Source organism: Schistocerca cancellata, chromosome 9 (genome assembly GCF_023864275.1).
Source record: "Schistocerca cancellata isolate TAMUIC-IGC-003103 chromosome 9, iqSchCanc2.1, whole genome shotgun sequence".
Classification (NCBI taxonomy): domain Eukaryota; kingdom Metazoa; phylum Arthropoda; class Insecta; order Orthoptera; family Acrididae; genus Schistocerca; species Schistocerca cancellata.
This window is the reverse complement of record NC_064634.1, coordinates 443,067,345-443,139,433: the sequence shown is the minus strand read 5'-3', so window position 1 is coordinate 443,139,433 and position 72,089 is coordinate 443,067,345. Positions and strand designations below refer to the sequence as shown.

Sequence of the window (72,089 nt, the reverse complement as noted above, 5' to 3'; positions counted from 1 at the left end):
AGTTGTTAGCAATCCCGAAATCAATGTTTTCGCTGCATACGGTCACCTGCATCAACTGTAAATATTCATTGCACGTTTTTGACATCTTGGGAAATGCCATTTTCGACTTTTTTACGATGATTTGAAAATGGGTTTCAGCCCGAAACTAGTCATCGAATGAATAAAGAGTAAAAATTTGCAACTTGTACTGATTTTTCCTTCTACTGATTAATAGAAGTTGCTGATCCAAGATACTCCAGCGTGCTGGAAATTCCTTAAAGCACAAACTTATGAAGCAAATAACAGTTTGTATGTTATTCGAATGTGTGTGAAGTAAATGGGAAGTGTATGTATAGAACGAATCTTGAATTTTGTGGGTAGTAACGAATATCCGAGCGTGTGAAACGTTGTGAAATAGTAAGGTAAACCATATATACAGAGTTAACTGAAAACTGCAGAAAAAGACGATAATTTTAGCCGGCAAGCAGCATATTTATGCCGATCCATCACTAAATAAATACTTGGTAGAAGTCCATTTACCATTTGAAATATATTTAGGTATTTATCATAAATTCCATTCAAGACGAATGATTAGTCAGTTAACTGTACATGTATTTCCTTAATAATGTTGGAATAGATAGGCATACAACTGAACACCACTAGGTTCAGCCAATCAGTGGGGCGCACGGTCCCGTGTTTTGGAGCCAGGAGGTGTACTGCACGGGGTGCAGTCGGGTCGTCGGGTTTAAGTCACTAGTACGTGTACGTAGTGCCGTCTGTACTATATCGCTACTGCCTCATGGCGTGATTGTTGCATGTGAAATTAGAGGTGATATATAATCAGATATTCTTGAAAAGTACACCAGGTAGTTTCACATTCTATTAGTGTAGGGGCTTGTGGGTTAGTTATCCTTAAAAATATGCCTCACTTATCTTTCCGTCTTTCAGATATTTCAGATTATGATGCAGTCTAAGGAAACATTCAATGTCATCGTAGTTTTCCGCAGTTCTTCCTGGGTGAGTAGCATTGCGTGCCACCTAGAATAGATAACGAAATGTTTCAAGAATAAGGAAGTGAGTGAAACCTTCCTTGCAGCATTACAGCCAAGTGTGGCAATGCTTTCAACATCGTACTCTGCATCTGCAGCTACAAAATTGCGAAAAAAAAATCGTGATGTTCAAAACAACAGTCATTCACAAAAGTATTTTCCATCCAGTACGTCCGGTTTCGGATTTGGACAATCTATCATCAGACGCTTTTCATGCATCTGTCCGTTGAACCAACATCCCGGGAACCGTTAATAATCTGGCGACATGGAACACGATCCCGATAATGGAAAAGAATATGTGTCTAATGATTGATGCTATGAAGTTCATTTAAACAGATCCAATTATCAAGATACGAAAACCAGACTTTTTTAAAAAATTTCGCTAAATGTGCTCAGATTCATAGTGAAGCCTATGTGAATGACTATTTTCTCACTGACAGACGGTGTCGAGTCAGCACACCTCTAGCAGACAACCACACAAAAACCGACTGCAGGCAAATTTACTGATACAGTCCGACGGTGGTGCATTCTTAAATACGAGGTGCATTCATGTTCTAATGCCTCCGATTTTTTTTCTAATTAACTACTCACCCGAAATCGATGAAACTGGCGTTACTTCTCGACGTAATTTCTATGCAGACGTACACATTTTTCACAACGCTGACGCCATGATTCCATGGCAGCGGCGAAGGCTTCTTTAGGAGTCTGTTTTCACCACTGGAAAATCGCTGAGGCAATAGCAGCACGGCTGGTGAATGTGCGGCCACGGAGAGTGTCTTTCATTGTTGGAAAAAGCCAAAAGTCACTAGGAACCAGTTCAGGTGAGTAGGGAGCATGAGGAATCACTTCAAAGTTGTTATCACGAAGAAACTGTTGCGTAACGTTAGCTCGATGTGCGGGTGCGTTATCTTGGTGAAACAGCACATGCGCAGTCCTTCCTGGACGTTTTTGTTGCAATGCAGGAAGGAATTTGTTCTTCAAAACATTTTCGTAGGATGCACCTGTTACCGTAGTGCCCTTTGGAACGCAATGGGTAAGGATTACGCCCTCGCTGTCCCAGAACATGGACACTATCATTTTTTCAGCATTGGCGGTTACCCGAAATTTTTTTGGTGGCGGTGAATCTGTGTGCTTCCATTGAGCTGACTGGCGCTTTGTTTCTGGATTGAGAAATGGCATCCACGTCTCATCCATTGTCACAACCGCCGAAAAGAAAGTCCCATTCATGCTGTCATTGCGCGTCAACATTGCTTGGCAACATGCCACACGGGCAGCCATGTGGTCGTCCGTCAGCATTCCTGGCACCCACCTGGATGACACTTTTCGCATTTTCAGGTCGTCATGCAGGATTGTGTGCACAGAACCCACAGAAATGCCAACTCTGCAGGCGATCTGTTCAACAGTCATTCGGCGATCCCCCAAAACAATTCTCTACACTTTCTCGATCAAGTCGTCAGACCGGCTTGTGCGAACCCGAGGTTGTTTCGGTTTGTTGTCACACGATGTTCTGCCTTCATTAAACTGTCGCACCCACGAACGCACTTTCGACACATCCATAATTCCATCATCACACGTCTCCTTCAACTGTTGATGAATTTCAATTGGTTTCACACCACGCAAATTCAGAAAACGGATGATTGCACGCTGTTCAAGTAAGGAAAACTTCGCCATTTTAAGTATTTAAAACAGTTCTCATTCTCGCCGCTGGAGGTAAAATTCCATCTGCCGTATGGTGCTGCCATCTCTGGGACGTATTGACAATGAACGCGGCCTCATTTTAAAACAATGCGCATGTTTCTATCTCTTTACAGTCCGGAGGAAAAAAAATCAGAGGTCTTAGAACTTGAATGCACCTCGTAAAAGAATAAAAATAGATAGTGGTAAATATTTATACTTAAAAAATTAAATAAAAACAATTAACTTCAAAAAATTAAATTTTTTCTTAAGAATGCCACGGGGTAGGTGCAAGTTCGTAGGTTGGCACTACGACACCGAAACCGACGACAGCGCCCTCTAGCCGGCGCTGTGCAGCTCTACGAGCGCTGCTCCAGATGCAGCTCATTTGATTCCGAGTAGACGACGAAGCAACATTGTTTCTATTTCATAGTGGGCCAGCCACTACAGATTATTTTTGTAGTGTAACTTGATTGATCTACAGCTTCGCACCTACATGGTCATCTAAGTACAAAGTTAAGTATTATCAGTTGTATGTGTTCATACACCAGTAAAAGAGCCTTCACCTATGTGCAGTACCGAAGCATTTCACCTTTTCCTGCTCCTACTCACTTCCTACATTCGGCCTACCCTTCAGTTTACAGGAGCAGACCCACAAAATAAATCTTTCTCACCGTATCTGTATATGATAAAACAATCTATAAGCATATGTATTACTTGAGTATATACTTACGACAGGTGGTGCTCAATTAGAGTCAGTAGTTAGTCTAGAAATTTAGCGCAGCTCACCACCGACCAGAGTCGTATTTAATGAAAGTGGGGAGCCTGTCTCATCGGCACAGAAGTATCTAGAAAGAGTGCAATTACTTAATATCACTGAAAGGACAATTTCAAGATAAACCATCAATGCTGTCCCACTTCATTTCGCAGAATGTTACCATTAGGGTACATCCAGGTCTTACTGATACAAACGTTCAACAGAGTGCTGTAAGATGCACACACTGGCATGGACAGTGCAACAGCAATGTAGTCTCCCAGCATGCCTCTCAACCAATTGCTTGACAACAGTCATCCGAAAAAATTCATGCGTTAGGCACTAAATGTCGTACATTAACTTTATCTCTCCAGCATCCTAAATGATACTGACAAAGATTCCAATAGTACTGTATTCCAAAGTGCAGCTAAGTTAATAGCATTCTCAACAGCATTAAGGCCATGGTTTTTTTGATTATATTGCTCAGCATTATTAAAGTGACGTGGGCTGAAACAGTATACCTGGAAGGAACACTATAAACTACGATCAGAAATGGTACCAAAATTCATGAGCTAAGTCTAATTCACTCTGCAAGCTGATCAAACAAATCGTGTTGTCACAGTTGTCCAGAACAAAGCCAAAATACAAAAAATATCTGCTTTGGTCGAGAAATTACATATACACAATCTCTACAATCTGACTGACCTTATGTGAACACTGCAACCGTTTCCTATTTCCATACCTTTCATTTTAACTGGATCACTGGAAAAAAATTGTGTTAAGAATCCTGCATTTCTTCTCCTCTCACTCCAATCAATGATCCTGAAAATTTCGAGTTTCCTATATATGCTGTCTATGGCAGCGCGACACTGTGAATGGAGTAACACAAATTACACATGCAGCAATATCAGACAAAATACTAAATTATACAATTTACATGAAGCTCTCGTTGCAATTAAAACTGTAGGTGTTTACTACTAAACATCACATCTCACTCAAATTTAGACAGACGTAGTAATTCTTCATGATAGCTATTATTTAAATACGTTACAGAAGACGTCCAGACCCCTACAAAAGTAGTCTTCTTTACTGTGCACACGCATTTATTCTGAAACATCTATTGGCAATCGCACCATTACTAAACTCAACAATTTCGATTTTACACATTGTGATGTGAGGCAAAGACGCTGCTATGTTCTACTATTCTTTTTATTACTATATGTCTGTTTCGGCGTTACTGGCTTCATCGGGTTATACCAGGTGGTCTTGATGTCCATATGATATCGCTGTCTGAGTTACTGTCACTACAGTACAAATTTGCTCCTGTGATGTTGGTGGAGCTATTGTAGGTTTTAAACCGTGCTGGATCAGTTACTTTTTAGGTTGATTTCAAAATGACGTTAATTGAATGCAGTATCGACAGTTGAGTCACCAGTATCTCTGGTGACAGCGACCATGTCAGCGACATCACATGGACATCAAGACCACCTGACATTGCCAATCATCACGAAATGGGCCTATAGTAATGAAAATATAACAGAACACGGCAGCGTCTTGATATCAAGCATAATATATAATGTTTCCACGTGACATATATAATGCAGCGGGCCCAGATGAGTGCGAAGTTAGATTTTTTTTTTGGTCATCAGTCTACTGACTGGTTTGATGCGGCCCGCCACGAATTCATTTCCTGTGCTAACCTCTTCATCTCAGAGTAGGACTTGCAACCTACGTCCTCAATTATTTGCTTGACGTATTCCAAACTCTGTCTTCCTCTACAGTTTTTGCCCTCTACAGCTCCCTCTAGTACCATGGAAGTCATTCCCTCATGTCTTAGCAGATGTCCTATCATCCTGTCCCTTCTCCTTATCAGTGTTTTCCACATATTCCTCTCCGATTCTGCGTAGACCCTCCTCATTCCTTACCTTATCAGTTCACCTAATTTTCAACATTCGTCTATAGCACCACATCTCAAATGCTTCGATTCTCTTCTGTTCCGGTTTTCCCACAGTCCATGTTTCACTGCCATACAATGCTGTACTCCGGACGTACATCCTCAGAAATTTCTTCCTCAAATTAAGGCCGGTATTTGATATATTAAACTGGCCAGCCAAGTCAATATCAATCGCCTTCAAACTGCGATACACAGGAACGCTGCGCCGCTAGCGACGACGCCATGCACGTCGCAGAGGCATTGCTGTGGCACGTTGACACAAGTGAACGTAGCAAGCCAACGCCCAGCGAGACACCCAGAGCTATACGTCCGCACTCCTCGACGTTCGCAGAGCGAATGACGCTCCGTTAGATATTGCTTACAAAAATACCTCACAATACTTTTGCAGATAACCAGACTAATTAGACTGAAACACACTACAGTTCTAAATGATGTAACTTTTATTGCATGAGTACGTAGTTCTGGGCAACCTAGAGCTCCATCATGGTTTCTTAAGTCATGGGTGTGGTACGTGTGGACAAGTTAATCACAAAAGATCAAAGTAGGCCGTACGCAACGTTTGGAAGCACTACACTTAAGCATGCATATTGCATATTCACATACAGAAATTTGTAAACAGGGAGAATACGAGGATGGGTCTGCAACACCTATATAAGACAACAAGTATATGATGTCTGGTGTATTTGTTAGATCGGTTACAGCTGCTGCAATGACAGGTTATCAAGATTTAAGTGGGTTTGAACATGGCGCTATAGTCGACCCACGAGCGATGGGACACAGCATTTCCGGTGTAGCGACGAACTGGGGATTTTCCTGTATGACCATTTCACCAGTGTACCGTGAATATCAGGAATCTGGTAAAACATGATATGTACGAGATCGCTGCTGTCAGAATAAGATCCTGCAAGAACGGAACCAAGGGCGACTGAAGAGAATCGTCGAACGTGACAAAAGTGTAATCCTTCCGCAAATTGCTGCAGATTCCAATGCTGGGCCAACAACAAGTGTCAACGTGCGAATTCAACGGAACATTAGCGATATGGGCCTTCGGAGCCGAAGGCCCCCTCGTGTACCCTTCATGACTGCACGACGCAAATTTTACGCCTTGCCTAGGGACGTCAACACCTACATTGGAACAGGAACATGTTGCCTGGTCGGACGAGTCTCGTTTCAAATTGTATGGAGCGGTTGGACGTACACGGGTATGGAGACAATCTCATGAATCCATGGACCCTGCATGTCAGCAGGGGACTGTTCAAGCTGGTGGAGGCTGTGTAATGGTGTGAGGCATGTGCAGTTCGAGTGATATGGGACCCCTGATACGTCTAGATACGACTCTGAGAGGTGACATGTTCGAAAGCATCTTGTCTGATCACTTGCATCTATTCATGTCCATTATGCATTTCGACGCACTTGGGCAATTCCAGAAGGACAACACGACGCCCCATACGTCCAGAATTTCTATAGGAATGCGCCAGGGTCTTCTGAGCTTAAACGCTTTCTCTGGCCACTAAACGCCCTAACATATGAACATTATTGAGCATATCTACCTTGGAACTGGCTGTCCAGAAGAGATCTCCACCCCCTGGTACTCTTACGGATTTATGGAGAGCCCTGCAGGATTCATGGTGTCAGTTCCCTCCAGCACTACTTCAGACATTAGTCATGCCACATAGTGTTGTGGCGGGGGCCATACACGATATTAGGCAAGTGTACCATTTTCTTTGGATCTTCAGTGTAAATGTCCCAGACATTTCACCTTAATCAAGAGTAAACACAATAAATTTCCTTACGCCACTTCACTGAAGCGAATCATTACAGGATTATACTTGATGGTGAGTGAAAACATTAGTCTGCATCTTGTCATATCGCTATCATGCAGAATGCTATGCAACTAAAGAAATTATACATACAACACTGGAAAAAATTCCCCTTGTCACTACAGCCATGACAAGAAACAAATGGAACTGCTTGCCAGCCTTACATCTTCAATAACGCATACCCTGTTCAGTCTCTTTCAGGTTAATTTCACACACACAAACACACACACACAAACACACACACACACACACACACACACACACACACACACACACACACCTAGTTTTAGTATTATGCGAAGTATTCCCTTCTAAAAATATTCTAAAAATATTTTTTGAAAACATCTCGTTCATTTAGATTTGTTACTGCACCCCCTAACAATGTACATCATAACACAAATTCCCATAATATTCATAATCAATGACTCTGAATAAACAAATATACAGTCAGTAACCATATGAAATGGTCATACATTACAGCATAAAAGAGCACTGTCATTTCATTCCTCAACAATTAAACCATAACAAGGAAAACTGCTAGGCATAACAAAACCGACACAGACTCACAATACACACCCATACTCTGCTACCACTTGGGGCAGAGCTAAAGTTGGGATAGATAAGTGCAAATGGGCATAATTTACTTCTCCGACTCTTCTGACTAACCGAAGCCAAAAGTGGTACCATGATTACTGGTTTAGTTTCGACAGTTTTACAAAATTTTAACTAAGTGTAGTAGATGCTGAAGTAAACTGCGACACTTCCTACTGAAACTGACTAATATTGCTGGATACAATCCTCTCTCTTTAATGTCTAAAAAAATATTTTGTTTGATAGTGGGTTCCATGTACAGACCCAAATACTTAACAGTTTAACAACTAACAAAGTACACAACGTGGTAGCCCTAACTAAATTTACCTTGAAGTATCATGCTCCTTTGATAGACTTGCCTTAACACTAAACTTTTCCAGTTTGGTTAAATAGATTCCTTAAATCGACTTGTGGCTAGCTTTCCTCTTGCAACAGAATGAGATGAGGAAGGAGACTACACATACACGCATCCATACTCACACTATTTTTTTTTAAGAAACAGATGAAAATATATGTGCATATAGAAATTAGGCGGTGGCGCCGCTGTGGCAATTGCAGCTTTGGTGTCTCCCTCTGGTGGGAAAGGGGAAACGTTGCCTGTTCACGTGCATTTAAGGGGCGCTATGAGCTCGCCAGTGAGTCAGTCTGGCTCAGCCCCTCGTCCCCAGCTTGCTAGTCTGTCGCTCGTCCGCATTTGTTAGGCAGTTAGTGTCTGTCTGTCGTTCGGAGTGCTAGTATGTCGGTCGTTCGGATCAGAGTCTTTCCACTGCGAAACTAAGAGAACTCAGCGGGTGGTCGCCCGGTCGGGGCTTAGTCCCTGCATCTGAGTCTGCGCGTTAGGTCGCCAGTCTGCTCGAGTTTGCTCAGGCAATGGTCATTGCCGGTTGGATCGAACGGTTGGTCGGTCGCGCACTGAGACACAAGGTGACTTGTCCGTCTTGAGCGTCGGCACATGTGAGGGGTAGTGACTTCGCGGTCGACACGAGAGCAACAGGAGTCAATCCACGACATCAGTCTGGCCGGTGCGAGCTGCCACGCCGTGAGACGGGAGATCGGCGCGCCTTCCTGCGTCCGTTGAAGCGGCTGGCAGCGGACGGTTCGGGAGGGCGATTTGAGGGTGCTGCGCCAGGTCTTCTCGAGAAATCGCAGTTTATTAGAAGTTAATTGATTGGTGATATGTTGTGTGATTTCCTATTGTTAAATTCTACTTGTTTTCTTGGTCAGTGTCTCGTCCTCAGCTTGCTCGTCTGTCTCTTGTCCACATTTGTTAGGCAGTTAGTGTCTGTCTGTCGTTAGGAGCTGACTCTGTCATGTTTGTCGGATTTGGTGTCTTAACGAATTTATTGCTTGGAGTGTAACGGCCTAATTCCTGAAATATGTTTTGATCTTGCCTATCATCTTGAGAGGCAGTATCTGTGTACTGTAGAGCAGCTTGTTTGGCCAACCTTGTAGAATTTTATATAAGATTGCATTTCATGGGCTTTTATTTAAATGATCATTTTAGTATATAAAGTTGCCACCCTTTCACCGTAAGACTTTTCTTAGAAGTTAAAATCAAGTTGCACTTCGGTGGCAAAAATTAATATTTTGATTGTTAGTGTTTTGTAGCATTTCCATCCCTTATACGGGGGTGCATAGTTTGTGTGCTTGTGTAAATTGTTAAAACTTTTAGTTTAAAGTAATCTGGTGTGTTGCAGATTTGTACCAGCGTAGTCTTTCAGAGGCTGTTGTGAGCGGTCGTAACTACGGCTGTGTCAAAAGGGAGCGGCAAGGTTCTTTGCCCGAAAGCTCATACAGTCAAAACTTGTTTCTGCCTCTGAATTTCAGCATGATAATTCACGACCGCATGCTGCAGGTCTGGTACGGGCCTTTCTGGATACAGAAAATGTTCGACTGCTGCCCTGGCCAGCACATTCTCCAGATCTCTCACCAATTCAAAACGTATGGTCAATGGTGGCCGAGCAACTGGCTCGTCACATTACGTCAGTCACTACTCTTGATGAACTGTGGTATCGTGGTGAATCTGCATGGGCAGCTGTACCTGTACACGCCATACAAGCTCTGACTCAATGCCCAGGCGTATCAAGGCCGTTATTACGACCAGAGGTGGTTGTTCTGGGTACTGATTTCTGAGGAGCAATGCACCCAAATTGCATGGAAATGTAATGGCATGTACAGCTCTAGTATAATATATTTGTCCAATGAATACCCGTTTATCATCTGCATTTCTTCTTGGTGTAGCAATTTTAATGGCCAGTAGTGTATCTCGTATTTTACAAGCAGCATTCCACAAAATTAATATCAGTTGCAAATGGCTCTGAGCACTATGGGACAACTTCTGAGGTTATCAGTCCCTTAGAACTTATAACTACTTAAACCTAACTAACCTAAGGACATCACACACATCCATGCCCAAGGCAGGATTCGAACCTGCGACCGTAGCGGTCGCGCGGTTCCAGACTGCAGCGCCTAGAACCGCTCGGCCACCCCGGCCGGCCTCAGTTGCAGTTACTATTATGGTGAACTAGCTCAGTTTTGTTCTTCTTGGCCATCTGTTATTTGTTTGCTGTTGCTTTGTTTGACGTGCTGACAGAAAAAAAAGATGGAAACGTAACAAGACATACAAGGTAGTACACCCAGATAAATCGAATACTCGGATAGAACAGCGACAAGAATTGCACTATCTTTGCAGAAATAATGAAAGAACAGAAATGAGTGGAGTTATGTATCATGGAGAGAACTTGGGTAAAAATTCCTATAAATGCGACGGGAATAACGGTAAATTTGAATAATTCCAGCTGATAAAGGACGCTGCCACTCACAGTGTGATACTTCCCTCCCATCCTCCCCGTCCCCCCTCCACGAGATTTCTTCTTAACAAGTAACTGGAACGGCAAGAAAAGCTGAAAAACAACTGTGACTTACGTAGTACAAACTACTGGCCATTGGAAATGAAACTTCAGGAAGCGCAGCAAACAACTCAATTTTGGTTTCTCTGCATATAATACTGTTATAAACGTGCATAACAGGATTTCGGTGCACACGTCGGTGCTCCAGACGAAATGAAGAAACGGAGGAAAGCTTTAGATGAGAGACCCGCCTGCGAAAGAGTACGCCAGACTAAATTTAGGCGAGTGAAACGCGACAGACATACTGAGGAAAACACAACAGACAAGGACAAGGACAAACAAGTTAGAGGACAACGAGACGCTAAGCAAAGCCTTCGCCATAATGACTACGACAAGACCCAGAGTAGCGGAGAGACAAATCCAAGACGCGACCAAAGAGAGTAACCGTGTGACAAGCAAGGTAGTTATCAAACAGTCCTATTACAGTGACGATTGATTTGACGATGAATCATTTGTGAGCTGAGTGGTCGCCCATAACAGAGGTGGCGAAAGTAATGCCATACCTCCTATAATCGTGTCGGACCTTCTTTTGCTCGGCTTAGTGCAGCAACTCGACTGCAAATGGACTCAACAAGTCTTTGAAAGTCTCCTCCAAGAATATTGAACCGTGCTGCCTCTATAGCGGACCATAATTGCGAAAGGGTTTCCGGAGCAGGATTTTGTGCACGAACCTGACTCCTTTCTGTTCTTTCATTATTTCTGCAAAGATAGTGCAATTCTTGTCGCTGTTCTATCCGAGTATTCGATTTATCTGTTTGTACTACCTCGTAAGTCTTGTTACGTTTCCATTTTTTTTTTCTGTCAGCACGTCAAACAAAGCAACAGCAAACAAATAACAGATGGCCAAGAAGAACAAAACTGAGCTAGTTCACCATAATAGTAACTGCAACTGAGGCCGGCCGGGATGGCCGAGCGGTTCTAGGCGCTACAGTCTGGAACCGCGCGACCGCTACGGTCGCAGGTTCGAATCCTGCCTTGGGCATGGATGTGTGTGATGTCCTTACGTTAGTTAGGTTTAAGTAGTTCTAAGTTCTAGGGGACTGATAACCTCAGAAGTTGTCCCATAGTGCTCAGAGCCATTTGCAACTGATGTTAGTGCCGTGGAATGCTGCTTCTAAAATAATACACTACTGGCCATTAAAATTGCTACACCAAGAAGAAATGCAGATGATAAACGAGTATTACGTCCATATATGTTCGACGGAGTTCATGTCGGGCGAATTGTCCAGGATGTTCTTAAAAGCAATTGCTAGTAATTGTGGCCCAGTGACATGGCACATTCTTGTTTGGGAGTATGAATGGATAAGGATTGTCTCTAAGTACCCTAAAATACCCATTTTCAGTCAATGATCGGTTCAGTTCGACCAGAGGACCCAGTCCATTACACGTAAACATAGCCAACACAATTATGGAGTCACCACCAACTTGCACAGTGCCTTGTAGACAACTTGGGTCCATTGCTTTGCGGGGTCTGTACCACATTTGAACCCTACCATTAGGTGTTACCAACTGAAATTGGGACTCATTTGACTAGGCCGCGGATTTCCAGTTGTCTAGGGTCCAGCCAATATGGTCACGATAGGTGCTGCAGACGACGTCGTGTTGTTAGCAAAGGCACTCGCGTCGGTAATCTGCTGCCACAGCCCATTAACGGCACATTTCGGCGCACTATCCTATGGGACACGTTCGTCGTACATCCCACGCTCTGCGGTCATTTCACGCAGTGTCGCTTGTCTGTTAGCACCGACAACTCTACGCAATCGCCGCTGCTCTCGGTCGTGAAGCGAAAGCCGTCGGGCACTGCGTTGTCTAGTGCTGGGAGGTAATGCCTGAAATCTGGTGTTCTCGGCACCCTCTCGACACTGTGGATATCGGAATATTGAAGTGTTATTTCCGAAATGGAATGATCCACGCGTCTAGCTCCAACTAGCATCCCGTGTTCAAAGTCTGTTAATTCCCTTCGTGTGGCTATACTCACATCACAAACCGTTTTACAAGAATCACCTGAGTAGAAATGATAGCTTCGCCAATGCACTGCCCTTTTATACCTTGTGAACGCAGTACTACTGCCACCAGCACGAGTCCATATAGCTATCTCACCTAAGTGTATACCTGCTGCATGAAACGCTATCGTCCTCCATGTTCATGCGGCGCAAGTTTGGCGCACTCACTGAGCGAGCACTGCGCTGCGCAGCTATGGTGTCCCCTAAGAGTCCATCTACTCTGTCGAGCCTCTGACCTTCACGGGGCCCCATATGGGAGTATGAGTAATACAAGATCAAAATTTGTAGGTGATGTCAGGGTATACAGTTAGTGCACAGAGCTGCCATCTCCGGCATTAACAACAGCTGTAGACTGGTCGGTAATCGAATCGTCACCCCGTGCAGTATCTACTCTGTTCCAGAGTTCATTCGTATTAGTGACTTTTTCCGTTTTTCTTTCCGTGCCAGCCTGTCAGTAACCCGTGACCAGATATTTTCCGTGGATGGTAAGTTTGGAAAACATACTGTACAAGACAACAATCGCACACCTTCTGCATTCAGAAAGGCATGGCCTACATTTGGTCTTGTGTTATCTTCCACAAATTCAGACCTCAATATTAGGGCACAGTCACTGATCATGACACATCACAGATACGACATCTGCTATCCTTATCATGATCTATGCGAACCAGAGGAGATTTTAACGTGTACCAATTGCCACCACCTACCACGACGCCCGATCCTCAGTTCTTGCTGGGTACACCACTGCCGGCTCTTCTCTCTCTACTGCCGCATCAAGGGAAACAACAACAATGATGAGCATGCTCACAGGTCGTGGTGTTCCTGAGGTCGTAGCATCTGTTCGTAAGCACTCTTGTTTGTGACAGAGAAGGCATTTTCGCAACACAACATAGGTGATGTGACTGCACGATCCTGCACGGCTGAATGAACTGTAGGTCTATGCTCTCACGCATTTATCGCTTGGGCGAATTGAGATCGCACATGGCGGTTGGTATGGCTCCACATTCGTGCTGCCCTTCTCTGTATACGTTCAGCATCCGCTGTCAGTCCTATTTGGTGCGGGTGCAACACACTTGAGCAACATTCTAGAATCGGAAGCATCCGTGAGTTGTCGGCACTTTCTTTGTAGACTGATTGCACTTTCCCAGTATTCTACCAATAAACCGATCTGTACCCCCTATTTTACCCACGACATAGCCTATGTGATCTTTTCGTTTCATATCCCTACAAAGTGTAAGGTACAGGTATTTGTACGAGTTGTTCGATTCCGACAGTGACTCACTGATATTATTATCATCGGTTTCTATGGTTTTCCGTTTTGTGAAGTGTACAATTTTACATTTCTGATCACTTAAAGCAAGCTGCCAATCTTTGAACCACTTTGAAATCTTATCAATAGCTGACTGAATATTTACGTACATTTCTTCAGACAGAACTTCATTACAGATAAATGCATCATCTGGAAAAATCCTGATGTTACTACTATTATTGTCCACAAGGTTATCAACATACAACATCAACAGAAAGGGTCTCAACACCCTACCGTGGGACACACCCAAGTTACTTCTACATCTGACGATTACTCTCCGTCCAAGATAATATGATACGTCGTCCCTATCAAATCCAGTCACAAATTTCGATTGATACCCCATATGATCGTACTTTTAACAATAAGTGTAGGTGCAGTATTGATTCAAATGCTTTTAGGGACTCAAAAAATACTGCATGTACCTCACTGCCTCAATCCAAATCTATCAGTACGTCATGTACGAAAAGTGCGATTAGTATTTCACATGGTCGATGTTTTCTGAATCCATGCTGGTTAGCATGGAGGAGGTCTTTCTCTTTGAAATACATCATTATTTTTGAGCTCAAAATATGCTCTAAGATTCTACAACAAATCGATGTCAAGGATCACTACCACTACCCATCTTGTAGATGGGTGTGACATGTGCTTCCTTCCAAGAACTGGGTACGGTTTTTTGTACACAGAATCTACAATAAATTATAATTAGAAGGGCCGTCAATACAGTAAAGAATTTGATAGAGATTTCATTCGGCCCTGGAATTTTGTTCACTTTTAACTATTTCAACTGTTTCTCAAAATCACTAGTACCAATACTTACTTCTCTCACCTTTTCGGTGGTACAGGGATTAAATTGGGGCAGTTATCCTCGGCTTTCCTTTGTAAGGGAACTTTTTAAAACGGTGTTAACCACTTCAGCTTTTGCTTTGTTATCCATAGTTTCGATTCCTGTCTCATTCGTCAGGGACTGGACATTAACTTTGGTGCCACTAATAGCGTTTTCATACGACCAGAATTTCTTTAGGTTTTGTGTAAGATCATTGGATATTATTCTGCTATGGCAGTCATTGAACACCTGACACATTATCCCGTTAACACCCAAACGCGTTTCCTTCATCACATCTCTATCTATAGCCCTATGCTTTTGTTACACCTAATACGCAGTAATCTCTGGTACTTTAGAAGTTTCTATACAGTAACTGTAATAAAAGATTCGACAATGCGACCCATCCTCAAGATCGAAAAACGGTTCACGACCAAAGATGTCGACCCTGATCAGGTACTACATATATATATACTATGAAATTTCCTGGCAGATTAAAACTGTGTGCCGGACCGAGACTCGGGACCTTTGCCTTTCGCGGGCAACTGAGCTACCCAAGCACGACTCACGCCCCGTCCTCACAGCTGTACTTCTACCAGTACCTCGCCTCCTATCTTCCAAACTTTATAGAAGCTCTCCTGCGAACCTTGCGCTCCTGAAAGAAAGGATATTGCGGAGATATGGCTTAGCCACAGACTGGGGGATGTTTCCAGAATACTTTCACTGTGCAGCGGAGTAGATAGTGGAGCACTTGCCCGCGAAAGGCAAAGGTCCCGAGTTCGAGTCTCGGTCCGGCACACAGTTTTAATCTGCCAGGAAGTTTCATATCAGCGCACACTCCGCTGTAGAAAGAAAATTTCATTCTATATATATACTATATAGGTCCGATTTGAGGAGAGGCCATCCGCCCGCACGCCTCAAAGGCACCTCCCCGCCTGGTACAGTTTAGTTGGACATAGTGTTGGGGGGTAATTTCATTCAGCTTGACGCACATGGCACTCAGTCACAAAAAGTAAGCAAAAAAAAAAAAAAAGTCACAGGGCGCCCGTAAGCGATACGCCTGGGAGACAGCGGCTACACCGGCTCACAGCGTCCGCAGCGGCTGCGGTGACGTCAGCCACAATACTCGCTCACAGGAAACAGGGGTAGCGGACAAACTCAGAAACAAAAGCTAACACAGTTACGTACGGCTGTGACGTAGGGGCGCCGCATTTATAGCACAGCACTGTCCTCGCAGCCCGAGGAGCAGGCAGTGCCAGAGTTCAGTGCGCCATGAAGACCTCAGGGAGGTCTTGCAGCCTTCTGCTGCTGACGATGGCCGCCATCTCGAGCGGCCGCAACGCTAGAGATTACTTCGATGAGTCAGGATTCCAGTATTCCCCTTCTAGGCCCGAGGACTCTCTAGTCTTTTTCATAGCGAATGTTCCACCCCTCATTTGTGAGTCGAAGAATGGCGAATGTGACAGCGGAGGCCACTCGACCTTTTGTGTCGCACTACCGCGCGGATACTCGCCCTACACATGCTGGTTCGAAGGAAACGCAACGGTAGATACCAATTTGAAACTGATAGGAGACAGTCTTCCTTACCTTTTCACTTTCATAAACGGATGGTTAAGAATTTTTACTCACACTGAAATGTACTGCACAACCAGTTCACAGTTACCAGACGAATATTTCCAACTGAGAGTACAGCGCCCTTATGAAGATCGTCCAGTGAAATGTCGTTTTCTTCACGACAATGGAAGGTTGTACCTCAGATTTCCAGGATACCCTACCATCGTTTGCCAAACTGGTACTAAAGCAGGGCGCTTTGATTTTAAGCTGCCCAGTATTGATGACCCACTCAAATGCTCGTTCCGGGTGTATTCAGAGTTGCTTCTAGGGGACACACGCACGGAGGAACGCCTCCATCTGTCTCTGATTAGCGGGCTCCCCAGGCGCGTGTATGGAAGTCCACCACGTGTCGTGTGTTCCCACCAAGCAACTTCGAAACAGACGGCGCACTTTCAGCTACTGTTGCAGAGTGGCTCCACTTACGACTGCACTTTCCCCGACGCTGTTCCTCGGTATCTGGTAAGTGTGTGTCTTTCTGGTTTTATTTTCGTTGCATCAAAGCTGTTCATTGAATTGTCATATGTAGCACCAGCGTGATTCGAAATACATAGAGTGGGCAGCCAACCTTTTTAATGAAACTGTTTCTCCATTTACATCCAAATATTTTCCCAGTCCATGAACTGAATCCAGATATCCTGCTTTTCACAAGGTGACTGATTTAATTTCTCATCACTGTAGTGTTGCTTCCTATGGGAAGAGTTTCTCTCATCACGGGAACAGCCCCACAGCATGAAACGCTGGTTATACAGACAGGGAAAATGGTATCGGTACTTCTTGGTATCGAGTAGTTTCACTTTCATTCCTTCACTTTCTGTTCGATACCTTTGAAATTATACTTTTACTCGAATCTCTACCATATAGCACACAACTTATCGAATGATCCTAGTAATGATGTATTGCAGTTTTATTGCGTACCCAAAATTTTGGCCACATAACTGATGACTGCACGGACAGAAGTATAACAGAGCACTAAAATATGAATTTAAACAGCAAAGAAAACGCAGATTGCGACCAATATGGACAAACTGAACATAACCATTTGGCTGCAGTGTCGTATTTTCTTGACCCAAAATTCGATTACGTACATCTTCAGGATCCTAGAGCTAGTGGACTGGCTATTTCCACAGTAAACTATTTATCAGCAACTAATTTTGCTGCTACAGCTGGAGCCAGCAATTGTGAACCACATATTGATTCTTCTCTTGAAACCGTGTATGACTTTTGGAATTACTGCAAGACATTAGCACACAGTTAACAAAAGACAAAAAGCTGGAGCAGTCACCTATTTCCCTGTCTGCCAATTCCAGCCACATCACTGCTCTAAGAGCGTATATTTTCAGAGACAGGCAGCACGTTATCAAAGCCAAATAACAAACGACCAGCGAAACAACTGGATAATACTAGTTTTTAATTATTGTACTCAGAAAGCGTGGGAAACTTAGTTAAGATTTAAATTATTTACTTTTAATTACTGTTGTTATGGTTCAAAAAATAATGGTTCAAATGGCTCTGAGCATAATGGGACTTAACATCTGAGGTCATCAGTCCCCTAGAACTTAGAACTACTTAAACCTAACTAACCTAAGGACATCACACACATCCATGCCCGAGGCAGGATTCGAACATGCGGCCGTAGCGGTCGCGCGGTTCCAGACTGAAGCGCCTTTAACCGCGTGGCCACACTGGCCGGCGTTGTTATGGTGATCATCAGTTCGAACACTTGTTCGCTGCAATTCTCCATGCTTGTCTATCCATTCTAGGCCGCTTCAACTGCTGCAATCTACATTCATTTGAACCTGCTTACTGTATTTGTGTATTTATGTCTATGTATCCTTCTACAACTCTTACCCCCTCCACTATACAGAAACACATGCCATTACCAAACTTACTATTCCTTGATGCCCATCAACGAATCCCTTCTTTCATTTGAATTGTGCCATAAATTTTTTTTTCATCCCAGCTAGATTCAGTACCGCCTCGCTATATATTATACGTTTGCATCTAATCTTCGCCATTACATTTCCAAAGTTTCTACTTTCCTCTTGTCTGATCTGATTATTGTCCACGTTTGACATCCTCACAAGGATAAATCACACACACATTCCTTCAGGAAAGGCTTTCTAACACGTAAATTGGTATCTGATGTTAATAAATCCCTCTTTCTCTACATCTACATACTGCAGACCACTCCGAAGTTCATGGCAGTGGATACGTCCCACTGTCTCATTCTCGTTTGTAGTGCCTGAAGAATTACAGTTTAAATTCTTCTGTGCGTGCTGTAATTAATCTAATCTTGTCCTTACTATCCCAACGGAAGCGATTCATAGGGGCTTGTGATATATTCCTAAAGCCATCATTTAAAGCTGGTGGACGAAACTTTTTATCTAGGCTTTCTAACTCAAGTGTATTTCAGTTCAGTTCCTTCACCGTCTCTGTGACACTCCCACGGGTCAAGAAACCTGTGACCATTCGCGCTGCTCTTCTCTGTAAACGTTTAATATCTTCTGCTAGTCCTATCTTGCACGGCTCACACATACTTGAGGAATGTTACAGAATGAGCCGTATGAGTGATATGAGTGACTTGTAAGCAATCTCATTTGTGGACTGATAGCATTTCCTGAAGTCTACCAGACGCTGTGACCGAGCGGTTTAGGAGCCTCAGTCTGGAACCCCGCTGTTGCTACGGTCTCAGGTTTGAATCCTGCCTTGGGCATGGATGTGTGTGATGTCCTTAGGTTAGTTAGGTTTAAGTAGTTCTAAGTCTAGGGGACTGATGACCTGAGATGTTAAGTCACATAGTGCCTAGAGCCATTTGAACCATTTTGAAGCCTACTACCTGCTTTAACCATGACTGAGGCATTGTGTAGAGTGTATAACAATTGTGTATAATAATTATGTGTTATTTATCGTTGTTCAAAGCAGAACATTCTGTAAAGACTTGTTATAGTCTAAGTGGACATTTAAGAGACTTAGCCACGTTAAGCCATAATATTTGGAAGCGGCAAATGGGCAATGTTTCCAAAGGAACAACGACCATAGCTGTTCATAAATCAGGGTCAATGTTCCAGGAACTGTCAGCATACTGAAGTCACGCGCGTGACGTATCTGGCAACGTGGACGGGGACGACAGGGCAATGCCTGACCACACCAGCATATAGGCAAAACAATGGAAAGCCGGCACGTGTGCCGACATTGGTCACGTTTCAGCCCAACGTGAGAAGCACAGATCAGGGTCGAAGAGTCAGCGACATTGGCAAAAACACCTCCGACAAATGGGTGTGAGGGGGGTCATTTGAGGTGGCCCTTTGAAGAGGTCCTTCGAGGGGAGAAAGAAGATATGAAGATACGTCGCCTGGATGGACAGATCGATGGTTAGTCAGCGGACATCATACTTTGCTACGACGAGTTAGCCGCTACGCTGATCGACAGAAGAAGATGTCAGTACCGTGTCAAGAGGTCAGCGCAGAAGGTGCCATCCCAGATGTTACCAGAAGGAAGGTCGAGTTGTACTTACCCAGGTAGCTGATGAGGACTAAGGGACTGCGGCCTCACCAAATAGGTCACCTGTGAACTTAGTGGTTGATGAACTCCGCAGAAGATGCCAAACCTGAGGGTCAGAGGTTCGATTCCGGGACAGAGTACTCCACGCCAGGCCGTAGCCGCTTGTTAATAACACAACGAGTGAATTCACAAGGAGAAGACCACGCCACCACTGGAGAGAGCCACGGGCAGTTTTTTTTTCCTTTATTGGATTTCGATTCCCCAAGAAGGGGGCGGGCTGGCAGCAACTTAGTACGCCGCTCTTCAGCCTACAGAATTGTTAAAACATAAGAAGATAAGAAACAATAAAAACAGGCGATGAAACGGTGATGTAAAATGTCGGGTAATTGTGGACAGTTAAAACATAAAACTAATGGTGGATGATGATAATAATATACACAGGAAGCAGACAAGGAAAAACACGGCGACAGTCTGGAAACTATTCGCAAGAGATATAAAAAAATCACACCCTGCGACAGCATGATGTCCGTTCGCAACACTTCGGAAAAAATGCACAACACTTAACAATCACTAGGAACACTACACTAAAAGGTCGGCATGAAGATGACACGTCACAGGCAAGGGCAGATGGGAGGGGGGACATGGACAGAGGATGGGGAAGAAAAAGAGGGGAGGAGAGGAAAAAAACGAAAGGCAGAGGGGGGGGGGGACGGCGAAGGGAGAGGACTCAGAAGGGGGGAGCAAGGTAGATGCTAGAGGGAATGGGGAAGTCAGAGGAAGGAAAACGGAAAAGGACTTGGTGGAGAGAAGGGAGGCAGAGAGAGGGTAGGTGGGGAAAAAACAGTATGGAGGGGGGGGGGGAAGGCAAAGAGGGGGCCCGGGAAAAGGACAAAGAAATGGAGGGGGTGTGAGGATCAGAGTTGATAGGATGGATAAATGGAGGGATAGAGGGCATCATCTGGGAGGGGGAGTTGACAGAAGCCACCTTGGGAAAGGAGATCAAATGTGTACAGATGGAGGGTAGGGGGCGACACAACAATGAAGGCTTGGTAGAGGGCGGGGGTTGGAGAGGGGAGGAGCAATCAGGGGGTGAGGGGGATCAAGGCGGTGGGAGGTGTAGAGTATGCGGATACGTTCGAGGAAAAGGAACAGATGGGGGAAGGGGGGGGGGGTAGCGGTCACGGGCAGTGTACTTAATGGAAGAAAACGCTGTAGGCCCGTCGCTGCAACACGAGCAGCTGACACCGGAAACTTCACACTACGACTCCGCCGCTCTGCCGCCAAGAGGAAATGAGCGAGTTGAAACACAATGTGTGGTATCGATAGCTACGATGCCACGGCGTAGGTGCAAGTGCTTAGGTTGGCACTTGGACACCGAAACCGTCGACAGCCCCCTCTAGCCAGCGCTGTGCAGCTCTACGAGCGCCACTCCGGATTTAGCCCATTCAATTCCGAGCCGACGACCAAGCAACTTAGTTTCTACTTCATAGGGGGCTAGCCATTACAAACTTTGTTACTTCAGTTTGTAATGGTCGCCTGGTCGTAGATATTGCTAATTGCTATAATCGCACTATTTCACTCCCATTTACGGAGCTTGTCAGCACTTGATGTTAGGTCGGCGCCATTAAAATGCATTGTGTTGTAGTAATCGCTGCTACTTGCTGGATCGCTGCTGTCTCTCGATGATGATGCTGGCTCTACATCTGGTTGTCTAGGGTTAAAAACATGAGGTCCCGTGTTTTTTATGTGCTTTTGATGATAAAGAACGAGCGAAACCAACAAATATGTAAACTTCAAATATTTATTACTCTGGTGGCCATCTTAATTCCACTGTCCACCAAAGACCATGACACAACACAAAGTAGTACTTCCGTTACATGTTCTTTGCATTGTTTATCCACCTCAAACAATAACACCCAAACACACTTTACCAAAGTGACATTCCGACTGCCTCTCGACCCTTCTTGCTGCTCGTATTTATAACATTGTCAAAGAACTACTAAAAAAAGATATAGTTTATAAGTCACATGTACACCTGTTATCCTAATTTGTGCAGAAAAGTTATTAATTTGCATCGAGTGACATAATTTAACCGGTTATTAAAATGACAGACAAATTTGTTGACTTGACAGAATAATTCTTTGTTACAAAAAGGCCGTTTTTTAGAAGTTTGTCAATTGACTTCTCTAATTTGCATAAATAAGTAAATAACATGAATGATTAAGAATTACATTGGTTTTCGTCTAAAATAGGATTGCTTACGTGAATACTGAGTGAAAACGCTCCTAGTGAACAAATAGGTTTCACTGGGTGATTTTTATTTAAGGAGATCCAAAACACCTAAGTTGTCCACTATTTTTCGTACTTCATATTAATTATTTACGATGAACTCAGTGTTTTTACATGATGACATTTGCTGTATCAGTGATCAAGTGATATTAACTTTTGTGTGGGTCAGTTACTCAGTATAATTTAATGGGTTGACTGTTTATGGAGACATGTTATGCAATCATTGTTAACATACACAATACCTTTGCTATAACCATAAATACTCGTTAAACTGGTTGAATTTGGAGGGTATCGCATACTTCGGTACAGTAAAGCCTTTAATATGTTCCGTTACAAGTTACTTCAATGATAGTTTGTGAAACTAATAGTAGCTGTTAGCGTTGATGCCTGTGCGGCTTTCCACTTACGTGCTCGTCTCAGCCAAAGTTAAGTAATATTATTTGTACATGTTCATACACCAGTAAAAGAGTTTTAACTTGTACACAGTACTGCAGTACTTCACCTTTTCCTGCTCTTATTCGCTTCCTTCATTCAGCCTACCCTTCAGTTTACAGGAGCAGACCCATGCGCTGCCTACCAGGTGGGATACAAAACAATGTACAGGGTGTACATAAATTCCGGGAACACATTCAATTATGTACTACACAAGAACCAAGCATTCTACAGATATCGTGTCATTTTGAAGAGATACCTTCAAATGTTTTTTTCATGTATACCACCACGGCGTAATTTGGTAATTTGTCGATAGTCAGCCCTAGCCGAAAACGTGGCGAGCTCAGGTGTCTGTTGTTGTTCGACAATAACAAGTGTGCTACAGCTGTTCAACGGATGTTTAGAACCAAGTACAATTAGAAGCCACCAAGAAGGAAGGCCATTTACCAGTGGCATAACAAATTTGTTACGACGGGTTGCTTGTGGCCGGCAAAGAGAAGCGGACGTCCCAGTGTGAGTGAAGTGAATGTGGAGCGCGTACGAGAGACATTCATAAGTATTCCTAAATTATCGGTGCGTCGTGCATCCCGTGAACTCGAAATGGCTCCAATGACAGTGTGGAATGTCCTGCGACAGAAGCTGTCTATGAAACCATTCAGATTAGACTAGTGCAGAAGCTCAATGACGACGACAAAGACAAGTGTTTTGAGTTTTGTTCGCAGTTGCAACAACTGAATGTGGATGGGGATGGCATTGTTGTTCGCTTAATTTTTAGCGACGAAGCCACTTTTCACACTAATGGAAAGTGAACAGACATAATTTTAGAATATGGGGTACAAATCATCCACACGAATGCATTGAATTTGAGTGTGATTCCCCAAAGGTAATTTTTTTTGTGCCTTGTCACGTCGAAAACTGTATGGGCCATTCTTCTTCGCCGAGAACACTGTCACCGGATATTCCTACTTGGACATGTTGCAGCAATGGCTGATGCCTCAAATGCAATTGGACTCTCCGGTCACCTTTCAGCAGGATGGGACTCCACCCTATTTTCATCGTGAAGTTCCTGGGTATCTGAACACGGAGCTGCCGCATCGATGGATCGGCCGTGCTATAGAAGGGGGCAGCTGTTTCATGAAATGGCCACCCCAATCACCAGACCTCAGTGTGACTTTTTGCTGTGAGGACACATTAAAGATCTGGTGTATGTACTGCCTCTACCAAGTGATGTACCAGAGCTCCGGGAGAGAATACGGGAAGCGGCTGCCACTGTAGATGATGCCAGACTGGGAGGGATATGGCAAGAATTCGATTGCAGTATTGACGTCTGCCATGTCACTCATGGTTCGCATAGGGAATGTTTGTCAAAAAAAAATCATAGTTTCTCTTCAAAATGCAATATGTATGACATCTGTACAATGTTTAGTTCTTGTGCAATAAATAATTGAAAGTGTTCCCGGACTTTATGTACACCATGTATTATACTGTTTGTTTAAAGGGTCTTATGTCTCAATAAATTACTGTTAGTGGAACCACCAATGGTTCACTCACACCTCACCTTCTGATCCAAGGAAAGAGCCCATCCCACCGCCCACAAAGTGGTGTTTCCACCATCCCTGACAAAATAATGGCCTCTGCTGCCCTCTGTCATTTACACTCAATATATAGTATCACGCTCCAGCTCATGTCTCTACTAAGTGCTACACCCAGACTTTCCTATGATTTTACCAACTGTCACTCACTGATGTTATTTTCATACGGTTTTGTGAAGTGCACAATTTTAAATTTCTGAGAATTTGATGTAAGTCTCTGCACCACTTTGAAATCTTACCAAGAACTGAGTCACATGCTTCTCGAAAATCGAGAATTATTTCATCTGCTTGACTGATATACTGCTTTCAGTATGAGATAAAAGTGTTATAAGTGTGGTTGTTGTTGTTGTGGTCTTCAGTCCTGAGACTAGTTTGATGCAGCTCTCCATGCTACTCTATCCTGTGCAAGCTTCTTCATCTCCCAGTACCTACTGCAACCTACATCCTTCTGAATCTGCTTGGTGTATTCATCTCTTGGTCTCCCTCTACGATTTTTACCCTCCACGCTGCCCTCCAATACTAAACTGGTGATCCCTTGATGCCTCAGAACATGTCCTACCAACCGATCCCTTCTTCTAGTCAAGTTGTGCCATTAACTTCTCTTCTCCCCAATCCTATTCAATACCTCCTCATTAGTTATATGATCTACGCATCTAACCTTCAGCATTCTTCTGTAGCACCACATTTCGAAAGCTTCTATTCTCTTCTTGTCCAAACTAGTTATCGTCCATGTCTCACTTCCATACATGGCTACACTCCATACAAATACTTTCAGAAACGACTTCCTGACACCTAAATCTATATTCGATGTTAACAAATTTCTCTTCTCGAGAAACGCTTTCCTTGCCATTGCCAGTCTACATTTTATATCCTCTCTACTTCGACCATCATCGGTTATTTTACTCCCTAAATAGCAAAACTCCTTTACTACTTTAAGTGTCCCATTTCCTAATCTAATACCCTCAACATCACCCGACTTAATTCGACTACATTCCATTATCCTCGTTTTGCTTTTGTTGATGTTCATCTTATATCCTCCCTTCAAGACACCATCCATTCCATTCAACTGCTCTTCCATGTCCTTTGCTGTCTCTGACAGAATTACAATGACATCGGCGAACCTCAAAGTTTTTATTTCTTCTCCATGGATTTTAATACCTACTCCGAATTTTTCTTTTGTTTCCTTCACTGCTTGCTCAATATACAGATTGAATGACATCGGGGATAGGCTACAACCCTGTCTCACTCCCTTCCCAACCACTGCTTCCCTTTCATGCCCCTCAACTCTTATAACTGCCATTTGGTTTCTATACAAATTGTAAATAGCCTTTCGCTCCCTATATTTTACCCCCGCCACCTTTAGAATTTGAAAGAGAGTATTCCAGTCAACATTGTCAAAAGCTTTCTCTAAATCTACAAATGCTAGAAACGTAGGTTTGCCTTTCCTTAATCTAGCTTCTAAGACAAGCCGTAGGGTCAGTATTGCCTCACGTGTACCAACATTTCTACGGAATCCAAACTGATCTTCCCCGAGGTCGGCTTCTAATAGTTTTTCCATTCGCCTGTAAAGAATACGCGTTAGTATTTTGCAGCTGTGACTTATTAAACTGATAGTTCGGTAATTTTCACATCTGTCAACACCTGCTTTCTTTGAGATTGGGATTATTATATTCTTCTTGAAGTCTGCGGGTATTTCGCCTGTCTCATACATCTTGCTCACAAGATGGTAGAGTTTTGTCAGGACTGGCTCTCCCAAGGCCGTCAGTAGTTCTAATGGAATGTTGTCTACTCCCGGGGCCTTGTTTCGACGCAGGTCTTTCAGTGCTCTGTCCAACTCTTCACGCAATATCATATCTCCCATTTTATCTTCATCTACATCCTCTTCCATTTCCATAGTATTGTCCTCGAGTACATCGCCCTTGTATAGACCCTCTATATACTCCTTCCACCTTTCTGCTTTCCCTTCTTTGCTTAGAACTGGGTTTCCATCTGAGCTCTTGATGTTCATACAAATGGTTCTCTTTTCTCCAAAGGTCTCTTTAATTTTCCTGTAGGCAGTATCTATCTTACCCCTAGTGAGATAAGCCTCTACATCCTTACATTTACCCTCTAGCCATCGCAGCTTAGCCATTTTTGCACTTCCTGTCGATCTCATTTTTGAGACGTTTGTATTCCTTTTCGCCTGCTTCATTTACTGCGTTTTTATATTTTCTCCTTTCATCAATTAAATTCAATATTTCTTCTGTTACCCAAGGATTCCTACTAGTCCACGTCTTTTTACCTACTTGATCCTCTGCTGCCTTCACTGCTTCATCCCTCAAAGCTACCCATTCTTCTACTGTATTTCTTTCCCCCATTCCTGCCATTTGTTCCCTTACGCTCTCCCTGAAACTCTGTACAACCTCTGGTTTAGTTAGTTTATCCAGGCCCCATCTCTTTAAATTCCCACCTTTTTGCAGTTTCTTCAGTTTAGTATGGAGCCGCGCCATAATGTAAAAGCTTTTACTGGAAAAATCTACTTCTCGGTTACGATTTAGCGGCCTTCCGCTGAACCTACAGCTACAACTGTCAGTATGACATGTGAGAGAAGTACGAGTTGGATTCCGCGTGATGTATGTTTTCGAAATCCATGATGGTTGGCATGGAGCAGATACTCCGTTTAGTTTGAGTTCAGAATATGTTCTAAAATTCTATAACAAATGGATATCAAGGATACTGGACTGTAGTCTTGTGGAACACGTCTGCTACGCTTCTCGTGACGGGTGGGACCTTTATTTTGTTTGGGGGATCTACGATGGATTGTAGTTAACAGAGGGGCTAACACAGTCGTAAATTGAGTATATAAGTTGACAGGGATTCTTGCAGACCCTTGGCCTTTGTTCAATTTTATAGATTTCAGCTGTTTCTCAACGTACAGATGAACTGAGGTTTACTGCAAAGCTTTCGGTCATATCATGCGGTGATTCTGGTCATCGATAGGAAGATTGTATGTCCACCCTTGATACTGGGTCTTGCAGAAACAATCTTGCATGCAGCTTCCATTTCTATTTCAATGGATTTGAGTTTTTGGTCTATTGTGACATATACATCACCTCCATTTCCCCTTAGCCTATGCTTTCGACATACACTTAAATTTTTGCCCAAAGATCTCAAGTGCTGTTTTTAAGAGTGCTGCTTGTCTCTGGAATCATTCATGTATTACCTCGGAGCCTAGACGACGGGCATAGTTTGTTCCAATGTGTGGCACAATCTCCAGTTCGTTGCGCGATGCTGCCTTAATGACTGCCAGAATAGCCTGTTCGACATTCTGAATGAGACCTTCCGGCATACACAATGAGTGCACCTTTAACGTATAATTCGGGTCTGTTTCAGTATGTGCCTGACCACCATGTCATCACCGAATCGGATGAAATGTATTTTTTTTTAAATTTGTACGTGTCTTAGTCATCAGAAAATATTTTATGACAAGACTATTATATCATCAGCGAATAGAATACAGTATATTTTCTACCAATCATTTTGATCCATTTCGTGTTGTTTTTCATTGTTTGTAGCGTACTTTCTAGCAATCGTAAATTACTGTCATTCGAAATGACGAAGACATCATTAGAGATTAGAGACGAGGTTGAGGCTCCAAAGGACAAGAACCAAACATGTGCTCTCTCGGCGACACCAGTTAGGGGTTTAATACAGTGGACTTTAATTTAAGCAAATCCGACGACAAACTAGCTGGCAGTCAAGAGATACGACGGTGTATTAATTTTAGAAATTTGCTTGCTTTACCTAAATGTGTTTAAGAAAACAAATACCTTCACTTCGTCTTAGATTAAGCTAGTCAGCTGTAGAATTCGGAGGTGTTACATCTACATACGACGGTCATTTTCATTGGTCCGTTCTTTGGAAGATATAGTGTTCTTTGCTTCTCCAATGTTTTTAAGTTAGCAGTCAACAATTTATCGGTAGCTGTTACACTAACTATCGTTATCCCCTCTGCATGTATACACTGAAAACCAGCATCTACACCATACTCCGCAAGCCACCAAATGGCAGAACGCTACTTCTGCTCCTGAGTCCTGCTGAGAACTGATGGCAAGGCTGCAAATCGACATCCTATATAGTCCTCCGTATCGTACACGGCGCATGCGCCGCTCACCACTGTAACTTCCCTACAAGACTGGGCAGGTAGCGCTACCCGGCGGCAACGGTATATCGCACTCAGAGACGATTTTCGAACACTCGGACTGACCGCACCGAAGAACGTTCTGTTTTAATACGGGATAGTACAGAGTTCCACGTCCCGCTAAGAGGAAACCCATTGTTTCTATTAATCAAATTAACCGCCATCCTAATTTCAATTGCCTCTTTATAAGCATCTTTATAAGCACTGTTCCAGACACCGGTAGTGCCGGCAACTATCGTAGTTTGAGTAATTCAACGTAACGTGTGTTACTTGTTTGAGACATTACAATCATATGCCACTAGGAGATAGATAGGTACCACATAAAGCAAAATTGAGGAGGCTTTTGGGAAAAAGACAGGTATGAATATCGAGCTTAGATGGTAAACCAGTCCTAAACAAAGAAGGGAAATCTGAAACTTGGAAGTAGTATGTAAAGGGTCCACACAAGGGAGATGTACTTCAAGGCAATGTTATAGAAATACAAGAAAATGTAGATGAAGATGAAATGGGAGATATGATACAGCGAAAATAACAGAGCACTGAAAGACCTAAGTCGAAACAAGGACCCAGGAGTAGTCGACATTCCGTCAGAACTTCTAATAGCCTTGGAAGAGCAATCTGGCGTGCAAGATGTACTTGACAGGCGAAATGCCCTCAGACATCAAGAAGGACATGTTAATTCCAATTGCAAAGAAAGCCCGTGCTGACAGGTGTTAATATTACCAAACTATCAGTATAATAAGTCACAGTTGCGTTATGTTAATGTCAGTTCTTCATATAAGAATGGAAAAAACTGGCAGAAGCAGACCTCAGGAAATATCTGTTTGGATTCCCTAGAAATATTGGAAGACGCTATGGAATACTGCCTCTACGACTTATCTCAGAAGATCTTTGTAGTCTAAGAGAAAGCTTTTGACAGTGTTGAGTAGAATTCTCTCTTTGAGATTCTAAAGGTATCAGGGGAACTGATAGACTATTTACTTGTACAGAAGCAATACGGCCGGGGCGTGAAAGGGAAGCAGTGGCTGAGAAGTCCACCTGCTTAGCTGGTTGGCAACGTGCTCGCCTCCCACGCAAGCGGGCCCAGGTTCGATTCGCGGCCTGGTTGGAGATATTCTCCACCCCGGGACTGAGTGTTGTCTTCACCATCATTGATGAAGACGCCCAATGTGGCGTCCACTGAAGTAAGGCTTGCACTTGGCGGCCGAACTTCCCCGCATGGGGCCTCCCCGCCAACGATGACAAACGCTCATTTCCATTTTTAGTGGTTGGTAAGAGAGTTAGATAGGGTTGTAGCGTATCCGTGATGTTATTAAATCTATACAGTGAGCAAGCAGTAACGAAAAGCAAGAAAAATTTGGAGCAGGTATTAAAGTCCAGGGAGAAAAATTAAGACTTTGAGGTTTGCCGATGGCATTCTAATTCTGTCAGAGACAGCGAAGGATGTAGAAGAGCAGTTCAATGGAATGGACAGTGTCTTGAAAGGAGGATATAAGATAAACAGCTACAAAATCAAACAACCACAATGGAACGTAATCGAACTAAATCAGGTGATGCTGTGGGTATTAGATTAGGAAACCAGACATAATAGCAGGTGAGTTTTTCTATTTGGGCAGTAAAATAACGGATGATGGCTGAAGTAGATAAAATATAAAACGTAGGCTGGCAATGGAAAGAAAAGATTTTCTGAAAGAGAGAAATTTGTTATCATCGAATACATATTTAAGTTTTAGGAAGTCTGTAAAGTTGATGCATTAAGTTGTTCTGAAAGCGGTGCTAATAGTCAAGATAATAAAAGCAGGTTAAAAGCTGTGAGCTATCTGGGGAAGTTATCCTAGCATTGCTGAGCAACTGTTTCACCAGGTATCCAGTCCAGTTTAACAAATTGCCAACCAGACTAACATTAATTATAATCTTTTAATAGTCATCTCACAACAACCGGTGATATATATATAAAAAGAGAATTTAAATAAAAAGAGAATTTAAATAAAAAGAAATAAATCAGTTTATATTTGGACATTTATTTTAACATAGATCATTGTTCCGTTAAAATTTCAGTATATTAAACTTGATTCATAACTAAACTGATGCCTTATTTAGAATTGTGAAAATGTGAGTTTGTAATCTTACGGAACACATCAAATATGGAACCAAGATTAGGAGACTGCATAGAACACTGCATTCATAAAACAACACACGAAGAACGTTGTAACATATGCAAGAGGAAATTAACCACAACCAACCGATTCAATTTTCACCCAAAGAAGTTATGTTCGTAGCGCAATCCTGTCCGTCATGAAATTACCACACACTGGTATACTAAATTCATACTAACTCTCTGTGAAAACCTCCCGAAAAGAATATCTGAGGGCTACTTTGATGATTACACCACATGCTTCACGTGGTCAACTTGGTTTACACTAAGAGTGTAACTCCACAACAATTTTGATAAATAAAATAAATTACATTGAAACGCAATTTACAAAAGAAAAACTTCGAACTGGTTACTATCGTCTTACTATTAACCTGATGGGTCAAACAATTGTATAAGCACGTGGTACTGGTCTCACAAAGTACACCACACGTGGGTTGAACATAAAGAAAAGTTGCTATACTGAAAAATATTGTCAAGACGAGACATTATAATCTCACGCGCATTCACATTTAAGATTGTTGATCTTAGAGTTACGGATCATCAACACGTGGTTCCACTTTACTCACAAAGTAGTGACAAAGCAACTAGTGCAAGATATTCTGAACTTCGCACTCGAATTACACTGCGTTGCAATTTAAGATAACATTAGATATTTTAGATCTAAACCTGAAATAAAGGTGATTAAATTTTCAGTTAGGCTGAACTTAAGAAATCCATTGTCCTACGGACGTAGCAGAGACGCGCTTAGCCGGAGATCTCCTACCACTTCAGACGCTCGCCACGTACAGACTGGCCTGGGCCCTTACCGAGGGTGCTTCACAGATACAAACGGAAGTGACCAGAGAGGCAGCTTCCTATGCCAACATGACGAGGGACGGACAGGACCATACTAAGAATAGAAACCTCTTTGCTTTTAGAAAGCGTAGCTACCTGTTCCGACGTTGGTCCTACTGTCCACTAGCAGACAAGCTTGTCTGCTACCATCAAGCATGCAACTAGAAATACATTTGCTCATTCATTCTTTCACACCGAAGGGAAGGGGTATCTTATCATATACAGTATATAAAAGAAAGCAGATGTAGGTTTCGCATGAGACTGTGTGACATGAATTACATATAAACTGTGTTTTAAAGTGTGACAGATCGTTCTTGGTTATGTGTAAAAGTAACACGTTCCACTGCTCAGTCTCCTCCCAGATAGAGTCAGAAACACCACAGTAAATTTATAACTGGAATGTATGCCGTAAATGACAACAGATTTAAGAAATTGACATGAAAGGAATCCAACAGAGACCTTTCAAGTCTTTCGTGAATGTATTTGTGTGGACTGTAGCCTTGTATGGAAGTGAAACATGCTCGATAAACGGTTTGGACAAGAAGAGAGTAGAGTCTTCCCAAATGTTGTGCTACAGAATAATGATGTTGATTAGTTGGTTAGGTCACGTAACTAATGATTAGATAGTGAACAGTATTGGGGAGAAAACAAATTTGTCGCATAACTTGACTAAAAGAAGACATCGGTCAATACGGCACATTTTGAGAAGTGGTCACGAGTTTAGTATTAAACTGGAATGTGGGAGGCATAAATTGTAGAGCGAGACAGAGAGATGAATACAGTAAGCAGATTCAGAAGGATTAGGCTGCAGTAGATTAAAAATATAATAAGTTACTTCTGCAACTAACGAATACTCTGATTTAGTTACACGTATGTTTCTCGTCATGAGAAAATTTGGTCTGCGTGAAGCTCATCTGCATAAGCGGAAGAGAAGCGAAGTCACCAGTCTCTAAGTGACTTTCCGCGGACAGCCATGTTTCCTTCGCCTTGTTTATCTCCTGATGTCAGATTATCTATTACACCCAGCATCTTCAATTGTTTCACCTTTCTATTCCAATCTACAAGTTTTGCTCTCTACGTTTCCTTTAAGTCGGATGCTATTCCCTTATGTTCCTTCTAATCTGCGTTTCCGAAAAATTCCTCTTCTCGCCAATTTTCCGACAACCTCCTCATTTCCTCTCTCATCACTCTTCTTAATAATCATCATCCTTCTATGGTACCACACAGCAAATGCATCGACTCTTTTCTTTTCAGACTTTTCCACAGCCCATGACTGATTTTCGTAGGATGCTCCAGACGTACAAACATTTCTTTCTTAAACAACGATTATCATAGTTTATACCTTTTTTGGTGTGGTGTGGTCTTTTTACGATTCTATTTTCCTGTGTTAATCTACTTCTTGTATCCTTCCTGTATCGTCGTCACGCGTGATTTGGCTTCCCATGTGGCAGAATACCTTAATTCAGCTGCTGCGTGGTCCTCGGTGTTGATGTTTGATTTGTCGTTAATGTCATTTATGCTGCTGCTGCTCAGTACGTTCACACTTATTTTATTTGTTCCCTGTCCACATTCAGCCAACCGGACGTTTCATTCCATTCCCACAGGATAACGAAGTTGTCAGGAACTCAAAGAGTCGCAACTTTTCACACCGACCTTTGACCTCACTGCTGAATCTTATTTCTCATGTCAAGCATAGCACTGTATTACAGGAGTTCGTGAACAAGTTTTCCCTTTTGGTCACAGCGGTTGCTTTTGTACCGGAGCGTAGTTTACCATCACCACTTACACACGATCAAAGTATTTGATGTGGACTGGGCTCAGTTGCCGGTAAGTAGGAATGGTCCACAGGTGCAGGCCGTCATTCTTAGTTCTAGAGGCACTGCCGTGTGCGAACAACATTGAACAACTTGATGTATGTCGTCGCGGGCCGCATATGTACACAGTATAGAGATTGTACTGTTAAAATATGTAAGCGACAGCCAGTAAGTCAGGTCGTTTTATTTTTGAACCTACATCACAATGATAGGCTACTCGTCAACGGATGCCGGCGTATTTACTGCAGTAAAGATCTTTCTAATATTTGATGACGTTGTTACAGATTTGGAATTTGGAATAATCTGAATGAAGGCAAGCTTCAAAAGTGAGACAACGTGGTAGAATGATGCATTTTAGACCACCTACCTCAGGAAACGTAGCGGCAGAGCGTTTGGGAAGCGATCTGACGAAAAATCGTATGTTTTGGTCTTCCGTAAAATCAGTAGATGGATAAAAATCATATTTTCAGCCAGACACTGACCATACAGGCACTGAAACAGAGGGGGACATAGAAAAAGCGGAAATTTTGAATTCGGTTCAAATTGGCTCTGAACACTATGGGACTCAACATCAGTCCCCTAGAACTTAGAACTACTTAACCTTAACTAGACTGAAGCGCCTAGAACCGCTCTGTCAAATGACCGGCTGTGAATTCGATCTTTCGAAACGGTTTCACTAAGGAAGATTGTAATATGGTTTCTCTGCCCACTCGCTACAAGTATGCATAAATTTCATACACCGAATTAAATGGGAGCAATAGGAAATTAAGTAAATCTCTGAACGTCAGATAGCATGTGGACCGGATGACATAACTATGCGATACTACATTCACCATGTGAAATAACTTGGTCTGCTTCAAACAGTAGCCTATCGTACGTCTGTGGAATGACGAATATTTTAAGCGAATGGAAAGAGATGGAGATCAATCACGTTCTCAACGAGGGTCATAGAGCATACGCAGATAATTACAGTAGTATATCGCTGACTTCGTTCTGTTGTAGAATTAAGGAACACACGTTGACCGGCGTTGCCTGGAGAAACTTTGTTGTGATGCCTCGTGTAAGGAAGAGAAATGCGTACCATCACGTTTCCGACTTTGATAAAGGTCGGATATTGTAGCCTATCGCGATTGCGGTTTATCGTATCGCGACATTGCTGCTCGCGTTGGTCGAGATCCAATGAGAGCAGAATATGGAATCGTTGGGTTCAGGAGGGTAATACGGAACGCCGTGCTGGATCCCAACGGTCTCGTATCTCTAGCAGTCGAGATGACAGGCAGCTTATCCGCATGGCTGTAACAGATCGTGTACCCACGTCTCGATCCCTGAGTCAACACATGGGGACGTTTGCAAGACAACAGCCATCTGCACGAACAGTTCGACGACGTTTGCAGCAGCATGGAATACTAGAACTGACATGTGATTGCATTTTCACGCAATTTGGGTGCATAGATCCTGAGAAATCAGTACCCAGAACAACCACCTCTGACCGTAATAACGGCCTTGATACGCCTGGGCGTTGAGTAAAACAGAGCTTGGATAGCGTGTACAGGTACAGCTGCCCATGCAGCTTCAACACGATACCGCAGTTCATCAACAGTAGTGACTGGCGTATTGTCAAGAGCCAGTTGCTCGGCTACCATTGACCAGGCGTTTTCAGTTGGTGAGAGATCTGGAGAATGTGCTGGCGAGGGCAGCAGTAGAAGTTTTTCTGTATCCAGAAAGGCCCGTACAGGACGTGCAACATGCGGTCGTGCATTATCCTGCTGGGTTTCGCAGGGATCAAATGAAGGGTAGAGCCGGCCGAAGTGGCCGTGCGGTTAAAGGCGCTGCAGCCTGGAACCGCAAGACCGCTACGGTCGCAGGTTCGAATCCTGCCTCGGGCATGGATGTTTGTGATGTCCTTAGGTTAGTTAGGTTTAACTAGTTCTGAGTTCTAGGGGATTAATGACCTCAGCAGTTGAGTCCCATAGTGCTCAGAGCCATTTGAACCCTTTTTTTGAAGGGTAGAGCCATGGGTCGTAACACATCTGAAATGTAACGTCCACTGTTCAAAGTGCAGTCAATGCGAACAAGAAGTGACCGAGACGTGTAACCAATGGCACCCGATACCATCACGCTGAGCGATACGCCAGTATGGCGATGACGAATACACGCTTCCAATGTGCGTTCACCGCGATGTCATCAAATACGGGTGCGACTATCATGATGCTGTAAATAGAACCTGGATTCATCCGAAAAAATGACGTTTTGCCATTCGTGCATCCAGGTTCGTCGTTGAGTACACCAACGCAGGTGCTCCGGTCTGTGATGCAGCGTCAAGGGTAACCGCAGCCATGGTCTCCGAGCTGATAGTCCATGCTGCTGCAAACGTCGTCGAACTGTTCGTGCAGATGGTTCTTGTCTTGCAAACGTCCCCATGTGTTTACACAGAGATCGAGACGTGGCTGCACGATCCGTTACAGCCATGCGAATAAGATGCCTGTCATCTCGACTGCTAGAGATACGAGGCCGTTGGGATCCAGCACGGCGTTCCGTATGACCCTCTTAAACCCACCGATTCAGTAGTCTGCTAACAGTCACTGGATCTCAACCAACGCGAGCAACAATTTTTCGATACGATAAACTGCAATCGCGATAGGCTACAATCCCATCTTTATCAAAGTCGGGAAACGTGATGGTACGCATTTCTCCTCCCTATACGAGGCATCACAACCACCTTCCATCAGGCAACGCCGGTCAACTGCTGTTTGTGTATGAGAAATTGGTTGGAAACGTTCGTCATGTCCCCACGTTGTAGGTGTCACCACCGGCGTCAACCTTGTTTGAATGCTCTGAAAAGCTAATCATTTGCATATCACAGCATCTTCTTCCTGTCGGTTAAATTTCGCGTCTGTAGCCGTCATCTTCGTGGTGTAGCAATTTTAATGGCCAGTGGTGTTATACCTGCTAGTACCGTATCATCCTTCTACCTGGCGTAGTGAAGCAACTCCACGTGCCATGTACTCAACAAGTCGTTGGAAGTTCCTTGCAAACATTCTGAGCCATGTCGTCTCTATAGTCGGCCATAATTGCGAAAGTATTGCCGGTGCAGGAATTTGAGCACGAAGTGACCTCTCAATTGTATCCCATAAGAATTCGTTGTAATTCATGTCGGGCGATCCCAATGGCCAAATCATTATCGATAATTGTCCAGAATGTTCATTAAACAAATACCGAACAATAATGGCCCGATGAGACAGTGCTTTAGCATCCATTGAAATTCCAACAGTCTGGGAACAGTCCACGAATAGCTGAAACTGGTTTCCATATTGGCGAACATAACAGTTTCGAGTCAATGATCGGTTCAGTTGGACCAGACCCAGTACATTCCATGTAAACACATAGCCCACACATTATGGAACCACCACCAGCTTGCACAGTGCCTTGTTAACAATCTGCGTCCATGGCTACGTGAGATCTGGGCCACACTCGAACCCTATCAGTTCTTACCAACTGAAATCGGGACTCATCTGACCCGGCCACGGTTTTCTAGTTGCCTAGGATCCAATCGGCATTTTCGTGAGCCCAGGCGTGACCCTGCAGGCGATGTCGTGCTGTTGGCTAAGGTACTCGAGTCGCTCATCTGCTGGTATATCCCATTAACGCCAGATCGCCTCTCTATCCTAACGAATACGTTCGTCGTGCGCCCCACATTGATTTCTGCGGTTATTTCACTCAGTACTGCTTGTCTGTTAGCACTGACAACTCTGCGCAAACGGCGCTGCTCTCGATTGGCCGTGATGGTAGATAATACCTTAAATTTGGCATTCTCCTCACAATCTTCGCTCTGAATTTCCTAACGATATCGGAAATGGAATATCCCTTGCGTCTAGCTCCAACTATCATCCCGCGTTCAAAGTCTTTTAATTGCCGTCGAGCGGCCCAAATCACGGCACAAATCTTTTCATATGAACCGCCTGAGAACAAATGACAGCTGCAACTAGGCACTGACCATTAATACCTTGTGTACGTCATAATACTGCCATATGTGTATGTGTGTAGCGTTACTTTGCCGGCCTCTGTGGCCGAGTGGTTTCTAGGTGAGGTAGATGTTTTGAATCATCAGTGTGTGTGTGTGTGTTTTCCACAAAATGATCACGATGAACAAAATGAAAGGAATTATAGAGCACGTAACAGCGTTTACCAACATTCATTTTACTCATACACCACTTGTAAACGAATCGCCGTGACGGAGGAAAAGATAGTGATACCACAGGTAGGCTCTGGCACACACGAGAGGTTACCTTACGGAGTATGGATGTAGATGTAGATGTAAGTCGGAATTACGCAATACGCAATACTGTGTACGAAGCAATAGGGATTTGAAGTCGATTGTCTTGTGGTACGGTTACACAACATGATTTGGAACGGGCTCATCAGTGTGTACAACACTTTCCTATGGACGACCACTAGTACGAGTCGGTGAGTAGCAGTCATCCCCGTTCACGGTGAAATGTGTCAGAAAGACAGACCTATCTCACATGCCGACCGTTCTGCGCCTTCACAGATCATATGCTGTTATTCTGTCATTTGACGTCTACGGCGGAAACTAGCACTGGTCTGCATATTTTCATTCTGTTTGTTCGTTTGTCACTAATTGACACTGACGCAAGACTGACCTTCCCGCTCACACAAGAGACGTCGCAACTATGTCTACACACGTGACGCAAGTCTGAAGTGTGATTTTAAGTGCACGTTACTACACGTCCTTTTAAGTTTCGATTCATTCAAGACATGTTTGGGTATAAAATTTTCACAAGTGTTAATGCAATAATCAACTTACGTTTGAGTACATAGATGACTAATGAAAGAAAATTGTTATCCATACCTCAAGCAAATCAGCACTTAAAAAAGATCTGGCAACTTTCAGTTGCATGATTTTTAGAGCGTGTAATCACAGGGTCTATAATAGCTCCTCTGCAAAGTTCTTACCTTGCCTCATATATTTGTTGTTAAAGCTTCATAGGAGCAGTGACCTTATGGGTTCTTATGTATGAATAAATTATTTCAATTTACTGTATAAAGTTTGATTTCATTCTGTAAAGCGAAACGAACGATTCATCTCATGGCAGACGTTCGGACTCTATTGGATTGTCAAGATGTCTCTCACGGAATCGAGGGCAGCTTCTTGCACTATTCTGGATGGGCTGCTCTAGTAACTAAATTTAGTACTCTTTCTCTGTCTCTGTCTCTCTCCCTTTCACAGCCACTCCTTCTCTCTGTTTCACTCTTTCACCATCAGTACAACATTTCGAAGAGTTTCTCAGATAATAGCGGTGGGGTGGGAATGGAAGGGAGGCAGGAGCAACATTACTGTTCGTCTTTATGAATTTATACATTACTCTTTTTGCGCATAACTTAATCATAGCTAACACTTGGTTCAAGATTCATAAAAGAAGGTTGTAAACACGGAAGAATCCTGGAGATACTAGAGGGTATCAGATAGATTATATAATGGTGAGACAGAGATTTAGGAACCAGGTTTTAAATTGTAAGATTTCCAGTTGCAGATGTGGACTCTGACCACAATATATTGGTCATTAACAGTAGATTAAAACTGAAGAAACTGCAAAAAGGTGGGAATTTAAGGAGATGGTACCTGGATAAACTGACTAAACCAGAGGTTGTACAGAGTTTCAGGGAGAGCATAAGGGAACAATTGACAGGAATGGGGGAAAGAAATACAGTAGAAGAAGAATGGGTAGCTCTGAGGAATGAAGTAGTGAAGGCAGCAGAGATCAAGTAGGTAAAAAGACGAGGGCTTGTAGAAACATTTGGGTAACAGAAGAAATATTGAATTTAATTGATGAAAGGAGAAAATGTAGAAATGCAATAAATGAAGCAGGCAAAAAGGAATACAAACGTCTCAAAAATGAGATCGACAGGAAGTGCAAAAAATGGCTAAGCAGGGATGGCTAGAGGACAAATGTAAGGATGTAGAGGCTTATCTCACTAGGGGTAAGATAGATACTGCCTACAGGAAAATTAAAAAGACCTTTGGAGAAAAGAGAGCCACTTGTATGAATATCAAGAGCTCAGATGGAAACCCAGTTATAAGCAAAGAAGGGAAGGCAGAAAGGTGGTAGGAGTATATAGAGGGTATACAAGGGCGATGTACTTGAGGACAGTATTATGGAAATGGAAGAGGATGTAGATGAAGATGAAATGGGAGATATGATACTGCGTGAAGAGTCTGACAGAGCACTGAAGGACCTGAGTCGAAAAAAAGGCCCAGCGAGTAAACAACATTCCATTAGAACTACTGACGCTCTTGGGAGAGCCAGTCCTGACAAAACTCTACCACCTGGTGAACAAGATGTATGACAGGCGAAATACCCTCAGACTTCAAGAATAATATAATAATTCCAATCCCAAATAAAGCAGGTGTTGACAGATGTGAAAATTACCGAACTATCAGTTTAATAAGTCACAGCTGCAAAATACTAACACGATTTCTTTACAGACGAATGGAAAAACTGGTAGAAGCCGACCTCGGAGAAGATCAGTTTGGATTCCGTAGAAATGTTGGTACACGTGAGGCAATACTGACCTTACGATTTAGGAAAGTCAAACCTACGTTTTAGCATTTGTAGACTCAGAGAAAGCTTTTGACAATGTTGACTGGAATAGTCTCTTTCTAATTCTAAAGGTGGCAGGGGTAAAATACAGGGAGCGAAAGGTTATTTACAATTTGTACAGAAACCAGATGGTAGTCATAAGAGTCGAGGGGCATGAAAGGGAAGCAGTGGTTGGGAAGGGAGTGAGACAGTGTTGTAGCCTATCCCCGATGTTATTCAATCTGTATATTGAGCAAGCAGTAAAGGAAACAAAAGAAAAATTCGGAGTAGGTATTAATATCCATGGAGAAGAAATAAAATCTTTGTGGTTCGCCGATGACATTGTAATTCTGTCAGAGACAGCAAAGGATTTGGAAGAGCAGTTGAACGGAATGGACAGTGTCTTGAAAGGAGGATATAAGATGAACACCAACAAAAGCAAAACGAGGATAATGGAATGTAGTCGAATTAAGTCGGATGATACTGAGGGAATTAGATTAGGAAATGAGACATTTAAAGTAGTACAGGAGTTTTGCTATTTGGGGAGCAAAATAACTGATGATGGTCGAAGTAGTGAAGATACAAAATGTAGACTGGCAATGGCAAGGAAAGCGTTTCTGAAGAAGAGAAATTTGTTAACATCGAGTATAGACTTAAGTGTCAGGAAGTCGTTTCTGAAAGTATTTGTAAGGAGTGTAGCCATGTATGGAAGTGAAACATGGACGATAAATAGTTTGGACGAGAAGAGAATAGCTTTCGAAATGTGGTGCTACAGAAGAATGCTGAAGATTAGGTGGGTAGATCACATAACTAATGAGGAGGTATTGAACAGAATTGGGGAGAAGAGGAGTTTGTGGCACAACTTGACAAGAAGAAGGGACCGGTTGGTAGCACATGTTCTGAGGCATTAAGGGATCACAAATTTAGCATTGGAGGGCAGCGTGGAGGGTAAAAATCGTAGAGGGAGACCAAGAGATGAATACGCCCAGCAGGTTCAGAAGGATGTAGGTTGCAGTAAGTACTGGGAGATGAAGAAGCTTGCACAGGATAGAGTAACATGGAGAGCTGCATCAAACCAGTCGCAGGACTGAAGACCACAACAACATTACACTACCATCATTTCTTTAAATACATACAGAATTTCATTTCATAATGTTACAGGGAATTCTGTACGCTGAAGCTCTAAAGTGCATGTTCAGATACAGAGATATGTAAAGAGGCAGAATACGGCGGTGCGGTCAGCAACGCCTATACAAAACAACAAGAATCTGGTGCAGGTATTAGATGTGTTATTGCTGCTACAATGGCAGTTCTCCGAGATAGTGGCGACGGGGGGGTTTGGTGGTTTCCCGTACGACCATTTCACCACGAGTGTACGATGAGTATCAGAAATCCGGAAAAATACCCTGTAAGAATGGGACCAACGGCGACTAAGGAGAATCGTTCAACGTGACAGAAGTGCAACCCTTCAGCAAATTACTACAGATTGCAATGGTGTGCCATTAACAACTGTCTGCGTGCGAACCATTCAACGAATCATCATCGATATGGGCTTTCGGAGCCGAAGGCCCATTCATGTACCCTTGTCGACTGCACGACGCACAGGTTTACGCCTCGCCTGGGCCCATAAACACCAAGATATTGTCTGGTTGGACGAGTCTTGTTTCAAATTGTATCGAGTGGATGGACGTCTACGAGTATGGAGACAACCTCATGAATCCATGGTTCCTGCATGTCAGCAGGGGACTGTTCAAGCTGGTGGAGGCTCTGCAATGGTGTGGAGCGTGACAGGTGGAGTGATATGTGACCCTTGATACTTCTAGATACGACTCTGACAGGTAACACATACGTAAGCATCCTGTCTGATCACCTGCATCCAGTCATGTCCATTATGCACTACGGCGGACGTGGGCAATTCCAACAGGACAATGCGACGCCCCACGCGTCCAGAATTGCTACGGAGTGTCTCCAGGAACACTCTTCTGAGTTTAAACACTTCGGCTCCCCACCAAACTCCCAAGACACGAACATTATTGAGCATATCTGGGATGCCTTGCAACGTGCTGTTCAGAAGAGATCTCCAGCCCCTCATACTCTTACGGATTTATGGACGACCCTGCAGGATTAATGGTGTCAGTTCCCTCCAGCACTACTTCAGACATTAGTCGAGTGCTGCGGCACTTAAGCGTGCTCACGGTGGCCTACACGATATTAGACAGGTGCACCAGTTTCTTTGGTTCTTCAGTGTAAATACTGGTTAATATTTGGAGTCACAAAGTTTGGAATATGCTAACAAAAGCTTGCAGTAACTTCTCTGCTATAATATTAATTGGAGAACACTTCCTATTGTTATTTCCGCCATGCACCGACATCAAGTATTATGCTGTACTACTATACGAAGAGAGTTAGATATTGACACAATTTTCTAATAAATGTATTGCTGTAATATAGGTTGTACTATTTATTTACGATTAAAGTGTGATGTTGAAATAATTGCTATTAATATTATTAATCATTGTTTTGCATAATATTATTTAATATGTATATTTAAATTAATGTACTTACAAATTCGTCTCGAATGCGTCATCAGTTAAAAAACTGTTTTAAATTTCAGTAAGCTCTAATTTACATGGCCAGCCTGTGATGGAGTGTGCCTTAACCAATTTTGCCTGTTGTTCTCTCTGTTCCAGCCACAACCAGAGAACACGCCGCGAGACTAACAGCGTGTCTCCCTCAGCGAAACGGAAGATTCTTTACGACAACAAAGCTGGAACACTAGCGAAAATAGTCAGAAAATTATTTTATACTAATATAATAAATATGAGTATTTAACGTTTAAAGTTTGTGTAATGTAACTTTATTCCAATTTTAACCACGCTCCTTTAAAAATCCTTCTGCAGAATAAATTCCATAGTTGTGCATTAATAGGGATGGCTGTACTTTCAAGATACACAAATACTACTCTATTGTATGATTTAAGTAACATTACTGAGTAGTAATTGGAAATATAGATACGATGTGCAGCATCGTCTGGATAAATAAGTTTAATACAACTCTCGATTGCCTTTAGCGTTCCACAGCCGGTCCAAATGAAAGGAAGAATGGTTGGAGTTAAATGCTGTGTCGACGAGCTCGTTAGAGAAGGAGCACCACCAAGGTTTGATTATTTACAGGGAGAGATATCTGCTATACTCTCTCTAAGCAACCACCTTGGCATACGTCTAAAGTGACTTTGGGAAATCACATAATTAGTGGCGTATTTGAAGACTGCAGTCTTTTAAGATGACTTATGTACATTAAACATTATCAAAATTTCGTAATAGTCCCTAACATGCTGTGAACTACGAAGATGAAGCACGTGTAGCGAAGTTTTAAAATGCCTGATTCTCCTATCTTGCGAAAGGCAGAGCAGGTTTCTGGGCTTATGATGATTTCTACCTCTAGGAGATTTGAACCTACGTTCTCTCGAATGCGAGTGCAGTGTGAGACAACCTTTCTCGGTCACTGGTGAATGAAGGCCTTGCCCACTCCTTTCTCTATTCTCAGCATCGCTCTGTCAGCTCGGGACTAATCTCCCTGGATTCTTCTCTATATCTTCTCCATTTCACTTCTGTGGGTGTCCTAACGCTGTCATCGTATATTGATATTTCCTTCGTGTTTCTATCTCTGTGTTTTGGGCTGGAATATGTGTCCTTTAGTACAGTTGTATTTCCTACGTCTTCATTTGTAATTCTGCCTCGAAAATATGGAGTTATCAAGTTTGTTTCTGATTTTGTGTCTACATCCCGTGTTAATATCCAGAAATTTGTGCTATACTTAAGAATTAGTACGAAAACTGTTGATGAAATGGACTGGTACTTGGCAGTATTGAACATTCGTATACATTCCTTTCCTGATAAGTATGAAATACCACTGAAAGTAGATGATTCTAGACGCTGCAAATTGATACGTATAGGTAGGTTTATGTGGTCGAAACGTGGTGAGGCGATATGTAATTCAATACTAAAGGCAGTTTCGAGCTTATGGAGATGCTGTGTGGAGAAGGACTCACGTGAACCGTCCACAGGCTATGCAGTGCGTCGTATTGCATGCTGCAGTGCGCCTCCATATAGAGAGAAGCTAAATCGCACGTGAGATGTGACTCAACTTTAATTCGTCCCAATGGCCCAATATTGAATATCATTTGTGCAATGCAGTTATATAAATTGATCATATACACGTCAAATGAGTATCGTCCGTAGTTTTAGAGGTATAGAAGTTTCATTAAAACACAAAATTTTCGGCAGTTAGAGATAAGTTACAGTTCGCATATCATTATAATGTCAATGCAGTGAATGGAAAGTGTACTTAAAAAACGAATCTGGAGTTTATGAGTAATTAAGCATATCTCACCGTGTGAAATAACGTTGGGCAGCAGTGAAGTGAGTCAAATGCTCTAAGTGAATTTAAAAATGTGATAAGGCCGATAATCACATCAAAGAAGCAATATATTTAGGTCAGCTCAAAAAGTGAATAAAGATATCATTATCAAAAGTTCATTCGGCGTTTTCGAAAACATATTTCGGCAATTAATATAAATTTCTTTTAAAGGTAGAGTTGGTTAAGGGAATTCTCTTAATTATACGAGAACAGCTGCAGCCCCCGCTGGCCGTCAGGCAATGAGAGAGACGCAAGGTTCCTCGTTCAGGAGCCAGGAGGTGTACAGCCAGGGCTATACTCGGCGAGTCGCAAGGTGATACGCCAGTTCCTGCGGCTCTGTGTGCCGTGGCTCCGATGATCTTGTTAACCAAGAGACCACGGACATTTAACAGTGCAGTATTTATGACATCCTATTTTCAAGACATTTTGGGTACGTTATTTTAATGAAGTGAAATAAGGCTTTTCCACCACTGTCGTAACTCCGCGTGGCGTATTGCGCAGCAGACGCTTATAAACCAAGTAAAGGGCATCGTGGCGTTTATGGCGATCATTACCAGAAATTGAACATTGTGTGAAATGAACACTATTTATGAACTATGACGGAATTTAATGGTAAAATCTCGGTAGTTCGATGTAAGTAGTGATCACACAGCGAAATGTGTGTAGAGAAGTGAGGTGTGTAAAACCACAATGTGGTGCACTTCAGCTATGCATGATGCATGCCACTACTGTCAAAATATCTCACCATTATAGATACAGGACTGGAAAAAATTCTACTAGGTTGACAGCAATGTCACGGTGTTGAGAAAAGAAGTCAAGAAGTCATTTAAAACAGTTTTTCCAGTCTTTATTTGAGTACTTAGCATGATGGGTTTCGGAGTTGGAGGATCCCTCACCTGACAGTATTTACACACTGAAGTGCCAAAGAAACTGGTGCACCTGCTTAATATCGTGTATGGCCAACTCGAGCACGCAGAAGTGCCGCAACGTGACGTGGTATGGACTCGAATAATATCTGAAGCAGTGCTAGAGGGAATTACCATAAATCTTGCAGGGCTGTTCATAAAGCCGTAAGGGTACGTGGGGGTGGACATCTCTTCTGAAAAGAACGTTGCAAGGCATCCCAGATGTGCTCAATAATGTACGTGTCTGGGTAGTTTGGAGGCCAGCGGAAGTGTTTAATCTCAGAAGAGTGTTCCTGAAGCCATTCTGTAGCAATTCTGGACGTGTGGGGTGTGGCATTGTCCTGCTTGAATCGCCCAAGTCTGTCGGAATGCACAATGGACATGAATGGATGCAGGTTATCAGACAAGATGCTTACGTACGTGTCACCTGCCAGAGTCGTATCTGTAAGTATTAGGGGTCCCATATTTCTCCAACTCCACATCCCCCCTCTCCCCCCCCCCCAAATTACAAAGCTTCCACCAGATTTAACAATCCCCTGCTGAGATGCAGGGTCCATGGATTCATGAGTTGCCTTTATACCCGTAGACGGGGAAATGCCCACTTCAGCGCTATCTCGGAGATGCTGTGCCCCATCGCTCGAGCGCCGGCTATAACACCATGTTCAAACTCACTTAAATCCTGATAGCCTTCCATTTTTGCAGCATTAACCTATCTAACAACTGTGCCAGACACTTGGTTTATATAGGCATTGCCGACCGTAGCACTGTATTCTGGCTGTTTACGTATCTATGTATTTGAATACGCATGCTTATACCAGTTTCTTGTCGCTTCAGCTATGTTTGCTAGTTGAAGCATCTTACTGGAATCTGTTAGTAAAGTGACCACTCGTATAATGATCCTGGTGGTAGAAATCATCATTAGCGCAGAAAACTGCTCTGCAGAACGCAATATACGCCCTGTTCCAGATAGAGAATCTGACATTTTAAAATTTCGCTACACGTGCTTCAGCTTCATAGTTCAAAGCATAGTACAGACTATTGTGAAGTTTTGATAATGTTTAATGTACAGAAGTCATTTTAAAAGACTGAGGCCTTCACACACACCACTAATTCTTCACTGGGGGATGCATTGCGTGTCAGCAGACCACTAACAGACAACCGAGTATATTTCATTAACATTACTTGTCGACCTGTCGTCTACGACGTTCACTTACTCATCTGGTACCCATACTGTGTACGATCAGCTAAGGATCGGATTCCCTACAAGAGTCCCCTTGGAGACTGCTATCAAGCAACTACCCCTAAGCGCACATTAAAAGCTCAGTCGCCATAAAACATCGACAAACGAAAATAGTTACCAATAGTTTTAAACCATAAATCACTTGTAGACAACGACCATCGACGAATCGTGCAGCGGCTGCTTCGGGATTGCAATACATTCTTTTCTGACAAGAAGAATCCGCGTAGCCGGCTACAGTCGGCATCAGCATCTTGCGACCTCTGTCTCCTTTGTTTCTGGTCTACAACACATTTGTACAAACTTTTACACTACAGAAACCAAAAATACCTCAAGTAATAATTAAAATTATACATCGTCATTCCGTTACCTTTGATCAGTAAGGAAGGCTGTGCTACAATATTCCTCGTGCCCCAGTCGTGCAAATTTTGGGACGTCACAACTGGGAGACCACTGTAGTTCCACATGATGATGAATGTGTAATTACAGAGGTAATCACGTCCATGCTTGCAATAGATTTACAAGAAAATCCTGTAGAGCTACTCGCAGATACATTAAGAAAGATGGGCTTTTAATGGCTGCCAGTTTTTGATCACATGACACACTTTCCTCTGTCTTCTTGCAGATTCTAAACAAATTGCTGTTCCAGGTTTACGTGACGCTGTGGTTACCGGTCACATCGTCCTTTCTACGGTCGCCTTTACCTCTTTCCCTTGCAAGGTTGGATAGAAAAATTTGCTTTATGTATCTCAGATCACTCATTCTGTCGCTAAGATGCATTAGATTAGTTTAGATATACGCTGCGACATATATCCATTCTCCGGAGATCCTCAAGGATGTAAAACATGCCGTAAAACAAGAAAACGCAACACATATTTACAATCAAGAGATATACTAAAGTTTCACTCTTAGATTCTAAGTGAAATGGTGCTCCTCCATGTGGAATAAGCAAATGTTTGTTTGGAGCCAATAAGAAAACTTTTCATAAAATGTATAGTTCTCTGAGGACTAGTCATATGAAAGTGAGACACATAGAAAAGAAGTAAGTATACTGTTTATTATTTCAAAAGAAATCGCTATGCGTGTTAATGTGTCAGAATCTGACATTTTAAAATTTCGCTACACGTGCTCCAGCTTCATAGTTTAAAGCATAGTGGGGATTATTGTGAAGTTTTGATAATGTTTAATGTACAGAAGTCATTTTAAAAGACTGAGGCCTTCACACACACCACTAATTCTTCGCTGGGGGACGCATTGCGTGTCAGCAGACCACTAACAGACAACCGAGTATATTTCATTAACATTACCTGTCAACCAGTCGTCTACGACGTCAGCTTACTCATCTGGTACGATCAGCTAAGGATCGGAATACCTACAAGACTCCAGGGTCTCACTTCTTTGCTCAAAGCAAATCGAGGCATTGAAAATATGGAATCGCGTGAGAAGAGATCGAAACTGTATTGAGGATGTGTAGTGGCTTCGCAACGAAGTTCTGCAGCGTGCCTGAACCGAGCATGGCCATATGTGGGCTACCCCATATCTTTGAATTCTAGAAGAAAAACATTCGTGACCATCCATTTGCTTCAGATGAAGAGATGCGTGCTTGGGAACATTCATGTTTACGTAGGCAACCACAAACATTTTTCCACATTTTCTCCTCTCACAGTGGGGTAAATGTGTTAACTGTTATGGTGGTTACATTTGAAATAATTTACAATTTACTTATTTTTTCCACACATCTCGTTTTGATTTGACTGTCCCTTATAGCTAGTTAGTTAATTATTCATATGTTCAATAGACCATTTGAAGGATTCTTTTACCGAAATAATGTGGAACGAGCCAGTTTACAAGATGTCTGTTCATGATTAGTGCTAACATAATTGAACAAATTATCATTTTATTCCTACTTATGCAGCTACATTTAAGTAGAAATTCGTCAATGGAATAGGAGTAGTTGTCCAGAAGAAATGATTTAAAATTTCCTTTGCTGCCTGTCAGACATTTCATGTTATTGGGCAAATGATGAAAACTTTATGTTGTTGTATATTGAACTCCTCTCTAAGCCACTGACAGTTTTAACAATGGGTAATAAAGGTCATTTTTACCTCTAGTGTTGTAGGTATGTACGACACTACTCTTATCAAATTGTGATGGATTATTTAGGACGAATTTTACTAGCGAAAATATGTATTGTGATGGTACAGTTAAATTGCCCAGCTCCTTGAAGTACCTGCATTATGTCAGTGAGTGAACATCACATATTATTCTTACCGCACGGTTTTGTTCAATTAATACTTTCTTTCTATGTGATGAGTTACACCAAAACATTGATACGTTTGTTTCCAAGATTAGTTCTTTTACCAAGACAAAGAAGCTGAACTTAAGTGTTTGACAAGCTCAGTAATATGCTTTTTGCACTTCAAGATTTCATAAATAAATACACTCAAAAATTTGGATGATTCTATCCTACTTACTGACTCCTGTTCTGTGCTACATCAGTTGATGGTAAGACCCTATTTGTTACACAGAACTGAATGTGTTGTGCTTTTCTAAAATTTGAGGGAGCCTATTTTCCAAGAACCATACACTAATTCGGTAATCCTTTGGAAAAATTAATTAATAACTGTTCTACTGCTTCCACTCTAATGCAGTTTATTATAACACTAATTCTGTCTGCAAAAAGTACCAATTTTGCTTGTTGAATATTAAGTGGAAAGTCATTAACATATAAAAGCAATAGGAGTGGATCCAGTAGTGTGGGGACTTACAGTACCTTACAAAATTTAATTCTGGTCTGTTTGTGTTTATCAGATGATGAAGGATTGCATCATAAATGTACTAGATCTTATTAAGTTAAAGACTTAAGTTTCCTTCTCGTTACTATTGATATGACATCTAGATACTTGTGAAATGATACAGGCTGAAGGATCTAACTAATAACATTTCTTTCCCTTTGAAATTTCTTACGATAGGTTAAGGTTTTATTTTGCACACGATTCGTCTAAAATAAACAATAACTTCAACTGTTTATGTTGACCACCATGCGTGATCGCCATGCATCATTGGAGAGCAGCGTCTTCAGCTCAAAGTAATCACTGATGAATTAGCACGTGTGGCATAGGAGATGTTAGAAGGGCTAAGTGGCTGTGGGTTACGGGGTTGTAAATACTTGTCTAGTTTTAAATAATTTGGCAGTAACACAATCCTGGAAATCACAGAATATGAGCATAGGAAAATACGTAACAAAATATTACTTGCACTCAAATCCATTCAGTACACACATGGCCGGCCGAAGTGGCCGTGCGGTTAAAGGCGCTGCAGCATGGAACTGCCAGACCACTACAGTCGCAGGTTCGAATCCTGCCTTGGGCATGGATGTTTTTGATGTCCTTATGTTAGTTAGGTTTAACTAGTTCTAAGTTTTAGGGGACTAATGACCTCAGCAGTTGAGTCCCATAGTGCTCAGAGCCATTTCAACCGTTTTTTTAGTACACACATGAACTTAATAACAAACATAAATCCCACAACTACAAAATTTCAGGACTTAAAAATAAATTTAACTTTACAAGAACAGGAAAGCACACAGTAGATCAAAAATCCTACAACTAATTAGTTATTCAAGTTAGAAGGGACAATAATACAATAGAGCTGTGAAAAAGTTCAGAGTATAATTCATAATTAAAATACAAATGAGGCACAAAGCAAAATACCTAAGACTCATCAACTAAAGGCAATATGACGAATTCAACAGCAGGAAAATAAAGCTCACTATGCTGGAATATAGACAAGAAAGAAAGGTCCAACAAAATCAGACACTAGGCTAACTGGTTACATACAAGATCACCCATTTAAACAGAACTTGACAATAATATAAGAGCACATCACCAAAGTACAATTCACATAAATCTCGGATGAATGAAATTTCTTACGATAGATTAATAGACAATAGTAAAATGAAGGATTTCACGACCGGTTGACATGGCTGTTGATATACTTTCCGGGATGTGAGGTCGTGGTCCAAGAACTTTTCTGCTCCTTACGTTTCGTCCAGGACTGCGCTGGACTTCCTCAGAGGCGCTGCTCCGTTGAGGCTTGCCGACTCGGCAAGCCTCAGCGGAGCAGCGCCTCTGAGGAAGTTCAGCGCAGTCCTGGACGAAACGTAAGGAGCAGAAAAGTTCTTGGACCACGACCTCACATCCCGGAAAATATATCAACAGCCAGACAATAGTAAACCCGAAAATACCTAACCTTCCAATTGCTAGCACAGATTGAAGGTGAGCGACAAACGCAATGCAAACTACTGCATAACGTATGTTATGCATGATGCACAATGCACTTTTTGTCACTGCCGCTAAAGGGCACATGCCACAGGTAGTATTTACTTGTGGGTTCAAATGGCTCTGAGCACTATGGGACTCAACATCTTAGGTCATAAGTCCCCTAGAACTTAGAACTACTTAAACCTAACTAACCTAAGGACATCACACACACCCATGCCCGAGGCAGGATTCGAAACCGCGACCGTAGCAGTCCCGCGGTTCCGGACTGCAGCGCCAGAACCGCCAGACCACCGCGGCCGGCAGTATTTACTTGTGTAACGCCGGTACAGACTCCCCTAAAGACAAGACGAAAGTCACCATCCTCCTGCTCAGAACAGGAGCACATATTTATGTATTGGTAACAAGTTCCATTCGCTGACAGTTCAGGCCCGGCTCCACCAGGTTGTCCCATTGCTGGCACGAGAACTTGCAACTCTGACCCTGCTGCACGCACCTTTCTCTCTCTGTCCCTTGTTGTCTATCCTTGGTAGCTCTCCACATGCTCACTAATATCTCTGTCCAAGGCTTCACACAGATAAATCGTGGTGGCACTGTCAACATACATCTGTGCTTCAGGCGATCCCTAGGCGACCAGCGACGATCAACTGGCGGGCAGGATTTCAATGTCAGTAATACCTGGCACACATACAATGAAGCAAGGAAGATCATGAGATACCTCCTAACACAGTGTCGGACCTCCTTTTGCCCAGTGTATTGCAGTACCTAGACGTGGCATGGACTCAAGTCGTTGGAAGTCCACTGCAGAAGTATTGAGCCATGCTGCATCTATAGCTATGCATAACTGCGAAAGGTTGACGGTGCAGAATTTTGTACACAAACTGATCTGTCGATTATATCCCATAAATGTTTGATGGGACTCATGCCGGCGATCTGGGTGTCCAGGTCATTTCTCGAACTGTCGAGAACGATCTTCAAACCATTGACATGGCAGATGGTCATCCACGAAATTTCCATCAATGTTTGGGAACATGAAGTCCATGAATGAATGCAAATGGTCTCCAAGTAGCTGAATGTAACCATTTCCAGACAATGATTATTTCAGCTGGGCATTCCATGTAAATATAGCACACACCATTATGGAGCCACCACAAGCTACCACAGTGCCTTGTTGAAAGCTTCAGTCTATGGCTTGGTGGGATCTGCACTATGGACGGACACTACCAATAGTACTCACCAAAAGAAATTGGAACTCATCTGACCAGGCCACGGATTTCTAGGCACCTAGGGTACAACCGACAGTAGTGGAGCAACCTGTGTGTCACCCCACTCTCTCTTGTTGCCAAATATATTCAAGATGGCGAATCCAAGATGGCGGTGATAGATATGGCAATGTCGCAATGACGTCATAGCAGGAAGTTCAAATTTTGGCGGTAAGGTAGGTCAATTGGGCTCCCTCCAGTAACCTAACCCCCTCACAACCTCCCCCACCCTCCACCAGGAAACGACAGGAAGTTCAAATTCCTACAGGAGAATGCAACACACCATGGCTACCTCCACTAACCTAAGAAAATGGCAGGAAAATAGGTCACTTGGGCTACCTCCACTAACATAAGTCATCTGACTGCCACCTCTTCCTAGGATTGGCGGGAAAAGGAGTCAGCCTATGCTGGGCTGCTGGATAGGATGGGCATAAGTCTTTATTTAAATAGTCTTTATTTAAACAAGTTGAAGGAGTAGATCCATCCAGTGTGTCCACCATGAGGTCCAGAGTCCAAATGATGTAGTACACAATACTGTCACCAGAGGGAACTGTCTTCCCTCCCATGACATAATGCATGATGGCGGTTTGGGGGAAAAATGGCGGGAAAAGGATTCACCCTGTGCTGGGCTGCTGGAGAGAGGAAGGAGTGTACTTCATTTATTTTTGGAACAATTTATTTAGGGACGGATTTCATATAGTTTATTTATTACACTGATACAAAACACTCATCCTGAAATGCTTCGGGTCACAATACACCCCCTACAGACCTGTAAACTACTCGTAAATCACCGAAATGATACGCTACACTGATGTGCAGACACGCAAAAAACTCGTAAATTGTCAAAATAATGCATGTATAATACTCTGCAAACAAACTCACTAAATGTAAACTGTCGAAATAATCCACTGAACAGCCTAAAGAGCTGCAAACTACTCGTAAATCACCGAAATAATGCAGTTCGCTGATGTGCAGAGACGCTCACTACTTATAAACTGTCGAAATAATGCATACAATTTATTTAGGGATGGATTACATCTTTTATTACACTGATATAAAACACTCACCCTGGCGTGCTTGAGGTCGCAGTAAATCGTCTACAGACCTGCAATGCAGTCCACAAACACTAATTGCACTTAAAAAACGCTTTCAAAGTATTGTTAACCACTACGTATCAGCGAACTGCTCGCCTACAGAACTCCAGGGCGTGCACGCCGGCCGGCGCACTCACGCTGGTGCCATACATGAGATGCCTCTGAGGCATGCGCTCGTGTTTACGATTGCTGGTGCTATGCCTCTCTACCTGTGGATACCAACGTCACAGGTCACGCTATAGAAATCTGTTCCAACGCTTCCCAGAATAGTACAGGGTGCATTGTTCCTAGCAATCCTAACAAAACATGTGAGATGTGTGTAGCCATGCATGCATTTACTTCAGCAGTGTGGCTGACGCATCGCCCAAAATGATATAATGGCGACTCACCAACTAAAAGGTTCTCAGTGTTATACTGACATCACATGGCTATGTAAATGAGAGCATGGGTAGAAATGACATAAGGAAATCGACAGAATTACTAAAAATGATGGAAAATATATGCGACTGCAAGAGGAATCCAAGAAAATGTCGACATGAAAGCGAAGGGAAACAGTCAATTTTTTTCTGTCGAGGCAGCGTTCTACCGTATATCTATTGAGGTAACAGTGATACACACGAGTTGACTATTGTATTTGACGCTTTTCAAGAAAACAGACAACTATCTGCCACTAAACATACATGCGTCAGCATTAAAGGATAACAGAGAGAGAGAAGACATAGTGATCGATTGAGGGGAGCAGTAATAAGGTAGGATTTAATGACAGACTGATGATGCATTCTAGAGAGGGAGATGTTGCTGCAGGTTATTTTTTCCCCTGTTCTGTTACGATGCAATGGTCGCGCGATGTAGCCTGCGTTCGACTCTTGTACAACCACGTGTCCTGTGTGTGACTTAGAGCACTGTCTACTCGCAACCGACAGCAGCAAACCTCTCGGTCATCAGAGGACTTCCATCTCATGTGTGATGAAACGTGACCCTCCTGTTTCGACACTTTCCTCTAAAGAAACGAAGATTTATGTACTCCATTCCCTGTCACATCTTGAGTATAAAATCGAGACTTCAGTTTCATAACTAAGATGATTATAGGTTAGCAATAGGTATTTGTGAGACACTGCCATACCCATGAATACATCTTCTTGACAGATGTGCTGTTACTGAGTTAGTGCCTGTATGATATGTAATCTCACAGGTTGGACACTGGTGCTATGTGTTCATCTGCTTCATTGTAAGATGTATTCTCCATTACTAACGATCATTTTATATAGGAATGATCTGGGCATAGTATAATTTCTGAACTGTGATCAGATATGAGCAGTGGACGCTATACATCTCTGGAAAGCTATACTGCACATGCATCACACAGAGAATCTGTTTCAAGGAAGTAGTTTTTTCATTTTACTGTTTATTCCCATAGTTTATCGTAGAGAAACCTGCAAGAAGGATGTATGTCATGCACTGGAAATATATTTCTTAGAGTGAGATATTAACAGCACTGCATTCCACATGACTGATAGGTTGGAAACTGAAGTGATCTAACATTATAACCTGTTTTAAGTGCAGAAGCGTGTAGCTTTAGGAGTGCATGTGTTTACGTTCTCTCTTACCTATACCCTCCTGGCTGATCCCAGACGCTAGAACAATACTTTAAAATTGATAGCACAGTTGATTTACGTAAAATGCCTCGAACACCATCCGTCTGGAGCTCCATCATCGATATAAACTACCCGTTTCTCTTTGTTCTTAATCACCTGCTATTGCAACACTATCAAATCTGTTACTATGCACAGATAAGGGGTGGTAACCTTCTCTATATGGGTGCATCTGAAGAAATCTTGTGTACATGGATGGGCAAGGACTTGGCAAGGTCCATTCATTCACGAGACGCAGAATGTAGCAGTCTACTTCTGGTCAGCTGCAGATTAAATCGGTATAGGTACTGTGGGGTAGGTTGGTCAAAGACAGAGCGAGGGATCTTTCAGTCTCTAATTTTATCCTAAGACTACGAGAATGCTCTGTGACTCCCATCGGCATAGAGATAGATCGTAAATTATGCACTATGCTAGAGGTGCTAGAAATATGTAGAGTGATGTCTGGTATACTTTGATGATGTACATGTTCGGAAATTAACAGTGAATGGACATACTGAATAGTCATAAATCTACATTCGCAATGACACTCACAAAGAAGAGAATGGACAGTTTAGCGGTGTAACTGAAATTGGGAAACATGCTGTCGCATCATTGGTCGGTATTGGAATTACTGTAAAGCTGCTTAATTTTTTTTTTCACTATCAACTGTGATGCTTATTATTACAGTACATCGACGGTGTCTTTTCCATACCATCCATCCACTGGTATGCTGTTGGTCACCTCATAATGATTGACTGACATCGTTTGTTTGAGATGGAGAAAGAGTTTTGGTGGAGGGGCAACACCTTCTGGGGATGGCTAGCACTGAAACAGTGATAGCTTACATGACTGCAATGTGTGGAATCAGTCGAAACGGAATGCAGAGTTATCAGCTATTCCATCAATGTAACATATAAGTTTAAATGTAGAGGTCGTCAGTCACCTTCGGACTACAGTTTGGAAACACTCCACGACGCTGCCAAACTCTTCGTTAGGTTGTAACTTTCTTTTATTTAAAATCACACAGTGTGTGTGGTGTGTTATGATAGCAGCAGTAACAAGATGATTTATACCATGCGGCGTTTAGTCTTCTGTGAGAGGCAATGGATCACAGTGTGTTAATGTCAGTTTAGAACCTGTCACAGACTTTGAAGTCGTGATGGAAGAAACAAAATATATGGCAGTGTACAAAGTGAGTTACAGTAGAAAAACAAACAATGTTTCAAACAATGACACAGGGTCACAGGGAGCGTCTCTTGTGACGTACAGTATAGTCTGTTGGATACGGTCATCCTACTACAGTACAGGTGATGCAACTTTAAACTGGTCTGTGCAGTGGATCAATACCTGTATATTTAATAGGATCGTCACATGTGCTCGATGTCGGCATGCAGGCGGTATTTGTTTCCGATATATGTGAGGAGAGATGCAGTAAAAATATTATATAGTTCTCTATTAGATGAAGTTAGTGGAGCTTCATAGTTCGTAATTTTTCCGTGTTGGATGGTACAGAATAACGATGATAGCATGTTAGAGTGATAGAGGTGAATGGACCCTGAGGGATGCGAATCTGCTTCGGACTGCAGTATCTGTATGTAGTTTAGGGACGCACCACTATGTTGTAGCAAAATCCTCATCTTTTTCCCAGTTCCTGTACTATATATCTACTACCTTGTTTTGCAGGAGCAGGCTTCGTTTGGTGCTGACCTTATATATAGTACTTTGTTGGCGGAGCTATGACAACTTGTTCCCATTTACACTGAACGGTCAAAACATGGTCCTGTCACATTAACTCAGGTCACTCTGTTTCTACATGGGTTGCAGAAAGTGGTGGATGTAGCTCTCTCCGACTTCTGCTCAGTTCCGACTTAAAATGGAACGATAAAGTTGCAAGAGGCATAGGGACTACCTAAATCGACATTGGAATTTTACTGTAGCAGATAGGTTCGAGAAAAGTGACCTGTTTCGAGATACGAGAGTGCCAGAAATATGATTCACTAGTGGCTGTAATCATTAAAGTGCTTCTACATAAGATCCAAGGCAGGTATGTGGCTGAATGGAAAGAATTGATTCCAAATCCCAGACAGCATTTTTAGTGGATAGTGTAACACTAGAGATCTGAAAAACGCACCATCTACTGTTTGTAATACTTCTCAATCAACCTTCACCTGTAACCCAGTGGATATATCGCCAAACCTCTGACATGGCATCGAGGCAGAATGTGTTACAAATACTGGAGAAATATGTAGAGGCAGCATGAGGGGGTTGAAAATACCAGTTTCATACCACGTTCCTTACCAAATCACTTTCTAAATTAAGGAAGGTCTGGATTTGACGTGGAATACTGTGACAGCAAAGGGAAGAGTATGCCAAGTCGTAAGAATGGTACAGATGTTTCTATTTCCAGAGCCACAGCCGTCAGCAGGATGTATTTCCGATACTTCGCTCGAATGTCGTCCAATTGAGACCATGATCATAAAAATTAAATAGAAGTACAGTATATATATATATATATATATATATGGCCAATTTTCTAGGATGAGTCTGCCTATGTGTGCTCAGTGTGCAGCACTGGTGACCTGTGGCGGGAATGATTCACGTTTCCGGCTAACGGTAGGAGCTGTCCGAATTGAGAGGCCTTTTGGGGTGCAGGAATGTACCTGACTTAACTGTGTCGTCCTCTATACGGCGGAATAGTGAACTAATACTTAGTATGTGTTGGGCAGCTTTAGTATTCGCATGGAAATTTGATAACATTCAATATGGACGTGTGTTTGCCCTGGACGATTATTTCCTCCATGTCCGGTTGACTGCTTCTAAACATTTCATGCCTTTATTTAGTTGAGGGAGCATCGATTGTGGTGTGTGCACCTAGCAGGTGAAAGACAGATGGAGGATACATTTACTGATTCTCTAGATATAAGATACAAGTTAGTTGACTTTGTAAATTATAGGGATCACCAACATCAGTATTCACAAGTGGAAATATCAGTTCCTTCTATTTTTTTCGAGTTTCCACATAAAGGTCTTTGCAGACGGGAAAAATTTCTAGTTACTCAGTGGTTTACAGCACGCTCCCCCTCGCTAAAGCTTCGGTTTCCTAGAAAAATAATTTCCAGTCTATATCTTCGGAATTATGTTGCGCAAATGATACTGCTATGCAAGCAATATTGCTATGTGCTTGATATCTAGAAGCATCTGGTAATGGTATAATATTCTGGCAAACCATGTAAAAATACATGTCTTCTTGTAATCCCAGAGTCTGTAGATTGGTGTTGAAAACAAGCAAGCATGTCAGGACCAGAAACAGTGACACCTTTGTGCCGAGGGGAGACGATCCAGCCTTTGTACAACAGTCTTCGCGGTATATGTCGAGTGTCTCGGGAAAATTGCGTGATATTCTGGCAGACCATGTGAAATTACATATGTTCTTGTAATCCGAGAGTCTGGAGATGGGTCTGAAAAGTAAGCAAGCAGGTCAGGGCCAGAAACAATAACGCCTTTGTGTTGATGGGAGCAAAGCCCGAATTTGTAGAACAGTTCTGAGAGTGACTTCGGTCTGCTGGGGTTACTCTGGTCACACGTCGGGAGCAGATGACCACCTGACCTCACGGGAAATATACAGTGCAGTGAGGAGTATACCTACAGTGCATGTGCTTATGCTGTCTGTGTTCGCAGTATATGTACGAGTGTCTGGCAATCGATAGCTATATGCATGATGCAAAAGGGGCGATTTTGCATGGCGCATGATACGAATTGTATGTCTACTACATCGACATGGTATGCGGTGATATATTGCCGGGTTGGAGATCTGTTTCATGCTCTAATATTCAAACTTCCATCCTCAGTGGCAGAGCAGTGTAATTGAGTAAGAGTCTATCCATATTTGACGATCTGTAGGCCACTTTGGAGGGTTTAATTGTCAGTGCAATAGATCGATCTGTACAAAATAGTTTTGCCCCTGAAAGTCTCCTCTGCAGAAAGAAAAGAACAGGTGGGCAGTGCTTCCAAACAGGTGGCATTAGTAATTTGGAGGGTAAATTCAGTAAGAGCCAATAATAGTGCTCCATTCATTCACAAGACATCCTTTGTGCTGGGACACAGGAGCCTCCACATAGCAGTGAGAACATTTGTGTTTCAGAGGTTTGTTGAAAGTTGTTGAAAGCAGGACTTAACGATTTCCAGGGAGGGTAACATGTGATGGATAGGGTGCTATGCTTGGAGCACCAGGAGGAATGCATTTGGCGTTATTCTGGGTTGTTTACATGGCTCATATTTTATAGACATGCGACTTCAGTATATCATTGAGAACATTTTAGATGGTGAGTCACCATGATAACATTTTGCGGCGATGCACAGCTCGTCGCAGCTCACATGTCCCACTAGGATGACTAGGAACAATGCACCCTGTGCTATTTTGGGAAGCATTGGAACAGATTTCTATAGCATGACCTGTGACATCGGTGTCCACAGGTAGATAAGTATAGCACCAGCAATGGTAAACATGAGTGCATGCCTCAGAGGCATCTCACATATGTGACCAGCATGGTACATCGCAGTTGACGATAGTTCAAGACCTTTTTCTACGAGAAATGAGTGTCTGTACACTGCATTAATTTCGCCTGTGTAAGCGTTGTGAGCATATTTGCATAGCATTACACACACATTATCTTTTGAGAATTTACGAGTTTTTTCGTGTCTGAGACATTATTTTGTGAAGAGGTGTGCAGGCTGTGCAGTGCATGATTTCGACAGTTAACGATTAGAAAGCGTGTATGCAGAGCATTTAACATGCATTATTTTGACAATTAAAGAATTTTTTGTGTCTCTGAACATCTGTGTACTGCATTATTTTGGTGATTTACGAGAAGTTTGCAGGACTGCAGACTATTTACTGCCACCTCAAGCATGCCAGGGTGAGTGTTTTGTGTCAGTGTAATAAATAAAGTAGGTGTTAGCCGTCCCAAAATAAAGTGTATGCATTATTTCGACAGTTAATAATTAGTAAGAATTATTGCACATTAGTGAACTGCATTATTTCGGTGATTTACGAGTAGTTTGCAGTTCTGTAGGCTGTTCAGTGGATTGTTTCGACAGTTTATAATTAGTGAGTTTGTTTGCAGAGAATTATACATGCATTATTTTGACAATTTACTTTTTGCATGTCTGCACATCAGTGTACTGAATAATTTCGGTGATTTATGAGTAGTTTACAGGTCTGTAGGCGGTGTATTGTGACCCCAAGCACGCCAGGGTGAGTGGTTTGTATCAGAGAAATAAATAATCTACGTGAAATCCATCCCTAAATAAATTGTTCCAAAAATAAATAAAGTACACTCCTTCCTCTCTCTGACAGCCCAGCACAGGCTTTTTCCTGCCATTTTTCCCCCAGACCACCATCTTGGATTAAGTCACGCGAGGGATAACAGCACCCTCTGGTAGCAGTACTATACACTATATCAGTTGGACTCCAGACCTCATGGTGACCACATTGGATGGATCTACTGCTTCAAATGGTTTAAATAAAGACAATTTAAATAAAGACATGTCCATCCTATCCAGCAGACCAGCACAGGCTGAGTCCTTTCCCATCAATTCCTAGGAATAGGTGGCAGTCGGATGACTTAGGGAGTGGAGGTAGCCCAAGTGACCTATTTTCCCATCATTTTCTTAGGTTAGTGGAGGAATCATGGTGTGTTGCATTGCCCTGTTGGAATTTGATCTTCATGCCATTTTTTTGTGGAAGGGGGGAGGGGTTAGGTTAGTGGAGGTAGCCCAATTGACCCATCTTCTCACCAAAATTTGAACTTCCTGCTATGACGTCATTGTGACATTGCCATATCTATCACTGCCATCTTGGATCCGCCATCTTGCATATATTTGGCAAGAATGAAGAGTGAGGTCATGCACAGGTTGTTCCACTACTACTGATATGGTCACGAGCCTAGGAGAGGTGATGTCTTGCTATTAGCAATGGCACTTCTGTTGGTCGTCTGCTGCCATGGCCCAGTAACACCACGTTTCGTCGCACTGCCCTAACGGAATCTTTCATCGTACGCCTCAAGTTGATTTCTGCGCTTATTTCATGAATTGTTGCCTGTCTGTTAGAACTGACAATTCTATGCAAACGCTGTTGCTTGCGGTCGTTATGTCAAGGCCGTCGGTCACTGCATTGTTCATGGTTAGGGATAATGACTGAAATTTGGTATTATTGGCACACTCTTGACAATGTGGATCTCTGAATACTGAATTTCGTTACGATTTCCGAAATGGAATAGACCATGCACCTAGCTCCAACTACCATTCCGCATTCAAAATCTGTTAATCACCGTCGTGTGCCCATAGTCACGTTGGAAACTGTTTCACATCAATCACCTGAATACAAATGATAGCTCCTCCAATGCACTGCCCTTTTATACCTTTTGGTGCGACACTTATGCCATCTGTATGTACCCACATCCCATGACTTTGGACTCTCAGTGTTTATCGCCTGACATATGATACCAAAAAGAACTGTATCCTCTGATGTGTACCTTGTAGAACGATCTTAAGATATGTAAGAGAAAAATCAACACACAGCCAACAGTATGGCAATATGTTTCTAACGAAGCTTCACATCAAAATTAGAAATGAAGGAAGAGAATTCTCAGTTTGGATTTAAATTGAGAGATTGCGAGAATAATAGAACTGGAGGAAAAAAGTGACGAAAAGTAGGCTGAAGACACTAGTCAGGAAGAATAATTACACAAAGAAGTGGGCTACAGAACTATTACGGAATAGCGAGATGCGCTTGAAGTTCTCTAAGGCTATAGATACAGCAATAGAGAATAGCTAAGTAGGCAGTACAGTAGAAGAGGAATGTACGTCTCTAAAACGAGAAATCACAGAAGTTGGAAAGGAAGCTTAGGTACAAAGAAAGTAACAGCGAGGAAACCATAGGTAACAGAAGAAATACTTCAGTAGATCGATGGAAGGAGGAAGTACAAAAATGTTCCACGAAACTCAGGAGTACAGAAATACAAGGTGCTGGAGAATGAAATAAATAAAAAGGGTACGGAAGCTAAGACGGAATGGCTGCATGAAAAATGTGAAGAAATCGAAAAAGCAATGATTGTAGGAAGGACAGACGCAGCATACAAGAAAATCAAAAAACCCTTGGGTGACATTAAAACAAGGGTGGTAACATGAAGAGTGCAACAGGAATTCCACTGTTAAATGCAGAGGAGAGAGCGGATAGGTAGAAAGAATACGCTGAAAGTCTCTACAACGGGGAAGATTTGTCTGATGTGATAGAAGAAGAAACAGGAGTCAATTTTGAAAAGATAGGGGATCCAATATTAGAATCAGAATTTGAAAGAGCTTTGAAGGACTAATACAATAAGGCAGAAGGGATAGAGAACATTCCATCAGAATTTCTAAATTGTGGGAAATGGCAACAGAACGACTATTCACATTGGTGTGTAGAATGTATGAGTCTGGCGACGTACCATCTGACTCATCCACACAATTCCGAATACTGCAAGAGCTGACAAGTGAGAGAATTATCGCACCATCAGCTTGACAGCTCGTGCATCCAAGTTACTGACAAGAATAATGTACAGAAGAATGGAAAAGAAAATCGAGGATGTGCTAGATGACGATCGGTTTGGTTTAGAAAAGGTAAAGTCACGAGAGAGGCAATTCTGACGTTGCGATTGATAATGGAAGCAAGACTAAAGAAAAATCAAGACACTTTCATAGGAACTGTCGACCTGGAAAAAGCGTTCGACAATGTAAGATGGTGCAAGATGTTCGAATTCTGAGAAAAATAGGGGTAAACTATAGGGAGAGACGGGTAATATATAATACGTACAAGAGCCAAGAGGGAATCATAAGAGTGAATGATGCATGGGGGCTAAATTAAAATTAAATATGAATGCAAATATTTTTAGTAGCTGTATGTCCGATTACGCAAGTCTCGTCAATGGCTGGCCCTGACAACTAATTGTTACGCTATCTGACTGCATAGAATGACAACAAAGAATGTAAGAAAATTTCTGTTAACACAATTAACTAATTAAGTCCCCAGCAACTATAAAATCTACGAATCCAACAAAGCACAAGTGTAGCTGTTCTGTATGTGGTAGTATGACTCAACGCACATCTGGCACGGTTCTTCTTCAACAAGACAAGAATTTTTAAATATCATTTATACTGACGTGATAAAAGAAAATTAGAAATACTATAATTGTGCAAGAAACCCAGAATCACACTCTAATACAAGAACACAAGCCAGATGCTTTGTTGACTGAACCTGTAATGACACATTATTCAGGACACACAAATAAATAGACAACATAATATTTATTACCTTCATATATATTGACGAAAAGCACTCTGACCATTACAATATCTCCATTGGAATAACATCTGCTATCTGTCCCATCACATAGCTGCATAAAACATGGAACAAACACTCACTACTACCCCATCTCATTCCAACTTCAGCTACAAGCAGTGTCCACCAGAACTTCTCGGCAAGAACTGCCTGTCGCTGCGTCTCAATAATCACTGCCAGTGGAGGCCGCGGAACAATACTCTCTGGCGCGATCTTTGGCGCTGTGGCTCAGTGTAGCCACCTTTCAATGACCAAGAGCGAAGTCACCGGATTAAAAAGGATGTAAGACATGGATGTAGTCTTTCGCCCCTACTCTACGGTCTGTACATTGAAGAAGCAATGATGGAAATAAAAGAAAGGTTCAGGAGTGGAATTAAAATTCAAGGTGAAGGTATATCAGTGATACGATTCGCTGGTGACATTGCTATCCTGAGTGAAAGTGAAGCAGAGTTACATAATCTGCTGAATGGAATGAACAATACAATGAGCAGAGAATATGGACTGAGAATAAAACGAAGCAAGACGAAAGTAATGAGAAGTAGCAGAAATGAGAACAGAGAGAAACGTAGACATCAGGTTTGATCGTCACGAAGTAGATGAAGTTAAGGGATTCTACTACCGAGGCAGTGAAATAACCAATGACGGACAACGAAGGAGGACATCAAAAGGAGATTATCAATGGGAAAAAGGGCATTCCTCGCCAAGAGAATTCTGGTAGTATCGAACGTATGCCTTAAATTGAAGGAGAAATTTCTGAGATTGTACATCTTTAGTACAGCATTGTATGGTAGTGATACATGGACTGTGAGAAAACCGGAAGAGAATCGAAGCACTTGAGATGTGGTGCTACAGGCGAATGTTGAAAATTAGGTGCCGGCCGCGGTGGTCTCGCGGTTCTAGGCGCGCAGTCCGGAACCACACGACTGCTACGGTCGCAGGTTCCTGCCTTGGGCATGGATATATGTGATGTCCTTAGGTTAGTTAGGTTTAAGTAGTTCTAAGTTCTAGGGGACTGATGACCACAGCTGTTAAGTCCCATAGTGCTCAGAGCCATTTGAAACATTTTTTTTTTGAAAATTAGGTGGACTGACAAGGTAAGGAATGAGGAGGTTCCGCGCAGCATCGGAGAGGGGAGAAGTATGTGGAAAACTCTGATAAGGAGACGGGACACGGTGATAGGACATCTATTAAGACATCAGGGAATGACTTCCAGGGTGCTATATGGAGCTGTAGAGGGAAAAAACTATAGAGGAAGGCAGAGATTGGAATACATCCAGCAAATAAATGAGGCGCTAGGTTGTGTTAGTGTGAGATGTAGAGGTTGGCACAGGAGAGGGATTAGTGGCGGGCCGCATCAAACCATTCAGAAGACTGATGACAAAAAAAGAAAAACATTTTTCAATTGCCATACAACGTTGACATATTAGTCACCATCTACCTCTCAAACTACGTAAGTATTAATGTTGGCCTATAAAGTTCTAGCACAGTCGCCTTAAAAGATGGCCATACTCGACCGAAATTATTCTTCTCTTTTATGCTTAAGAAACAAAAGGTGTTAAAGTCTACATAGTAAATATTCTGTGTGGAACTAAGAGTATGATACTATACGTTGTTTGTAATACTTTTAAAAGAAACAGTGGTAATCTAAAGCCAGGTATATGAGGCGCATATTCGTTTGGGGGTGTATTGTAAGCCTTCTTTAATCAATTTCGCTAAAAGGTAATCAGTTTGGATTTTACTTTGTGGTGTGATATTCCTTGAGAACGAACATATGGGTATCCGAGAAAGACACAGTTTAGAAGGTCAGGCAGACAAGCACACGTTGTTTATATTCCTATCTACATCTACACCCTGCAAGATTTAGGTTTTAAATTTTCCTACTCTTCGTTTACATTATTATTTTCATCTTGTAATTCTACTATTCATATTATTTTGTTGGTCCCTAGTTTTCTACGTTTGATTTGTCATGTGTGTTTGCAGCTGTGCCGACATCAGCATGCTTGCGGCCTTCAAACTTTATTTTTTGTTGTTCTAATCAAGTGATGATGAAGATTCATGAATCCGTCACCAGCACATGTAGGTTTGTTCGTTGAAGAATCAGCCGTAGCTGCGAATCTTCAAATTTTGCTAAACATTAGGAATGTGTGCTTTCTTTGATTCTGGTATCCTGTACAGATGCGACTGAAGTCGTTTAGAGAAGCGTCGGTGTCTTACATGCCTTTCATATACGAGTGTTTGAGGTTTTGAAATATCTTGTTTAAATTCATTGACGAAAACTCTTTAGAAAATCGAGAAGTATCTTTAGTATGTAGAACACATTAATTTCTGTATGTCGAATAAAGCAAACATGTCTCATTTTCTTCTGTTTCTCGTAGCGTTTTATGTAATTACGCAATATAATATATGTGTATTTAATGTGTAGGGCGTTATGAAGTTGTCTTTAAATGAGAAAATTTTGATGGTATGATTCTACGAAAGACAGTTTTCTGATTATCAGGAATTTATTTCGTATTTTAAAATATAATTCTTGGAACGTGCGTAAGATTAAGGGTTTTAGAAGGCGGATTATATTTTGTTTTTCTCGCAGTTAGAATGACAAAATATAATACATGTTTCTTATTTCTCTGTAAGAGTAATGTATACAATATTGAAATAAATGTATCTGAATTTTTTGTGGTATTTTGTATGTTCTATGTTGATGTCAACTATGCCACCAGTATTAAATGAGGAATCTAGGAATATGTTAGAGTCTCCTACGTGTCGCTCCAGAAGGGACCACTAAGACAAATGAGGCAAATTATGACGCGCACAGAGGCAGTACAGAATCTCCAAGCTAGGAGGATAAGTGGTAGGATAGGCTGTGAATTTAGGGGTACTACGAATAGGTGTAATTGACAAGAATAGTCCAGTCAAATTGCAGATATACCTTGCAAAAGGTGGGGTAGAAGATTTTATTTTTTTAACTCGTTCATATTGTTGGAAAGGTTACAAAACCAAGTTTTGCCAACAAAATTTCTCTTGGGAAAACTTTCTGCAGTACAAAAACTCCGAAAATTTCGGACTTTTTCAGTTTTTTCAAAATATCTCAGTTTCATTTGCTCCTATAGCTTTAACGTCTATTTTCTTTTTTAAAGAGCACAAAATTCTCTACAAATTTGTTTCTTACCATTTTCTTCTACTCCCAGTATCAAAAAATACCAATTTTTCAAATTTTGAGCATAGTGGCAAGATACCTTATTTTTGAACACTATTTTTTCAGTTTCTCTTTGTGGAGTATAAATACATTATACATTATGCTACATGTTGGAATGTACCTCCTCACTTTCAGGTATTCAATTTCTCTGTATGCAACATGAGGATTACTGGGCACCCAACTATTGTGATTCTTACATCACTACCTGAAGTTCACTATGGGCCACTTCAGCCCTGGTATTTGTAAAACTATAAATATAAAAATACATCATCAAGAGATACACACACACACACACACACACACACACACACACACACACACACACGCACACAAATTGTCTTAGGAAAGTGAACTATTATTAGTGGAATAGACAACCTAATTAGGTAGGTAGTTATTCTTGTGTATAAAGGCCACACGGTTGACATTAAAAATAAGTAGCTTTATTACAGTTAAAATGCAGTGTCAGTTACTAAAAAATGTTGACAGTTCTGGGTGTGTAATACTTGTAATATCGCACTTTAGCGCACTTGAGACAGGTATGAGCATCACTTCCAACGTTTTGATGGGCCAAGTTCTTCAGTGTCACCAGAAATACCTTGAGTTATGGATTCAGGGTCTGTACATAGAGTTGATCCCAGATTGACTTCTTCTTTAAACAGCGAGTCAGCCTCAGCAAGTTCGTTGATTTCGTCAGCGGTTTCCTCAACATCCTCCATAACGTCATCTTCACTGTCTTCATATAAAAATTTTCGCACGTTTTCACAGTTGACCCCAATACATTTCTTGCAAATTGAAGAACATTTAAAACCCGCTTTTCTGTAGGAGCACGCTCCGCCACAGTTTAGCTTGCATGAGCATGAAACAATTTGAAGAAGTGCTTCAGGTGCTGGATCTTGGGTCATTATAACGAATATTGGACCGTGGTCACTGTGATTCCAGCCCCATTTCTCAGGAGGTTTCCAGTTTCCCATCCAACTTTGGACTTGTTGGTAAGTCCGCAACGAAAGATGTTGTGCAGCATCTTGTGTAGGTGGCAACCGTGCAAGATTCAGTTTGCTTTTTGTGGCAGACGTGGCGAATAGCTGGTACCGCAAAAGGTCTAGTGTGTGGGAATTGCTGACACCTCCACTATACAATGCGATAGTAACCTGTTCTCCTGCTGTTATTATTTCTTCACGGGTAGCATGTGGTTTATTGAACGTGCAAAGCGCTGAGGTTAGGTGTTCATTTTCCGCAACAATATTGCAGCACTTAACTTTTCCTTGACCAAAAAAAGCGGATGTTACATCACATCCGCTAAAGGCATGAGTGAACAGAATATATTCACTGTCAAATTTGTAAGATGCATTGAAAACCACTTGTCTTCTGCATTTCCTCTTCCTTGCTTTAAGAAAAATAAGTTTGCAGTGCCTTGCCCCAAACCTGTCATGAGCAAAAGCAGGTCAACATCATCTCCTAGAATGACAACACTTCCAAAATCTTTGGTTCTTGAAATGGCAGATGTTACAATCATAACGTCAGTACCTTCTTGTGCCTGGCTTTGAAGCTGTTTCAGCTATTACCACAGCGTCACCATATTTCTGGAAAAGGCGAGCCTTGACAGTTCGAATATCAGGATGAGGTGATGTGGGTATTTGCTCTAACAGATCATCCATAGAAAACTGACATTCTTCCGTATGGTTTCCAGGTAGGCAAATATAGCCTCCATGCCTTAATCTACTTGTGCTGCAGATCGGTAACCTCGATTCTGTCCAGTAGCTGAAACACGGTGAAAGAACTTTCTATAGCAAAATCTGTGGCATCACCCATCTGCAGCAACCAAATCATTTACATTTTGAATCCGCTCTATCACTTGTTGACCAAATTCATCACCACGTCGTTTAGCCTGTTCTAATACTGTCGATTGCACTTCCAATTTCATTACTTTGTGAACAAAATTTTGTTTGGCATATGGCAATCTTAACTGCTTGGTTAAAAAGTCATCAGAATTCCCTTTTGCCAATAAGAAGTATTTCTCTTTGAAATTGAACTGACCTTTTTCCTGCGACCGACGTAACACGCCTGTTGGTTCCTGAAGATATCGAAGGCTAGCTGCTATCATTCTCTCATTAATGTACTTCTTGTAGCATGCTTCATGCAACATCAATTCACTGAGCGTTTTCAAAAAACGGGTGTGGGCAGACTCCCTGCGTTTAGCACTACAATCGATAAGTGTGCTCAGTCCTTTCTTTTTCACAAATGGTTCAAATGGCTCTGAGCACTATGGGACTTAACATCTGTGGTCATCAGTCCGCTAGAACTTAGAACTACTTAAACCTAACTAACCTAAGGACATCACACAGATCCATGTCCGAGGCAGGATTTGAACCTGCAACCGTAGCGGTCACGCGGTTCCAGACTGAACCGCCTAGAACTGCACGGCCACACCGGCCGGCTTCTTTTTCACATTGCGTCCACCACTCACCACAGTTTTTTCGCAAATGAAACACAAATTCATGTCAGACATACTCATTTTCAGCACCACAACATATACTGAATGGAAGCGACTACAAACTGTAGGACCCTTATTGTTGTGTGCTAATAGCTGTGAGCGCGCTGTGAACAATCACCAGAGATAATCGCCTTCCGCCTGCCAAAGAGTAAATACGCTTTTGTCCGCTAAAGAACAATTCCTACATACTTTTTCTTATAACCGATCATTAACGTCAATCAACTGTAGAAAATGTACGGCACCTGCATGCAATCGTATTACATATTGTAACATAAATGAACTTCACGCAATCCGACGTGAATGTGTTCGTAGTTACTGAATATGATGCTGTTTGTCCTGTCCCTGCAGTAGAGTGAGATGGTAAATTCCAATGAATAGCATGATGAGTAATATGTTTATACTACACAAATAGAAACTTAAATAACAGTGTTCAAAAATTAGGTAATTTGCCACTTTGCTCGAAATTTGAAAAATTGGTATTTTTTGACGCGCTCTAGCGCCTTAGATACTGGGAGTAGAAAAAAATGGTAAGAATCAAATTTGTAGAGAGTTTTGTGCTCTTTAAAAAAGGAAATCGACGTTAAAGCGATAGGAGCAAATGAAACTGAGATATTTTGATGTTGGCAAAACTTGGTTTTGTAACCTTTCCAACAATATGAACGAGTTAAAAAATAAAATCTTCTACCCCACCTTTTGCAAGGTACAGGCTTTTTTTCTGACAGTTTCACTGGACTAAGAAGAGTTTAACGGGAAAAGGATGCAGAGACCCTAGCTACGGGGAGCCGTAACGGAAAGCTTCAGTCCCTCAGTATAGGTGTGTCGCGTGTTGAGACCAGGAACAGGGAAATCGTGTAGTCTCACCGGCACACTGTAGGGAACACTCTCGCCATCTGATAGGGTGAAGGTCATCGGTTGCCCGGATACCGCCGCACAGTTATCACTGTCTCCGCAGCATCAGCATTGGCACATGACATTCTGATTTTTCTCTGACTGGACGCTTATAACCGATGGAGAAAGAATAAAATTAAAAACAAAAATTTGATGATGCTACATTTGAGTACAGAACCCATTGAAACGACAACAACGATAGCATTTATGTAGCCGGTCTTCGGATGACAACTAGCTGTGGATTGGCGATGCGACTAAGACGGTAGACAGGACGCAGTAGCCGGTAAGCCGGTTCTGATGGATAAATAGAGGCGAGCGGTAACTCTCACGATACGTATGAATATAGTAACTGAGGAGTTACTGCTTTGTTCAGTTTCCTGTGTTGGCTTTTTCCTTCTTCAGTTTGTGCATTTTTCCATTTTCTCCTTTCTGCCATTTTCAAGATCATGTTGTCAGATGTTTTGTTCTCCCCTTGTACTTCGTCAGTCAAAATGTTACTTTACTCGTTGTTTTCGGGGGACACTGATATGGATCGTTTGTTCATCAATGCTGTCTTTTCTCTCCTTCTCCACTTGTCTCTGAAAACTTTTCCAGGTTTTCTAGTTATTTCCTCTTCCTTTATCACATTCAAGTTTAGCATCTCTCTCACTATGGCTACTAACATTGTTTTCAACCTGACCTGCACTTCTGCTGCAGCCAGGCAGTGGTCGGAATTAATACCTGTTACTGGTTAAGCCTAGCAGTTCCTCATGTCTTTCCGAAATATATACTGTATCGCACCGTTCGCGGTACCAATATTACCTAAAAAGCCACTCGCGAAAATGAGATTTTTCAGGAGGTCATATCTCGGGTGCTATTGATAACAGAAATGGGGGTTAACTATTTTAAACAGGTCTTTGCCTAGGTACCATTTGTATACCAACCAAAAGAAGGAGTATAGTGTAGCTATCTTGCAGCACAGGGTCAAACTTTAAAAATTACACACGTCCTCGACCTCAGGCATTTTCATTATATGTGGTCTAAGATGGGACTTAGGCGGCTTATAAAAAAGCACCATTTGTTCGTGGGCGGTTGCTGAGAAAACACAGAAAAAATATGATTTTTGCTTACCAAAAGTACCAATTGTGGGGATGAATACTTCTATAATGAATATATAATCATTGGTCTTTAATTTCGTCCATACACGATGTCTACGTGCGCCGTCTGATTTCGCAATTTTTCAAATTCGAGCGTGTTTTCTGTAGTGGGTTGGCAGGAGAGCCAACACCGTATTATTAAAGCCGAAAGGCACGCGTTTTAGCTCACGCAGGCGGGCGTGAGGTCTGGAACAGGACAAGGAAATTAGACTTTAGAAAAAAGGACGTAGCTGGTGGAATACTTAACTTTAATCCATTAATGATGAACATCGCTTTTGACGGTACATTATTCATAATCTCAATAGTAACTGGTAATGGCGCCTTGCTAGGTCGTAGCAAATGACGTAGCTGAAGGCTATGCTAACTATCGTCTCGGCAACTGAGAGCGAATTTGGCAGTGAACCATCGCTAGCAAAGTCGGTTGTACAACTGGGGCGAGTGCTAGGAAGTCTCTCTAGACCTGCCGTGTGGCGGCGCTCGGTCTGCAATCACTGATAGTGGCAACACGTGGGTCCGACGTATACTAACGGACCGCGGCCGATTTAAGGGCTACCACCTAGCAAGTGTGGTGTCTGGCGGTGACACCACATTCCTCCCCCGCAAATCGGCGGACGGTAGTGGCATAAGGCTTCCGCCCGCCGTGGGTAGTGGTACTGCGAGAGGAAAATAGACCAGCGAATGAATTTCTGCGCTGAACATGGAGGTACAGGCTTGGTCGGATGAAAAAGCGATGTCAAAGGTTTGTGGTCTGTGATGATGGTAAAGTGACGACCATACAAGAAATCATGAAACTTGGTAACACCAAATACGAGAGCCAATGCTTCTTTCTCGATCTGTGAATAATTTCGTTGTGCAGACGAGAGCAATTTGGACGCAAAGGCAATAGGGCGATCGTGCGAACCATCTTTGTGCGCAAGCACAGCACCGATCCCGAAATCCGATGCATCCACCATCAACAAAAGGGGCTTCCGGGGATCGAATGGCGTAAGGCAAGTATTGGACCGAGCGAGGTGGCGCAGTGGTTAGCACACTGGACTCGCATTCGGGAGGACGACGGTTCAATCCCGTCTCCGGCCATCCTGATTTAGGTTTTCCGTGATTTCCCTAAATCGCTTCAGGCAAATGCCGGGATGGTTCCTTTGAAAGGGCACGGCCGATTTCCTTCCCCATCCTTCCCTCACCCGAGCTTGCGCTCCGTCTCTAATGACCTCGTTGTCGACGGGACGTTAAACACTAATCTCCTCCTCCTCCAAGTATTGGAAAGCAACGCCGATTTCAACTGGCGAAAGGCGCGGTCGCATTCCGTC

General features: G+C 42.4%; 1 protein-coding gene across 1 annotated transcript; it reads left to right on the top strand.

The window, feature by feature from the left end:
* The first annotated feature begins 16,084 nt into the window (after nt 1–16,084).
* LOC126101554 (uncharacterized) lies at nt 16,085–42,697 on the top strand. Its single transcript, XM_049912191.1, has 2 exons — nt 16,085–16,935; nt 42,563–42,697. Exons 1-2 carry the CDS (start codon nt 16,135–16,137, stop codon nt 42,590–42,592), a joined length of 831 nt encoding a protein of 276 aa, XP_049768148.1. The 5' UTR covers nt 16,085–16,134; the 3' UTR covers nt 42,593–42,697.
* Nucleotides 42,698–72,089: the final 29,392 nt, after the last annotated feature.

Excerpts from the sequence above, each read along its gene's own strand:
- LOC126101554 (XM_049912191.1), top strand. The coding sequence starts at position 16,135 with ATGAAGACCTCAGGGAGGTCTTGCAGCCTTCTGCTGCTGACGATGGCC. Across the intron at positions 16,936-42,562 it reads ACGCTGTTCCTCGGTATCTG|CCACAACCAGAGAACACGCC; the intron begins GTAAGTGTGTGT and ends TCTCTGTTCCAG.